This window comes from Ixodes scapularis, unplaced genomic scaffold (assembly GCF_016920785.2).
Source record: "Ixodes scapularis isolate PalLabHiFi unplaced genomic scaffold, ASM1692078v2 PGA_scaffold0__279_contigs__length_252992795, whole genome shotgun sequence".
Classification (NCBI taxonomy): Eukaryota; Metazoa; Arthropoda; class Arachnida; order Ixodida; family Ixodidae; genus Ixodes; species Ixodes scapularis.
Window position 1 is genome coordinate 106,030,693 of NW_024609835.1, and position 71,133 is coordinate 106,101,825.

The following is a 71,133-nucleotide window of genomic DNA, read 5'->3' on the forward strand; positions in this document are numbered from 1 at the left end:
TTGCATGCTGGTGTCATGTTACGTACATATTTATGTTAATCTCCTCGTTTAGAAAGGACACTGAAGATAAGTATTTTTGCTTTTGTATTTATTTGAAGGATGAAGAGGACCAGAAGAAAATCCGGATTCCATAGAGCCATGTTGTATTTCTTCTTTTTTTTTCCTGTGCCATTATTGGTGTTTGTTCGTGCTGTCACACAATGTGCATTCTTTTTACTACCACAATTAAATGTGAGTGCCTGTGATAGACCTTCTCTGTATATGTCAATTGAATAAATATCTATAAAACATTCAGTCATGTTTTTCTAGTTTATTTTCGAAGTGATTAAGCTATGTGTGGCATATACGAGAAAAGCAAATCTGGGCATAGGTCTATCAATAAATAAGCCAGAAGGAACTTGTGAGTGAATTTTAGCTGTGTTTGGTTAGTAGTGACATAGACTTTCATCAGTGACGAATACAGAGGGGGGGGTCCGGATGTCCCGACCAATGTAAAAATTGGGGGTGGGGAACTGGAGGGGGCGTTTTCAAACTTGCAATAAACCAGGGGTGGCCAGGCTGACCTGGCCTAAGAGCCGCAAACAAAACCACGAAACTTCTAAGAACCGCGGGGGGGGGAGGGAACTTAATTTTTTTCAGAGTCTGACTGTACGTATGGGAGCACAAGGCTGTACGGCTGTACGTATGGGAGCACAAGGCTGTCAAACTGCAAGCTGCAGTATGCTTTATTCTGAAATCCTTTCTTTGTTTTTTTTCCTGGGAAGACGCGGAAAGGGGCCGGAAAGGGGCGAAGGAGGGGGGGGGGGGGGGGGTCCCCTCACGAGGATCCGCGATCCGCACTTGGACCAGCAAAGAGCCGCATGCGGCTCGCGAGCCCCTGCAATAAACTGTCCCCCCCCCCCCCCCCCCCCTGTAAATACCTGCATCTGCCCCTGACTTTCATTCACCCTTCTACCTACGAAATAGGATGTGACTACAACTAGAGTGTGGCTCAACAATAGAGGTGCTGTCAAGACTGAGATATAGATCTCGGTTACCTCACCAAGTACAACACATTCAAAGATGCTAACCATAAGGCATGAATGTAGATTTTTAAAAGAAATGAATTGAAAGTGGTAAGTGTACCATCTGTGCTTACAATAAGTTTGTAATAGTGACCTTCATATCCTTTGTAGCACTGAGCCAGGCACTTTTCCTGTTGGTGAAATCACTTTTGCCGCACAAGAGAACCGCATGTCTGACTAAAAGTAAAGTATGTTCTTTTACTTTCTGGGTCTTAACCATTGTCGGCGAAGCTGGCCTCTGCTACTCACTGAATGGTAACTATAGGTAATCATTCAGGGCCTTGTCCCATTTATAGGACGACGAAGCGCATGAACGCAAGGAGGCGAATGACGTTGGCTACAGTGAAGGGATCCTATTTCCTCAATGAGGATTCCCGAAAATCGCTTGTAACTTTTTAATTGGATGATGACAAGCTCTGAAGGTCTGACACTTGGTCCGCCTGGTAGTATTACATTTGGGCGAAGACTGAGTGTTCAGCGATATGCATGTTCATTTTTGTGGTGAATAGACTGGAGTCTGAGAAACACGGGACAGGTGTTTAGATTTCTTAGACTTTGTACCGTCTATTTCACACTGTTTTTAATGATGATCACCAACTAGCCCGAAAATCCACTATTTTACTGCTTATTACAGCTCTGGGGTATAGTTACAGTTTGTGAACTTAATGAAATTCCGTGTTATTAAAAAAAAAAACAGACGTGCTGGGTGAAAGCCATGCATCATGCATTTACCATAAGTTTTTTTTATGTACAATGAAAGGAAACTATTACACTGGTTGGTTTTAATTACCAGCATGAAGTGCCAATTTAAACAAAACTAATTACTGTACTTGAAGTGTTTATTTTATAAATAGAGTTTTGTATTGGTATTTTGCGCATATTTATCTTTTATATGTTGGAATTATACCAACTAAAGCTATTAAAATATAAAAAAAGGAGCAGGCATAAATTTTCGCAGAATTTATTTGGGACCATTTTGTCCGGTTTCGCATTTTGACATACGCGATCTGGCTCTTTTCATAATTGAATGACTGAAGAGAAATAAAACTACTGGTTGTTTGTAAGAAATCTGAACCAGACTTTTCGCACCGCAAAAATAAACTAGACATCGCAGAGAGCTCAAACTCCGCCAGAACATAGCCCCAGCCGTTCGAGCAAGATGCCAAGTTTCAGCTCCGACCGTTATCTTATTCAAACGTTATAAGTGATTTTTTGAAGTTTTCAATGAGAAAATGGGGCCCATTTTCGCACGTTTTCAGTTTCTGGCATCATAGAGCTCCGTGTAATCGAGAGCTCCGTCGGCCGCCATTTTCTCATTGAAATTTCCAGAAAATCGCTTAACTTTTGAATAAGATAACGGTTGGAGCTGAAACGACTGAAACTATGGCATCTTGCTCGAGGCTACGTTTTGACGGAGTTGGAGCTCCCCGCAATGTCTTTACAGTGATGTTCCATGCAGGGAATTTTCCCTTTTTCAGGAAATTTCCGGTCTCAATTTTGGTGAAAAGGGAAATGGGAATTTTTAACACATTTGCAGGGAATTTTAAGGATTAACGAGGGAATCCGGGAAAAGCTTTAGGGAGCTAAACACACTAAGAAGTCGAGTGGTCCAAAGGTTTTAAGAAGAGAAAGAAAGTTGTGGTGCAGGAAAAAGGTGTCTGAACGACTCATTTTGAAGTAGGTTTAGGAAACTTCTACTTAACTTGAAGTATGTTCTCCGCGTATGTACTTGTACATTATTTGAAGCAATTTTTTCCAGTACTTTCCGAGCAAAAGTACAACTTCCGACTACAATACATACTCCAAATTTGAAAAAAAGAAAAGTGTATTGTTATGTAAAAACACACTATTGTTTTTCAAGGTGTCATTTGGTAATTCCTTTTGAGTGAAGTAATGGCGGCTATAAGACCGATGCAAATAAGTGCCTTATAGGTTGACGGTGTTAAATAGTTTGTCAGCGAGTGTGAGATGACTACTCCGTGGCCACTTTATTTTGGAAAATAACTGATGCATCTCGATTACCCCCATGAAAGATTATGTTAAAAAGTACTTGTAATTTACTTTGGAAGTACATGATATGAAAGGCCCGTTCACACTCTTGCGACTGAGAGGGGCCAGATCGGTATTTAGGCCTCTTGCTACTTCTTAGGACCAGCTCCGCAGCAGCGCATCCGGTCCTAAGAAGTCTCAAAATGCTTAAAAACTGGTCTGGTTTCTCTCGGTCTTACTCAGTCACAAAGGTGTGAACGGCGGGTCCATATCACAAGAGCGAATGACATTTTAGCGAACGGCGACATTTGAGCGAATGTTCGTTTTAGCGAATAACGGGGGCGCGCGTTAACCCATCCGTCGCGCTGCGCTTTACGCCGCTTCGCGGCGACAGTCTGCGGCAACTCATTACAAAAATATGAACTCGCTTGGCCCACCCGAAAACGCCGCTTCGCGGCGTCCGACTATTCGCTAAAGTGTCGTTCGATGAAACGTGGGCGTTCGCTAAAACGTCATTCGATCAAGTGAGTGCCTCCCACGTAAAGACAGGGGACTCTTGCCCCCCTCCTTTTAACTTTCCCTAGGCGAAGCGTCCGGCAATAAATAATTTGTTTGTTGAAAGATGTGTTGTCCCGTCCCCTGTCTTTACGTATACAACTCTTTCTAAACTGGAATTGCTTCTGGAAACCTGAAACCCCAGGTCCAACCCAGATAGCGAAGTTATACTGGGCTTCTCAGCAGGGCAGTAACATTTTCTTATTTTTAAACATGAGATTTCACGCAGCTTTCGTGGTAAAATGTGCGCATAGTGGCCTGCATAACCACAGAAATCAGCTGATGTGAAAATAAAGGTATCAAATGCAGGGAAATAACGCGGGGATATTTCAAGATTTTGCAGAGAAAAAGTACCTAAAAAAGGGAATCTTTGTACCCAAGAAAGGAAATTCTTGGACATGGTATGGCATCACACATCACTGTGTGTTTATATTAGCGGTGCGCAAAGCCGGGTTCGGATTTCTCACAAAGAATCGGCACCTCAGGTGTCTTTGAAAGCTCAAGGCTCAAGTTCAAACCTCAACACTCCTTTTGGTGTACTCCGCCAGCGTCCCGGCTCAGAAGGCAGGCAGGTGGTGGGCGATGGGCGTTTGGTTTCGGTTTAAAAATGTCGGTGCTCCACGGGACACCTGACAACCGGCGAGCCGACGTAGTCTTTGGCTCGGTGCCAGTACTTTCAAAGCGTTCGTTTGAGCATATGGTCTGAGTCACTGGAAGCGAAGCGCGTCATAGCTCTTGACAGGCCGTGACCGTGAAAACCGTACGGAAACGGGAGAAACCTGGGCGAGTACTACGGGCTATTGAGCGGGTGGAAACAAGACAAAGCCGCATCCCTGCACTGCCGCGTTTTATAGAGCAGCCGGTACTGTGAAGACAGCGCCAACATCCTCCTCCCATCGTTTACCACTTATTGAAGAACCCGTATTCACGCACTGCCGCGTTTTCAGCCTCGCTGTCCACGTCTGGTCTGCATGACGGGCGCGGCGAAGGGGAGCTGGGAGATCAATCTGGCAGGTGTAATCTCGAAGTATGTGCAACCCCCATGCGGTGGAATCTGCGAGAAAAAACTGGTAAAACAAAGGCTCGCAGTGTTCCAGCTTTCTGTTCCACCTGTCGTACGGGCAGCTCGATCGAGCAAGCATCCCCGAAAGAAATGCGTTACAACAAACCAAAAATACGATACAATCAACCGTAACCTCGACTCTTTTTTTTTCTTTTTAATCGGAAGGTCTACTGTTGGATCGACGGCACCCAAAACTCGAAAGTGACTCTTTTCTAGGCACTGTAGTGACTCTCAACGCTAAAAGCGAAAAAAAAAAAAAAAAAAAAAAAAAAAAAACATATGGCGATTAGCGGTGGTGTTCGCGGATTTCTGGAAAGTTAAAAAAAAAAAAAAAGGGGGGGCTGGGGGGGGATACGACCATAGACGCCGACATTTGCTCCACCTCAACGATGATAGAAAAGCAGACAGACTGAAGAGGACAAAAGCTAAACATTTTTAAACGCGGTTTCCTACCGCCCCATCAGCGGCGAGTCGTTATTTCCTACACAAGTGTCGCGATAACTTGACCAACCGGACCGCAGGCGCTAATGTTGCGCCAGTCCAGCCAGTCAAGTCAAACTTCAAAAGAGAGAGAAAAAAAAAAAAAAAAAAAACGACGCAAGAAAAGGAAAAAGAGGCGGCAATCATTTCCGCCGCTTCTGGAAGGTTCTCTTCGTTTCGTGAACGAACATCAGCGCCCCCAAAGATCCCGCCAGTGGCGAAAGATATGGTGAACACCCCTCGGCTGCGCAAATATTAGCCGGCTCTGAATCTACTGCAGAGCCGCTCTGATCTGCTGATCTGCTGGGCTTGTTCAGAGATATACGGCTCTGGGCTTGTTAACGTCGGTTCGACACCTACCGGCAACTCGGCACAGCAAAGAAAAAGCCCACGTGACCGGACAGGAAAATAGCTTGGAGTGGACTCACTTTAATATTGCTGACTGCGATCTTTTCTGCGGAGCTTGGGACACGGCGAATTCTGATTGGCTAGAAACGGGGCTCTAGAATATTCTCCGTGACGTCACGGCTACATAAAAGTCGGCGAAGAACGACCATTTTGGATCGAGAACGGCTCGTGCTGTAACCGAAGAAAAATTAGTGAGTGTTCCCGGCTGTATATATAATTTATTTTAAAGAGAAACTCTCTGGGTTACGGTGAGTTACTGATCTCGCTTCTGTCTTGCTAAACTGTTCCGAAGATTGTGCCAGTCTATTCGTAAATTCGCACGGTGAAGCGTCTCATTGAAGGACATTTGCTCTTCTTTTTTTTTAGGCATGGCGAAGGTACCAGCTATCGGAATTGACCTGGGCACGACTTACTCCTGCGTCGGAGTGTTCCAGCACGGAAAGGTCGAGATCATCGCCAACGACCAGGGGAACCGAACCACACCTAGCTATGTGGCCTTCACGGACACGGAGCGACTCATCGGGGATGCCGCGAAAAATCAGGTTGCGATGAACCCGAACAACACAGTCTTCGGTAAGTCTAAAATCAGATGTGACCTTCCAAATCGCCACCTTTACTCATTCATTGGTATCGGGGATGTGTGAATCTTGCACGGAGCAGCGTGGAGGAAGTGCCGGCGGGAGTGGAAAGTAGGCTTAGCGTGCCGGGAGGGCGGGCGGTTGCCCCATTGTGCACACCTCGTGGCAAGCTCGTGTGTTTTCCGATGCGCACGATGCCGTTCATGGAGTGCTACATTAAAAGGGGAGAATATTAGCAAGGTGGTTTTTGGTTTTGTTACCGCTTTGCCAGTCGACTTCCCGACACCACTTACGAATGAATGAATGGGGTGGGAGGAGTTAGGGCTAGGTTGGACCGCATGTTTTCTGTGCTTACCGTTTGCGGTCTCTTACCTCCGCAGATGCTAAACGGCTGATCGGTCGTCGTTTCGATGACCCCGCCGTCCAGTCCGACATGAAGCACTGGCCGTTCGACGTGGTTAGCGATGGCGGAAAGCCCAAGATCCAGGTTGAATATAAGGGCGAGACGAAAACCTTCTTCCCCGAAGAGATCTCGTCGATGGTGCTCACCAAGATGAAGGAAATTGCAGAAGCCTATCTTGGCAAGACCGTCACCAACGCCGTGGTAACTGTTCCGGCCTACTTCAACGACTCGCAGCGCCAGGCAACCAAGGACGCCGGCACAATCGCTGGTCTCAACGTGCTCCGTATCATCAATGAGCCGACAGCGGCAGCCATTGCCTACGGCCTGGACAAGAGGGGGACCGGCGAACGGAACGTGCTCATCTTCGACTTGGGCGGCGGTACCTTCGATGTGTCTATTCTGACCATCGAGGACGGAATCTTCGAGGTGAAGTCGACGGCCGGTGACACACACTTGGGTGGTGAGGACTTCGACAACCGCATGGTGAACCACTTCGTGCAAGAGTTCAAGCGCAAGCACAAGAAGGACCTGACCGTGAACAAGAGGGCACTGAGGCGATTGAGGACTGCCTGCGAGAGGGCCAAGCGTACCCTGTCTTCCAGCACACAGGCTAGGTAGGTTTTTACTTGTCTAACTTGCTCTCAAGCATTGGTTACAAAGATTGCAGGCTTATGGACTCTTGGGGGTTTTAAAGCACTTCGGTGTACCTTCCTCAATAATAGACGAGCTTTGAAAGTTACCTTTTCTCCCTTCATTGTTTTTATTTAATTCGTAGCGAATTGCACTTGTTGCTTTGGCGGGAGTATTGAATGAATATTTTATTTGCAGCATCGAGATTGACTCTCTCTTCGAGGGTGTCGACTTCTACTCGACCATCACCAGGGCTCGTTTTGAAGAGCTGAATGCCGACCTGTTCCGTAGTACTCTGGAGCCTGTGGAGAAGGCCTTGCGCGATGCCAAGTTGGACAAGTCTCAGGTGCACGACATTGTGCTGGTGGGTGGCTCCACCCGTATCCCCAAGATCCAGAAGCTGCTTCAGGACTTCTTCAATGGCAAGGAGCTGAACAAGTCCATCAACCCGGACGAGGCTGTAGCCTACGGAGCTGCTGTACAAGCTGCCATCCTGATCGGCGATAAGTCCGAGCAAGTCCAGGACCTCCTGCTGTTAGACGTTACCCCCCTGTCGCTGGGTATCGAGACTGCCGGCGGAGTGATGACAGTCCTCATCAAGCGCAACACAACCATTCCCACCCGCCAGACGCAGACCTTTACCACCTACTCGGACAACCAGCCTGGAGTGCTCATCCAGGTGTTTGAGGGTGAGCGGGCGATGACCAAAGACAACAACCTGCTCGGGAAGTTCGAGCTCACAGGCATTCCACCGGCGCCCAGGGGTGTCCCTCAAATCGAGGTGACGTTCGACATCGATGCAAACGGCATCCTGAACGTGTCTGCAGTGGACAAGAGCACCGGCAAGGAGAACAAGATCACCATCACGAACGACAAAGGTCGCCTGTCCAAGGAAGAGATAGAAAGGATGGTGAAGGATGCAGAGAAGTACAAGGACGAAGACGACAAGCAGAAGACGAGGATCACTGCCAAGAATGCGCTGGAGAGCTACTCGTTCAACATCAAATCTACTGTCGAGGATGAGAAGCTCAAGGACAAGCTGTCGGAGGATGACCGCAAGAAGATCCTTGAGAAGGTGGAGGAGACCATCAAGTGGTTGGACACAAACCAGGTAGGTGTTTTATTTTATTGAGGACTGGCATAGGGCACTCAAGGTGTTCCACTTTAGAGGGGTTGTGTACTGTTGACTTTCGTTTATTCTAAACCCTTTCTCATTTGTGCAGCTTGCCGACAAAGAGGAGTATGAGCACCGGCAGAAGGAGCTTGAGCAGGTGTGCAACCCCATCATCACCAAGCTGTACCAGGATGGTGGCATGCCAGCTGGTGGTTTCCCTGGAGCTGGAGCTCCTGGTGGAGCGGGTGCTGCACCTGGTGCTGGTGCTGGCAGCGGACCAACCATTGAAGAAGTCGACTGAGCGTTTCAGCTTTGTGTTCGTTTTGGTCTTTTGCTTACCAAGTTATGTTCAATAAAAGACCCCTTGGAGCTGCTACCAGCTTTGTAGCTGTTTCCATGATGTAAATATCTATTCAGAGCGAAATAAAATGGTGACCTTTGAAGTAAATCCCCAAGTTTCCTTGTGTACGTTAGAGACTGCTGCTGGCCGTGAATAAAGTTCCAAAGGCACGCAGTTACTTTGGGGGACAAACTGGTTAAAGTAGATTGTTTGAGACGAGGTTAGTTTCTGACACCAGTCTCTGGTTTAAATTTTTTATAACTTGCACCATCTCGCCTGCACTTTTTTAATTAAAGGGCGCAGCGCTGACGGTGAGATGTGCCGGTAAGCCGAAGGCCGTTCGCTGCGAAACTGACGGCGCTGGCAGCGCGAGGTAAATCGGAGGGGTGCCGGTCTCTCTCGCGGAGGTGATCGCGCAAATTGACGTTAGTGCAAACTAAATTGCGCATTGCTCGCACGCCGCACAAGTAGGCGGGTAGCTGTTTGTGGTTAACATATTTGGGAACTTTAAGGACATCTACTCTTGTCGCCATATTGGCCCAACATTGATTTGCGCCATGCAGGCACAGGAGTGCGTGCGTCACGTGGATGAACAAACACGTCGACGAACACCGACTGAAGCTAAAGGTGTGCTCACGCACTTTTCCTCTCGTCAGAAATGCCACAAAAAGTTGTCCACACAAATTGCGCGCAAAACCGCATAGGAGAGTTCAAGTGCGTTATGCGAAGCCGTGCTTCGGAAACCTCGAGAAAAAACCACTGATCTCAGTGGAGAAAAGAAACCAAGAACGCAAGAACCATAGGCAACAACACTTTGCTGAGCCTGTGCCTCATTACGTTTCCAAAAGCACCATCGCCACCGCAATGAAATGTGTGACGTCATTCGCAAATGGCTTCCTTTTCTGCGCTTCTTCCCAGGGGGAAGGGTCGCAACACGTGTGGTTGGTTGAACTAACAATTCTTAAAGATGGCACAGTACAATTTCAAGAAAATTGAGGTGGTTCCCACCTCTAAGGTGAGTGATTTGCCTCTGGCCCTTCTCAAGGCTAGGTCGTCTCGCCGAAAGACTGTTTGGCAACGTTATGCCAGCTGGCTGGACGAGTGTTGTTGCTGTATCAAATGTCATCCTGCGGAATAACCAATAAATCGGGCGTGCTTTGCTCATTTATTTTCTTTAATTAATAACACGGGCAATTTTATTTTCAACGGCCTCATTTGCGGTCTATTCGTTCTAGTAATTAATCTTGGTTCTCTTCTGCTACAGGACTTCGTAGATACCATCCTCTCGAAAACACAGAGGAAAACCCCCACTGTCGTTCATCGACACTACAAAATAACTAGGATCCGGCAGTTCTACATGCGAAAAGTGAAGTTCACCCAGCAGAACTTTCATGATCGCCTGAGCAAGCTCCTGTCCGATTTTCCGAAGCTTGAGGTGAGCCTGCCAGTTCATCTGTGATAACTTAACTATTGCCCCCCCCCCCACCCCCCACCCCACCCCGGCCAAAAAAAAAAAGAACATTACAGAAAAGAAAAGAAAGAGTTTTGTGTTTTCTCGGACTCAATATGTTAGGTTTTCTTGTACTGTTCCCCATGCTCCTTTCCTAAATAATCTAGTAACTTAAAAAAAAAAAAAAATATATATATATATATATATATATATATATTATACAGATTGTTATTTTAGTACCTTGAACGACATCAGTACAAACAATGCCTGGATTGCCTCACAGGGAACTAGGTGACATTCATCACTTCTTTTTTTCCCCAGGACATTCATCCATTTTATGCCGACCTCATGAATGTCCTATATGATAAAGATCACTACAAGCTGTCCCTGGGGCAGCTCAATATGGCCCTTCATCTGATTGATAAGTGAGTAGAGACTACCCCATTCCTTTGGGTCTTGTATATGTAATATTTGATTGCAGTTTCCAGCCTGAACTCATTTTGTACCTTGTCTTCGTCGCAAGAAGCGGGAGAGTTTGGTCTTTAATGTGCAATATTGGTCTCGGAGGGTTCCTTGACCATGATTAAGAACTGAGCTACCATCTGAGTGACAACAACCTACATACATACAATTTTATTCGATGAAAAGTGTGTGACAGGGTTGTGAGACTAAACTATCCTCTACAACGTGGCAAGGCAAGTAGTGCCCAAACTGTAATCTTGCATTTTTGTAACTTTATGAAAAGTCTGTGTTCAGATGCTTTAACTGAGCTACAGTCGGCAGCAAAAGTTTGCAGGTCACTGGAGCACCAGCCAAAATTACTGGCTGCGCCTTCTCATGGTGCGTGGCCGCTCTCAAGACTCGCGCTTCGAGAATGTGCTTCCTTTTGTGTTCGCAGTTGTGTCTTTTTCATTCGCTTCCTTCCGACGTGTACGAGATAACCATGGCTGGTGCAAGGTGTCACTTTGTGAGGCGTTGTGCAGCACATCTGCCTCGGCCAAAGCGATGGGTGACGGTGCTCAGATGCTTCAGATAACATTTCGTGGCACCTTGCGTTTTGTTATCTCGTGTGCGTCAGACGGAAGGAACGAAAGAGAGGGAAAAAAGACATGTCTGTGAACACTGTAGGAAGCGAATGAGCAAAACGTGGGTCTTGAAAGCAGCAACGTGCCATCAGGAGGCGCAGCCAGTCATTTCGGCTGGTGCTCCTGTGTCCCACAAACGTTGCCGCCGACTTTACCTTTGGCTGTGTTTATGGCCGTTACCAGGAGCTAAGAATAGTGCTGCGTTCCATATTGTCTCTGCCATGTTTGAAAATGCCCGTTTCATCATCTGTACCTAGCTGTGTCGCTCCAACCGCTCCCTCGCGTCGTTTTGTGTGCCCTTACAGACTTGAATTCCTTAGCTTTCTTGCTTTGATGCACTCGCTCGCTCCCATTTCCCTTCCACAATCCGAGCGGATAGAATACCCTGCATCGGTTGCTTTGTTGGTTGGCTCCACGGCTCTACCTTGTAATATAAAGGCAGGCTACCTTCAGTGCCGTGTCCGGCCTTATGTGCCGAACCCTCAGCGCTGCTTTAAGTGCCAAAGGTTTGGCCATGGGTTGTGGAACTGTCAGGGTAGCGAGACGTATGCCAAATTTTCTAGTAAGGAACACGTCGCTGATGTGTGTGAGAATGAAGCTCAATGCACTAACTGTAATGGAAAACATCCTCCATACTCCCGATTTTGCCTGTTGTGGAAGCAAGAAAAAAAATTCTCACCTTGAAGTTTAATGAAAACATGTTCTACATTGATGCAGAAAAGTGTTCTGCCTTTGTCTCGAAAGGCTCTTATGCCCAGGCCGTGCATAGGGGACCGGTATGGCCAATGGTTTTGACTGGAAAACAGACGTCTACGGACAATGTGCGCCTCCCTTCGAGGTCTCCTGCGTCATCGGGAGCGATGCCAGTGACACCGCTTTCGAATCGCAAGGTGGATGCTGCCTCCTCAGCATCCATCTCAGAGCAAGGGCTGAGCCCCCCTGCTCCAGCTGGCACTTCGGCCCCTAAGAGCCAAGGCCTACCCCCTCACACCTCTGCTCCCCAGAGGAAGCGCGGAGAGTTGCCGAAGCAGTCGACCCCCAAGGGTCAGCTGCCGGCGGCAACAGACGAGCTCATGGACGAAACTGGGCTCAGGTCCGATGAGGATGCTCCCCTCTCAGGATCGGAGCCCTCTCTTTCTGTCGCCAGTGACCCCACTCGTAAACAGATAGATCCTCCTAAAAGGCAGAGCACCCCGCTTGTAAAAATAGATTTTAAACTTTAACGCTTGTATATATATTTTTTCTTCTCTAAATGGCAAAGAACTATAGTACCATGCAGTGGAATTGCCGTGGTCTTTTCCCTAATATTGATGACATCAATTTTTTTCTTGATGAGCTTCGACCTGTCGCTATATGCCTACAGGGGCTCTAATCTGGACACTTGGCGATAAGCTCGGCGAGAAATCTGGCGGGCGTGATTGGCCAACGTTGCACTTGACCTTGGCGCCGGCCAATCAGAGCGGCGGGATTTCTCGCCGACTTTCTCGCCAAGTGTCCAGATTAGGGCCCCAGGAGACTCATCTCAAGGACGCACAAACAAATGTAAGCCGTCATCAGGTTTTTAGAGAGGACTGTGCATCCCATAGCAACTCCTCTGGTGAAGTAGCTGTGGTTGTGCAGAGTGGTATTGCCTGTGCTTCTGTTCCTCTCACAACCTCTCTAGAAGTAGTGGCAGTTTGTATTCTTCTTGACCGCCTTATTACAGTTGTTTCACGTTACCTGCCACCAAATATTCCACTGCATTTACATGACCTGCATGGACTTGCAGTGCAACTTCCGCAACCTTTTTTAATCTTGGGGGGAGGGGGAGGGGGAGGGGAGGGAGGGAGGGAGGGAGGGAGGGAGGGGAGGGGGGTTTAATGCCCACCATTCCATGTGAGGTAGTGCTTGCCAAGACTCCCATGGTGGTGTCATTGAAAGATTTTTATTGTCATCCGGCCTTTGCCTTTTAAATAAACAAGATCTATATTTTTTAGTACAACTCATAATACTTTAACTTCCATCGATTTGTCTCTTTCATCCCCAACTTCCCTGTTAGTACTGTAGCACCTCCTTCACTTTCAGAACGTATCCCCAGGTGGAAATTCGATAAGCTGACTGGGCTCTTTTTGCATTGGAAGCAGTGCTTGACCCAACTGAACTTTTAGCTATGACCCCTGAAAACGCCACCTTGTGCGTTACTGACCGTATCATGAATGCTGCATCTGCTTCCATTTCACAAACATTTGAGAAACTTCCGAAGTGCCGCATGTCTTGGTGGACCAAAGACTGTACTGTTACGCTTAGATGTCAGAACAGGGCCTGGGGCACTTTTTGCCGCTACCCAACAATCTGGAACAAGATAGAGTTAAAAAAATGTAAAGCAAAGGCTTGTTGGACAAGGAAGCAAGCTAAGAAAAGCTCATGGATGAACTATGTTTCCAAGGTGAACAGTCTTGTTACTTCTCAAGAGGTGTGGGACCGAATGAGGAAACTTCGGGGTGACTACCTCTCTTTTAGGACGCCTCTTTTTACCTCGCCTCCCCAACCTTGAAGGGCCAGGCAAATGTTCTTGTGGAACATTTTTGTGAAGGGGATTTTAAACCAGTTATTAAAAAATCAATTTATGAAATTTAGCAGTTAAAATGGAATCAAGAAACAGACAATAAACTACATAATATCAAACCTTGCTTAGGATTATGGGAGAGTTCCCACCAGAGGAACCGGCTCCACGAGGTCTTGATGTGCCGCTTGTGTATTGGACACTCATTTAACACATCTATATTTACTTTGTAATGACGATACCCCGTGCTGTGAGCATTGTGGCAAAACATAGACTGTCCTACATATTCTGTGGCACTGTAGGTAGGTACACGGATCAAAAATGATGAGCATGTTTTGTACTATTTTTGGATCCCATCTTCCATTTCATCCCGCATTTTACAGCGAAGCTGTTAAGGGCTAAGTTCCCCAGGATCGTGTCCGGTATCAAACGCCTGTCGACACAAACCCACCTGGACAACTACCGCCGTCTATAAGCGAGGGCGGCAAGCACACAACCAGTCTGGTTGCCACCATCGCTCGTAGATGGCGCCAACCTTTCCAGCTGTCATAGAAGAATGGATAGTTGGCCGCGTTGGTGGGAATTCATTGTAGGAAACAGCGCGAAATGACGAACGAAATGACGACGAAAAAGAAGCATGCATAACGAGCGCAGCGCTCGTCAGGTGTGTTACTTCGTCCTCGTCTGTTTTGTGCGCTGTTTCCTACGCTCTTATCAGTTTCGGTTTGGACTTAGGGTGGGTCGGCCGCGCGCGCTTTCGGGAAAGAAGACTGGCTGCGGAAGGAGCGGCGACGTACGCAGCAGCGCGAATGGGTCTGCAACCGCCGCAAAGCCGGTGTTGCCTTGACTTTCACTGCGTTGAGCGCTTTAGATTTCCTTGCCAAAGGAGAGCACATCGCTCGTCTGGAAAGCCTCCGCCGAGAACAGAACCAGCGATGTAAAGGGCGCCGGTGGGCCAACGCCACGGACGACGATCGTGCCACAGAGGCCAAGCGCAAGCGCAAGTCCCAGCGACGACTGCACTCCACGCCGGCTGAACAGTTACCGGGCGCGGCGAGGTTCCGGAGGCAGTTTGTGGATTACCTGTTCGGCGTCACGTGCGCCGTGTGCGACCGACTCTGGTTCGCCGGAGACGTATCCAGAATCGGTGGCATGTCGGACGAGAAGAAGCGGGAAACTGGCGCGTGCGCTTTGCGGCAGTGTTTCGCGTACAGCTCCGCTGGTCTTCCTTCTTCACGAGTGTGGAAAGGCTGAACGTTTTTTGCTAAGAGATGAACCTCTTGTACCTTTCAGTAAAGTTTTGGACTTTCTTAAAATAACAGGCTATCTACACCTGTTATACCCCTCCTTTTTCACCATGTTTTTTTATTTTTCAGATAATTCCTTATTGCTTAGAACTTTTATACATGCCTGAAATTCATGTCCATAGCTTTTACACCGTTTATGTTCATACTTTTATTTCATAACAGCTACTATGGCTCTGTCTTCTCCTTAACCCTTTTCATGCAATAGTTTATGCACCTGGCACATTTTGGCCTAGTTGCTCTCGTGCCATAAAATTCCAATCAATCAATCAATCAATTGCTTTGTCAGAATTGTCTTCTGTTTAAGGAAGGGAGCTGGCAGAGAGCAAGCAAGTGGGGAGAGAGAGCCTAGAATAGGGGAGTGGTCAACTCATTCAATTGTTCTGTCGGGATCTCGTGGTGTGTAGACAATATTAAGTGCCTGATGTCTGTCATCACTGCTGGTAGGTTACATCAAAGTTCCATCAAGGTTGTCTTCGGGACTCATGCAAATTATGAACATTAAAAAATATAACTTTCTTTTAATGACTATCTTTGAAAATTTGTATATGCATACCCGGAAAAAAATTTTTTTAATGAAGACTCATCTAGCTTGTTTAGCTTAAAAAAAAAAAAAAAGTGTTTTCCAGAACTCATTTATGAATTATAATACAATTAAATTTCTTTCAGATAGAAAGATCAAAACAATATTGCAGTCTGCACTGTGTAGTCTGTGATGCTCCAGCTAGCTGCTTGTTTGGAGGAAGGCTTCTAGTCATGAGAGACCGACAACTTAAGCCGCTTATCCTATTCCTTGCTTTCTTCTGGCAGATCACGGTCCCAATTCCTTCTGCTCGTCCCATGCATAGTCTTCACTTACCTAAGTGTGACCACCTTTTTATCCCTGTTTCCTGACTAACGCACCATGACCCTTGCCAGCCACACAATGCAAGATGCTACCAGTCTTCTTCATGCCGAGTGCTTTGTTTTCTGCAATGCCTGACCTCCTTTGAAAGTGATGGCTTTATTGGGAACCCCACATGGACCTTGGTTTGCTCGTGTTGGTGTTAGTCGTGCCGCAACAAGGTCATGGGAGAGAGTGCCGGGAGCAGGCAGGGCTGTTGGTTTGACGTTATAGCGTGTGCAACAAATGACGTGTGGAGGGGAGAGGGGGAAGTGTTAGCGCACTGCTTATTCCCCTCTCTCTCCGCACGGTGCTAGGGTAGGAGGAACTGCGCAATGGTGTTATTGCACCTTCATTGCACTTGACTAAATGTTTTAACCAGGGAATTCTTTTTTCTTTTTAGTTTGTTTTTTGGGTTGTGACATTATTTTCACGAAACAATCGCTTTACAGTGTTGCAAGGGACTATGTGCGCCTGCTGAAGTATGGCGACTCCCTGTACCGGTGCAAGCAGCTGAAGCGAGCTGCGCTCGGACGGTACGGACAATTTGTCTTCCTAGTACAGGCTGGCCCTTGCAAAAGTTGGGAGCCTGACGTGTGTGTGTGTCTTGTGGCCCAGGATGGCGACCATCATGAAGCGGCAGAGCCAGAGCTTGCAGTACCTGGAGCAGGTGCGTCAGCATCTGTCTCGGCTGCCGTCCATCGACCCCAACACGCGGACCCTGCTCATCTGCGGGTTCCCAAACGTTGGCAAGTCAAGCTTCATCAACAAGGTATGGGGCCGTTGTCTTAATGGATTGATACATGGGTTCTATGTTTACTGAACCTTTTGAGACCTCTTGAACCCTGCCCTAATCCTTTCCTTCCTCGTGGGGTCGAGGTCAGCTTTGCTGACTCTTCATCCAAAGACCCAGATTATTAAGGTTCCATGGCTCCTGAACTATGTTGTGAAAATAGTGCTTTTCAAGCATCTAAAACATTTTATTATTTTTTTAGGGGTGCCCAGGGATGGAACTGCTACGCCAATTGCGCCATTGTGCGCCTAATGACTTTTCATGCGCCAGACTGATACAAAAGTATAAATAAGAACAAAATTGCGCCAAGGTGTGCCAAAACTAGGGGTGTTGCGAACCGGTCGAGGTTCGAGTTCGACCAGGTTCGACTTTTTCAAGCTTCTTGTGTAAAGTTTGACAAAGGTTCGACTCAGGTTCGACTGCTATGCGCATGCGCGACAGGCCGACCAGTTAGCTTCGGATTGGATGGCGATGGCTAAGGGATGAATTAAGGGCATCACTGATTGGCTATTTCAGTTAATACAATACAAAAATTAAAATATTAACCCTTTGCGGTAAAATGCCGCAAAGGGTTATCATCTGCGGGTTCCCAAACGTTGGCAAGTCAAGCTTTATCAACAAGGTATGAGGCCGTTGTCTTAATGGATTGATACATGGGTTCTATGTTTACTGAACCTTTTGAGACCTCTTGAACCCTGCCCTAATCCTTTCCTTCCTCGTGGGGTCGAGGTCAGCTTTGCTGACTCTTCATCCAAAGACCCAGATTATTAAGGTTCCATGGCTCCTGAACTATGTTGTGAAAATAGTGCTTTTCAAGCATCTAAAACATTTTTTTTTTTTTTAGGGGTGCCCAGGGATGGAACTGCTACGCCAATTGCGCCATTGTGCGCCTAATGACGTTTCATGCGCCAGACTGATACAAAAGTATAAATAAGAACAAAATTGCGCCAAGGTGTGCCAAAACTAGGGGTGTCGCGAACCGGTCGAGGTTCGAGTTCGACCAGGTTCGACTTTTTCGAGCTTCTTGTGTAAAGTTTGACAAAGGTTCGACTCAGGTTCGACTGCTATGCGCATGCGCGACAGGCCGACCAGTTAGCTTCGGATTGGATGGCGATGGCTAAGGGATGAATTAAGGGCATCACTGATTGGCTATTTCAGTTAATACAATACAAAAATTAAGGTATTAACCCTTTGCGGTAAAATACTCTGACCAACTTAATGGTCATTCCGGTCAGGAACTATTTTGGTTGCATGGGCTCTGAAAAGTAAAATTATTTCGGCGTACAAAGGTAACGTCCTCACACTGAACGTAAGGACAGGAAAGTCCAGGAGATTGTTTGTGTACAAACTCCGGAACAATGTTTGTGGCGGGGTGGCTCCACGGTTGCTGTCTTGCACAGTCATTTCATGTTCATCACTACTTTCACTCAAGTCACAGAGGTCGCCTCTCTATCATCTGATGGAGGGATACAGTCGTCCTCTTCACTGTGTGGTTTTCCTTGGGGCCATTGCCTTTGGGAGTACCACGTTTGCGGCGAGACGCTCTACCGCGAAGGGGGTTCGTACTCGCGTGGCACGCTGCTCGTTGAGCGCAAACAGACACCGGTCACGTTGGCCACAGTGATAAACTTTGTTTATTTACAATACAAAACAAATAACAAGAAGACAACGGCTATCAGCTGATGAACGCCGTCGGTGTGGAGATCGCCCACGGCCGAACGGTCATTCACAAAGAACAAAGGACGGGGTAAACGCTCACTGGTGCACCGGACGGTTCCCCGTTGTCGCCGCCGCCGAAATCCCAGGAAGAAGAGACTGAGATCCTGCTGTCCGCTGGTTTTAAGGGGGGACATGGCCTGGGAGGGTCAACTTTTGAACCATTCCCTTAAATTGATTCAAACTTTCAGGGTGAATTTAACCCCATTAGGATTGATGACATCTAAAATTTCAGTCTTGTAGGCCAATTCTACAACACACAGTGCTTAAAAAGCTCCAGAAAAAAGTTACTTCAGGAGGAAATGTATTTAAAAAATATAATTGCAATCCACAAAACGTTTGTTTTAATGTGAAGTAGAATAGCCATAGTGCAAGTTAAGGTAAAATTGAATTGTAGACAATGCAATTCTAAAGGAAAGCAATAACACCCCAAAAGTGCAAAAGATTTTAACAAATTTCTGTGTTTTAAAATATTCAGTTTTTGTCACGAAGAAGTTAGCTTTTTCAGAATATCAGTACCTTAACTTGTTGCTCAGGAAACTTCAGTCCAGGACACCACTGAATGAAATCTTTACACTTTCGAAATGTCAAGTAATACATTTCCTCATACCACATTTCCTGCCAAAAAGCGGAACTGAGAAAAATACATTTGAAGTTTCAACTTTAGGTTTCTTTCTTTTGCATGAGCCCGAGGTAGGCGAAATTCACCTGGGGCATTGTTAGTTCGTTGTTCCCCTGGCAATAGCTACCAGTTTGTGTCATTTGTAGGCAAGCCAACTTTTGTAGTAGGCATTCCTTGACAGATAAACTGGCAAGAACAAAGAGGCAAATGGGATACTAAGGAAGAGCAGCAAAGCAGGAATATGATCTGAAGTGGAAGATACTGAGGAAGGGTGTTACTGAAGATGACACAAAATCACATCACTGGGCAGGACCAATCGTAAACCCTGTTTCGGGTCTCAACCAGTAAGATTGCTCATACCAAATATTCAGGATTTCTTCTGTTTTGATGTAGAGGGTTCTCCTGGCCATCGATACTTTTAAACTTTGAAAGTCTCTACGGGCTAAATCTAGAGTAAATGGTGCTTCCAATGAGGGTGAGATGTTCTGGCTATGTTAAACGAGTATGAAGCAGCACTAAATAAAAAACACAAAACTTGCTCCCTGCTGACTCAAAGGGCTGCCGACATGTCGAAAATAATTTATTGTGAGATAAATCCTTCATGTATAAAAATGAAATTTTCTGAAACCATTCGTTGCAAGTTAAAAACATAAAAATATACTTTTTGAGAAAAAAAAGTTTTTTTTCTGAAGATTTGGAATTTCAAGGCCATGTCCACCCTTAAGGGGGGACACTACCCAAGAAGTAAATTTTTGAACCCCTTGTCTGATTTAAATTGCATTTACAGGGCTTGTTTCTGTTGATGTTGAGAACATTTCTGCCAAATTATGTTAACCTGGGTGAAGTACAAAAAAACTGCAAACATTCAAAGATGAAAGTGGGCGTGCCTGCATAGGAAAACTATTGTTTTGAAATTACTTATAAATTTGTCGTTTTCATGAGTTATATTGCATTAGGACTGTTCTGAGCAGACAACTATGGAGCTATATTTCTGTTATACCATCTTTCATGACAAAAAAGCCACATAAACACAAATACAGTTTTTTAGATTTCCATCCTTTGTCCAAAATTTTTGTTTTTGAGCATGAAGAATGACAAAACTAAAAAATACAAGCTCATAGTTATCTTCCCCTTAAAATTTCACCCCAGAAAAACTCATGAAAATGAATCCAAGTTATGTAATAACAAAATTCCTGAAGTGAAATTTATGCCAGAAAGTGGAATGGAGAAAAATGCGTTCAAAGTGTTCCAACCTCTACCTTTTCTTTAGCGTTGGTGGACCGAAAATAATTTATAAAAAATTAACTATGCAGTACAATCTAATGAAACTTTGTGGGAATACCCTCTGATGTTGGTGGATGTAAATATGACATTTTTCAAAATGAATGTTTTTTTAGCAGAAATTGTTTTTTCTGGGTAGTGTCCCCCCTTAAGATAACCGCGGGGGCGAAGGCGCCAATCAAGGAGCGACACGTCAATCTCCTTTCTGCGGGGGTTCGTAACGAAAATCACCCTTAGGGGGAAAGGAGGAAGCCACTCACAGTGGTAAGCAGCGGCACCTCTCGCTACGTCAGCGCGGCCACCACAGCGCGCCAAAACGCTGACGCGACAGAATGTTGAGGGATGACAATCCCCACAACTGAAATCGTCACTTTCAATTACATCACGGAGAGAGTTACGTAAAACTAGCGTGGCTGGAACTTGGCTATAACCATCGTGACAGCAAAGTTGAAATTTGCGTCGTCCTCTGTTGCGCAAAAAAACATAGGGCATAGAACATGTCTTTTTTTTTTTTATATATATGACTAGTCCTGCCCTCCATAAGAAGAAACTCAAACCCTTTCAAGAGTGATGTGACTGAAGTGTTTTCCAAAAGATAGTGTCACCAATCCGGCAAAAAGAGTGAAGGAGCACGTTTGAAAGGATGTGAGAACGCGTATCGGGCAACGCCCTACTCCCATCCGGAAGCGCGTTCCTCCGATGTCGGGCCTGGCCCGACACATGACTGCAAAGGGTAACTTCAGTGTTTAGAATTAGTTTCTTTTAATTGCAACTGTTCATAAAATTAAAATAACCCTTTGCATAAAAAAAATTCTCCAAACCTAGACATGCTTGTATCAAGGTCTGGCCCCCCTTCCCACAAGAGACATGCTTGTATCAAGATCTGGCCACACTGTCCACAAAGTCGAATCGGTCGAACCTGGTTAAAAGCTCAATGGTTCAAACTTTGGGGGTTCGACCCAGTCGAACCCCTAAAGTTCAACTTAAAATTTCGGTTCGACAAAAGTTTGCGACACCACTACCCAAAACTGAAATCATAAAAAGGTTTCGTCGAAATTAGGTGTCTCACAGTTTTTGTTGGCAACATTGACATCGGACATTTCGGCCCAAAGGGAACGTTGGTGGATCTGAATCCGAAGCTCTGTATCCGAGGGTCGCTGCAATGACTTCGTTTCAGCTTAAAATAGTTGTTACAGCATTCTCCTTACGATGGTTCTGCTACCAGACCTCTTTGAAGCCATTCGCTGTCGCCCTGCTTCATCTAAGTCCACACACAGATGGTGCTACAAGCGAGAGCTCCGGAATTTCAGTGTCCCTGCCAAGAACGCACGCTCGTGCTCTGCAAGCACTGTTCAAGGCCACATGCTGGCACTTGTAGCATCGGCTGCGTCTGGTGCCGTTACTCTGTGCTTTTCTGGAGTGCAGAAGCCACTTCATATGATTAGCGGAGCAAACAGCATCGCCATATTGCGGTGAACTCAAATCTATTTAAGTTGGTGCACCTCCCTCTTGGCTGCACTTGCGCGGCTATGGACATTTCCACTGTTTACTAAAGTCACAGTCCAGCCAGCACTCTCTTGCAATTGCAGCCAGCCAGAAACAGTGCGTGCGTAACACACAAACACAGCAATGAACGCACTTTAATACGTTGCTATGGAAAGGTGTATTGCAAGCCCGCAGCCCATGTTGGTCTGCCCCGATGCCTCTCGCAGAAAACTTGGGAACATAACAAAGGCAAGCGAGCAGTGACGGTACAAGGTGTGGGTCGAAGGCTATTTCTGCTTGTATGTTTACATTTACCTCTTTGCAAGTCGGTTCCATCATGTGTCACACTGTCGTGCAGTTTTGCTTTATATGATTTTTCTAATTTTCATGTAATTTTGCGATAAATGTTTCAAATAAAATGTTAATTGAAACTACTGTTAGGTTCACATTGAGTTATCTACATGCCACGTTTCCTTCAGTTTTGAAGACCAGGTGACATTTAGCCTCTATTTTAATTCTTAAAACTGGCATGCTGCTCCTAACTTGCTCCAAAACCTTGTTTTTGCTGCTCCCAGCCTGTTCCAAACTGTAGTTTTTTCTGCTCCCAAGATTGCTCCAAAGCTGGTTTACCGAGTTCCATCCCTGGGTGCCTCTTTATTCATACATTCATACGCATAATAAATCACACTATATACGAGTTTGCAATATTTGTGGAATTGTGCTAGCGTGGTGACTTCAACTCGGGCTGTCACCTATGGAGCACTACCTCAGTGATGCTTTCATCACATATATTTGAGCCACTTTCGGTGGTTGCTGTGACAGAGCAGATCCTTTACTCCCACTAAATGCATTCTTGCATATTTCGTGAAACTGCCGGAGCTAGCCCATAAATGCAGCATCCGTTTGTGGGATAGTTTTGCTGCGTAGAAGGCTACGAAAAAACATTGAACAAGTTCCCTCAATGCCCGCAGGGTGTCTGCAGAAAATGGTTTACTTCTCGCCAGAAATCGAACCCAAAAGCTCTCTCTTCATAGTCCGATGCTCTACCCCTGTTCCAGCGAAGCGACTTGGATGAGTGTCGGTTATAGTTGCTGCACACTCGGGTTGACGCCGACAATTTGTCGCCCTTATGTCGAGAGTGTCATGATGTCACACGTTCATATAATCGCTGTAGGTTATGTGATCATGCAAGCTACGGTGACAGGATCGCCTGACCACTTAGCTGCCATATCTTATATCGGAGTAATATGATCTCGTCCACGGTGTAACAAAGAAGGTTACGTGAAGACACTGCCGCGAGGGCGGTCAGAGAACGTTTGCTCCTACTCTCGCCTCCATACTCTCCAGTATGCTTTGTTACCAAGGCTGTGCCGCTGCATTCTTTTCTGGGGTTGTGCATGTCCCGAGTTACGGCAAGGATACTGTAAGGCCATTTATTTTCGCGGCCCCTCTTTTTCTCGAATTGGTCACAAAGGACATAATCGCTGCCATTGCATTTTGCGAATTCCAGACGCCTGCATTGAAACTCATAAGGACCGAAATTTTCACGTGCCCTTATATTTCGCGAATATTCCCAATTAGTGAAATTCCGCAAAAATGAAGGGCTCGCAAACATTAAGAGTTTTACAGTATAAGCCCTCTTTATTTCACTCAACTGGAAATTTTCACTAGTCCTTGGAGTGGTGTCTTATCAGTGCTGTTGTGGGCTATGTTGGGCATATTTTTGTTGACGCTATAGAAGTCATTAGGTGCTGTGTCCTTTCACGTGACCAAAGGATTTATTCCCTCTCTAGCAATTTTTAAATGCTTTTGTAACCATCTCAGGTGCTGAGATTACTAATAACTGCACATGATTAATGTCAGGTTTTAGTTTGTATCTTGATAAAATGCTGAATGTGATAGGTGCAGACGAGCATATACACCGACGTGCGAGATTCACGTAGCTGAGTTGCAGCAGCTCTGTAATCTTGCCAAATCGATCAGTTGCGGGCAAAATGGCGGGCACTTTGCATGTGCGACGCAGAATTTCGGCATGCCGCAAAGCTGCTGGCTGTTGGTGTGCTAAAAGGCACTACAAAACTAGTGGAATAAGCTTTCACACGATCACAGTGGACGCTGACAGACGCAAAAAATGGGTAATCTGCGTGGATCACAAAAAATGGTCGCCTCGCTCGGACGATCACTTGTGTGGTAAACCTTCGTTGAAGAAGTGGGCAGCTTCCACTGCAATCTTTGTTCCAAGCACCGAGGCACTCTTATGCGTAGGGAAACCGTCATGTGATTCAGGCCACCCGGACTTTGCTCGTACAGTGTCTGCACACAAGCTGCAGCCCAAGAGTTCCTCGATTACTTGATACACCAGGCATCGTGGGGTGTGGCAGCTGCCTGCTGCGACGGCATCACCTTGGCTCGGATGATGCACAATGTGGCACCTTGAGGCGTCAAGAGCTTGCAGTCTCGTACCAAGCCTGTGGCTTCTTAAAGTGCAGCTAAATTTCCGACACTATTCACTCCCATACCTACCAGCTCCTGAATTGTTTGGGAGCCTACCAAATTTCAATCACATGTCCCGATTGCACGAACAAGACCTCGAATTCCCCAAAACTGGCCACCGTATTTTTTTTTTTACGTCCTATTGTTATAATTATTATGCGCGTGTCAGTGCGAGTTACTCGAGAGTAAGTTTAGGTTATTTCGGCGGGCTACCACGTGGCAACTCAGTTAGAGCAGCAGCATAAAACGGGGGTAGGTTTTGAAACACCAAGTTACGAAACCTCTACTCTGTAGTAAGTTCGATCGCATTTTGGAATGCGGCTTATATGATTGTGGGTGCGCTAGGCTTCATTTGGCTTCATCAGGTCGTCGAGTGAAGTAGGGAATGCCGAACTTCTCTGTGTTTTCCCCAGTTTAGTTGGAACGATCAATGGCGTTTTCAAAATCCAAGATGTAGTAGACAAAAGGCTAAGACGCAAACGAGCTGGTGATGGTTTAACATTTCACTAAATACCCCGAGACTGGGACGAAAAGGGAGGGACAAACGCAGAATCTCAGCTTTGTGTTTGTCCGTCCCTTCTCGTCCCATTCTTGAGATTTTTAGTGAAATGTTTAACCAAGAAGTAGTACTTGCAAATATTTCTGAGATCATACATGACTGAGTTTCCATGCTTTGTCACTTTGTGGAAAGGTTACCAGTATAGATTCTGTACCACGTGCGCCTGCGATGCGAGCATTTTGCACAGTGGCAGGGCTGACACCAAAATACACATCGCTTCACTAAAGTGTCAGAACTAGGTTTCTGCCACTGAAGGGCAGGGCAGTGTAATCCACGCAGTTATTTCTCCAAAATAACTGCGAGGACAGTGTAATCCATGCAGAGCCTCTTCAAAAATTTCTCGTCAAACTAAAAAAAAAATTTTTTTTTATGACCTTCTTTTTTTTTTTTTTGCGCGGTGGTCTCCCGAATTTTTATGTTGCTAGGTTGGCAGGTATGGACTCCTGATGTTTACACATGCATAGCGCTCAACCAGTTGAAGCACTTGTTGGCCTCGAGGGACTTGTACGCTTGCGCCTTGTCAGCCATAAATTAGCTCGGCAAAAAGACCGGGTGGACGACAACTTGCGCCATCAAAGTTGGCAGCAGCGACTTCGCGTCGGAGCACCAGCGGTCCTTGCCCTCAGCGTAGGGATCCTCAAAGGCAACGCCGTCAACGCACAGGTTCTCTCTGTATCGCTGCTGCTCAGGCTCTCGCAGCGAGTGCCAATAGTAAGACATCACAAAGAGCGGAATACGACACAGAAAAAAAAAAAACCCCGAAAAACTAGAAACGCCGCAGCAACTTCGGTTAGTGAATGTACACCCCGCATTGCAATTGGGGAGACTTGGCGAGAGCGGTTGCTCTTGCCCACAACCTTCCTGCTCATGCGGAGCTCTTCTGCCGCGTTTGTAAATAGAGCACGCCGTTCATCGGTGCATAGTACCTATATATCGTATCACTCAACACTACTTTTTTCTCATTGCACACTGTCCCCCTTCTAGAAATCGGTAAACACATTTTTTGTGCTTTTGCTTATGAAAGTTTTTAAGTGTCTAACATTAAAAGCGTCCCAGGTGCTTCAAATCGGCGGCATGAGTGTATATTTTTGACACACAGGTTCTTTCTTACCACAGTTCTGCACTTCCAGTGGGTCGGAAACTGTTAAAACACTAACGTAATCTCATTGTTCATTGTTTGTTTGTGGTGATGCCTGACATGGCCATAATCTCATGATCATGTAACTGCGTCCTCCTTTGGCCCCACGCCTTCCTTCCTGCGGCTTCTTTCATTGATGTGACAGGTCGCCAGAGGCACCGCTGCTTGTGTGGTGTCAAGTACAGCCGCCGCGCTAGACTCAATTTGCAAGCAGCATCTTTTTGCAGAATTTTGCGAAAAACGAGTGGTCGCTTGTTTGGCACTTTCTTTGGTGGCTTGGACGACGCCCAGGACAAATACTTTGGACAGTTAAAGGGGTGCTGAACCGAAATTTGGAGCTCACAAAACAAGGCTGAAGCGATATCCGTAACACTGCAAAACTCAAAAACATCACTTATACAGCAATATCTCTAACGGATGGCAGTATTTTGAGAAAAGAAGTGCGCGATTGAACACGGCCGACGAGGCTGATGAGACGTGTGATGTCGCGATTCTCCTTCTCTCTCCTCTTCGCTTTGTACCCACAAGCAGGTGACCCGAAGCAAGGAGGAGAGAAGCGAGGACGTTCCCCCTCATTCTCAACTGTTTGAATAGAATCGTGACGTCACATTCCTCGCTTGATCGTACCCTTCTTTTTCAAGAATACAGCCATCCGTTTGGGATATCGATGTACGAGTGATGTTTTGGAGTTCGAAGCATCCTATTCAACGCTTCTGCAACCTTATATTGCAAAATTCAAACTTCAGTTCGCATCCCTTAAAAAAAAACTTGATGGCACCGCTTCTGCCTAGAGTACTGACCTTTTCGGTACGTTCAGCAGCACTTTTCCTTTGTGCTCCACGTAAAAAGTCTTGGAGATCAGGTGTGGGTTGAAATGTTTTTTGCACACAGAATCAGGGGGGGGGGGGGGGGGCGGCGGGCTGAAGTTTGCGGTCAGAGCGGGGAATTGCACGATCCCATCATGCGATACGATTGGGGTCCGCTGGTGCTTTAAATAGGGAGGCTTGCTCCTTACATGAATGGTACCCAGAGCTACAATTCGGTACAAAACATTCCTTATCCAACTGATGGAGATCGAGAGGTCCTGGCGTGCAAGCGTGCGAGTGGCAAGAAAGTTGAAACTGGCGGTTTACTGCAAAACTTTTTTTCATTTTCCGCCAGTTTTTGATTGTCGAGAAAGCGGTCACATGCGCAAAATCTGTCCAAAAGTACCTTGGGAAGGTGCCTTGCGCAATACCGCGTTTTTGGCAGCGCCGTAGTGCAAGGCATACACTTTTCAATAAGCATTTGTGGAATGTCAATCTTGCACCCAAATCCTACAAGCTTGTTCAACCTCTCAACATTGTATGACAGCAAGGGGGTGTGTGATTGCATTCTTTTCATAATGTGATTGAAGTTTTAAACCATCGTACAACGTTTCCTTAAGTACACGACAAAGACATTGTTTGCTCCCTGTGGCCGCCCGGGGAGAAGAGCTCATGAGAGAGAGAGTAGAGGCAAACACAATGTGATCATGCACTCGCTGGAAAGTGTAGAACTGTCTTTACGTAACCTCCTTTTTTATGCCGTGATCTCGTCACGTGACAGTCACGTGGGCACGTCATTTGAATTCACTTGACATCACGGTTACATGAGCATGTCATGTGACTTTATGGGGCATTGGGATTTCACGGGAAAATATTTTCACTTTCTTTTGATTCTTTGAGTAAAGTTGAGAGATACAGAATATATTCTGCCTGCCTTAGTCTTTCAAACAAGTCTAAAAGTCCAAAAAAGTCAATGTGAGGAAAACATGTCTAAAAGTATAAAAGTGCCAGAAACGTCAAAGAGTTTAAGGTGCGGAGAAGGCTGATGCTCTTGTGAACAGGCGGCACAGACTTGAGTCGCCTACAATCTCCACTTTCTCTGATCAGTGGTAAACATCGAAGCAGGTCGTTTCATCCGAGTATATTGCCTAAAGTACCACCCTCTTTCAGGAGTTGCAAATGGTCATCATTGTTGTCTCCCCCCCCCCCCCCCCCTCCCCCCCCCTCCCCGCGATATATTTCAGGAAAGTTTTCAAGGGATCAGGCTTTTGAGGTCAAATTGTGCCAACACCTGAGTTACTCTTTACAAGCTCGAAAGAATCAATGATTCCAAATGCCAATTCTACATGGAAAGAGAAGATATTAGACACATGCTTCTTTTTTGCTCACATAGATGCAAACAAGCAGAAGGGCCTCTACCATTGGTATGCAGTTAGTGGTCTTCCCTACTCGACCATCTAAGATCTTTCTCCAACTCCACCACGCAGAACTGCGGACAGAGGCTCCAAAATCGTCCTAAAATTTCTGTGGAAGACGGGCCTGACGGGCCGTCTGTGTAGGGGCCTCTTGAGCTAGAAGCCAAATCAATTGTACCCGTCTGAAGGCTATCGCCCAGAACTTTCCACCATACCAATAATTTGAACCCCCTGCTAAATTTCCGCCCTATCCCTTTTGACCATCATCAGTTTCCCCATCTCCTAGCTGAGTAGCAACTTGCCTCGTAAAGGAGGCCCACACTGCTTGCTCCCACCTATCTCCCTTTCCTCTTGTTAATACCAAACGAACAAACATGAGGCACACGACACATTATGCATCTCAACTTTATGCGAAGCGTTGAGGTAAGCTGTTGGGACATGTTTGCGCATACACCAGATTCCCGCTCTTCAGACGAGGTCCCCTCTCGTCCTTCCGTCCCTCACAAGGTACAACGTCCGTTCCAGATCACGCGTGCGGATGTGGAGGTGCAGCCGTACGCCTTCACGACCAAGTCGCTGTACGTGGGGCACACGGACTACAAGTACATCCGGTGGCAGGTGATCGACACCCCAGGGATCCTGGATCACCCGCTGGAGGAACGCAACACCATCGAGATGCAGGCCATCACGGCTCTGGCCCACATCCGGGCATGCGTCCTCTACCTCATGGACCTCTCGGAGCAGTGCGGACACACCGTGGAGGAGCAGGTGGGGCCTTCGTGTGGATTTATGCCTTCGCATAACTCTATTTCATCGGACGTTTGCAGTATGGCTAAAGGAAGGTAGTCCCTTAGTATTATCTTGGGGCAAAAACTACTCAGACTGAAGGCATTTATTTTTTCAATAATACACCAGACTGGTTAGTGGAGGAAATTTCATGCAGTGTGGCTCTCCTTTATTTCTTGTTTTGTCAATATAAACGACCCTCCTGAATGCTTTTTTTTTTTTATTCACCAAAAAATATTTTAGCAGGGAATTTTATTTTTGACATTTAACCCAACTAATTGTAGATGCTGAAAATTTTTTAAATATGTGTCAACCACTTAGTCACTTTTTTCTCAAAAAGCATGGTGCATGCCATAAAAAGAATTGCAGCAAATGAACGGCTGTGTCAAACTAATTAATTAATCTGTTGCTTAGCGATTTCAGTGTCAGATGTGATTAGTCCTTGGCAAGTATCATCAAACCAGTGGAAGGCAGAGACTGGGACAGTTTGGAAAATGAATGAAGGGCTAACATTGTTAAGCTATCAGTTGCTTCTGTCCTTAGACTTCTGGCAAATTCCACTCATTGTTTTAGGATTTTCAACCTAAATTCCCAGTGGAGCGGGATAATTTGTGCGTGACTGCAGTGAGGTGACCGGCAGTACATGATCTCAGTTTCAGAAGCGAATTGTGTATGTGCTTGTAAAACTATGCTTTTTTATGAACTCTCCCTCGTATCAGTTGTTGTGTTTCCAGCAGGAAGCAGGTGTTTCCGAGGTCCATTTTTTTATTTCAGAGTTTGATATGGCCACTAGGTTGTTTGTTATAGAAGTACACTGTACATGCATTTTCATTTGAAAGATTTGGGCATTTGATATATACGGTAATTTGCTGTATCTGAGTTCATTATGAATGGGCGCTACTGTATGGAGCAGAGCCCTTTATACTGGGAGAGTTTGGCATTCTTTTGAGCATGCTGACAGTCTAGCAACTATAGCTGGAAGTCTGGCAGCTAGGAGATGGCATGTTACCAAAGGTCATCCTAGCGATAACCCGCACTGCCTGGTAAAAGTTACAAAAATGTAGAGAGGAAGGCTTGGAAGGGCGAGGGGAGGAATCATACTTTTTGTTTTTTTTTGTTTTTTAGGCTAGAGGGCGCAAGCTACCACCTGTTATAAAGGGTTTAGTTGTTAGCTTGGAGGTAGGAAACTTCTGGAGGCAACATGACGCCACGAGAAGTGAAGTCGGGGGAAACTTCCAGTGGGGGGGGGGGGGGGGGGGGACTAATGATGACCAAAACCAAAAGACGCTATTGGACGGGAACTACAGCTGATTTAGCGCCAACAGCTTTTTTGGTCAGCCTTGGGGGTGTTTCCACTAACTGCGGCTTCTACTTCAGGCTTTACTTAGGATTTTTTTGTTTGGCTGGCATTAGCCGGTATGTCGCCTCATCTTCCTGCCTTAATGGTTTTGAGCATCCATCCACCAATCTGCCATATTGGGGCATTGTAATGAAAGTGTTTCTTGTTGATGAGCACGTAAAGTCTCTACTCAGGAGCGCGAGAGTTTGGCGCTCCGTTCACTAAATGGACAGGAGAGCTGCTGGGGACTGACGCTCGAGCGTGCTCTTTGTGTACCGAGTATTTATCGGAGCGCGAGCGACTTCTTTGCGCTTTGCGACGTCACGTCCAGAAACAAGGTGGCTGTGCTGACAGAAACATTGTTGAGATGAAGGGCGGGGTGGACCTTTGCCCCTTTTCAGTAAAGGATGAGAACTGAGTTTATTGACAGAAGAAAACAATGAAAAAAAAACAAAAAAAAAAAAAAAAACTACTTGAATGGTGCATAATCTAGAAGGAAAACAAAATTTGATTTAAAAGCCAAGACAGCAATTAGCATTCCGGAAATGGTTTGTCTGTGAGTCTCGCCCTAAACGAATTCATCTGTCAAACAATAGCTTGCCTATACACCAACTCAACTCTCCTACGTCACGCCGCGGTGGTGGCGCGCCGGACGCACTTCCGGTCTCGGGCGGTGGGCAGAAGTCGCCGTGCCAGGCATGCATTCCTGTGTTCCTTTGGAAGAAACGAGACAAAAAACCTGCCTTCTCGTCAAAATACTGCGATGGGGGCTTTACCAAGAGAGTCTGAGAAGGTTTGAAGATCAGTTTTCATGTGTTTTTGCACCCTCCGTTCGTCCGAGAACGTGGATAGCAGCCGTGAAAAGGGAAAACCTGACGCTGTCGAACTACAATTGCGTGTGCGGGCCACAATTTGTAGTCGCCAGATGTATTTGCTTTGTTCCAACATGACCGAGAGAAAACCCCCAAGTTGTCCGGACCACCCACGGATTCAGTACATCTTCAAATTCACACGGCCGCCTGATCGTTCGAACTTTCGTCTGCTCTTTCAAAGTTGTCTGCTTTTTGTCGTCTGCTCGTTCAAACAAAAGCGGCCCGTAGACCAAAGTTTGACCCGGTGATTGCAATAAGAAGTAATTGCAGGCCTCAAAAGACTTAAGTAGGCTCGGTGTAAACAGTAGATACATGTTAATTATTGGTACCGGTGGCCATCCCCTACTTGTTACGCTTTGTCTGTTCCCGCTTCCGATTTTCAGTATCGATGTCGATCATCGCCGCTACCTTTTACACTTTTGCAGCACGAGCGACGTCGCGACCGAAAATAGCTACAAGAATCTCATCATGGTTTTGGCGTCCATTTTGCAGCGTTCATGCGAATGAATCGCCGCACTTACGGAAAGTTTAGCGGCGTAACGAACCTCGATCATTTCGCTCAGGCGATTGAAGTGGTAAGACATTGCGATGAGGACGTAGAATCGACAACTCCAACGCGAAAAAGAGTATGCAGACTCACACAGACGCCGACAACGTGACATTCGAATGGTTTGTTGACGCGGGACGCGATGCTTCTTGCCCGTACTCCATTGCGCGTGCGTTCGAACTGTCATCTGCTCTTTCAAACTTGGCTGCTTTTTGTCGTTAGTTCGTTCAAACGACAGCGGCTCGTAAACCAAACGTTGACCCGGTAATTGCGATAAGAACTAAGTGCAGGCCTCAAAACATTTTTGAAGGTTGGTTGGGGTAAGTCGGCTAAGTGTAAACAGATACAAGAAGTTGTTGATCATTGTTGCCAGTGGCCATCACCGACTTGTATTGCCCGATTCTACTTGAGGTTTTCAGTATCGATGTCCACCATCTCAGCTACGGTCCACGCTTTTGCAGTCCTAGCGACGTCGCGACTGAAAATAGCGAGCAGAATCTCGACGTGGGAGTCAGGCTTTAGCGCCCATTCTGCGGCGTCCACGTGAAATGAATCGCCGCACGTCACATTATCCACGCAAAGTTTTGCCTCGATAGTTTTGCTGAAGCCGCTCAAGTAGTCAGACAATGTTAGGAGGACGTAGAATCAACAATTCCAACGCGAAAAAGAGCACGGGGACTCCCACCGACGCCGACAACAAGGCAATTCAATGGTCTGTTTATGGGCGACGGCGGACTTCTTGCCCACCATCCACGGCGCATGCGCGGCGCCGGTGACGTCCGCTAGGGGCGTTCCGGTTTGTTTGTAAACATGAGTTGGTGTATAACGCTGTGCCATAAAAGTTGTCGAGATGAGAAAACATTCGGAGTCGGACCGCTTCCTTTCTGCAATGCTTAACCGAGCGAATAACGATCCTTCGATTGGAAATCCAAAACTATTGGAAATCCGAAACATCAGTTAGCATTGCAGAAAACATTTGTTCATGCATCTTGTCTGAAAACAGATTGACATGCTGTCTATTGAACGGCGGTGTACTGGTGTCGGCTTAGCATATCGACGCGTTCCGTCCCGCGCCGCAAGGTGTAACCACGGTACATCTGACAAATTTGACAGTTTACTGTGTCGACAAGTGAGTTTAGGGATGTAAATAGGTCAAGGTAGCTTTCCGCACTGTGCTCGAAGCAAGTCTTCAGACATTTCCGGAATATTAAAACATACTAGAAACTTCCTATTGTCACCATCTTTTTTACTTTACACTCTGCTGCTCCACAGACTTCGAAATAATTTTGGCTTCTGCCACCCATATCCACGAGACGCCGCGTTCATTGTAACTTTGCGGTCGGAAGTGATTCGTGCGGCTCTTCGATAGTTTCAGTGTGTCATGCTTTCGTTTGCAATGCTTTGTTTAGTTGCTGCACTTGGAGTATGAAACTTGGAACGTCAGAGTAGGAGTAAAGGAGCGCAGACTTAATGCACCCAAGGATAGCATGTGTGGGACTGTGCACGCAATCAACGGCTCAAAGTTACTTATCTGTTACAATCTGCTATATAATCTTTGATAGACCTATTGCTTTATTCCCCAAGCATCAAGGAGAATGCAGGGATTGGTGTTCCACGTGCCGCACGTGCTGGCGTCAGCAGTAGTAACTTTTCCAAAGCAAATACCTAAAACAAATGGCATCTTGCACGCGCGTTCGTCAACGCTTTATTTTGGTTATTTACTTCGAATTCTTTATACAGGGAAGGCGTGCTCATGTGGCACGTGGAACACCAATCCCTGCATTCTCCTTGATGCTTGGGTAATAAAGCAAATGGTCTATTCATTACTCTTGTCAAAATTTAATTTTCGATACTTTGAATATTATGTTTCAAAAATGACTGCCATCAAAATTCAATGCTGTGACTGGCGTTATCCAGGAGAGTCGCTACGAACCCCTTGAGCTCGAGTGCCGGATTTCTTTTTGTTTGTGAAAGCACCATTTTTTTTAAAGCCAAATAAAAAAAAAAAGTTTATTTGTAAGTTTTGTTTTTGGCGACAGTAATAATAATAATAATAGTAGTAGTTCATTTAGCATGGAAGTATGGTGGTAGCTGAGGATGACCAGGGTTTGAATATAGTGACTAATTGCAGGCATAACAAAATGTCTGAGTACAGGGAATTGTGACTAGCATACTCAGAGTGGAATGGTCAAAAGCAGAAACCTCTATATTGTGGCATTACAAAGTCTGCTTGTTCGAGCGGGCGACAGGCTCCTTACGTCGGTCAAACTCTCTTTGTATAAAGGGCTCTGATACTGACTGGAGAGCAAGAAAGCCACCTGCGGGTGAATCCACTGTTTTCAAGGCAGTTGCTTTTACGAGATTCTGATCACTTTACAATTAATTGGTGGTAGACAGAGCAGCTTACTGACCTCCCAGGAGAAGGTGCGTAATCCTACAGGGTGTCTAGCGACCGGGAAAGCTTGGAAAACCGGGAATTGTCAGGGAAATTGTAATTACTAGGAAAAATCGGGGAATTTTCAGGAATATTGTCAAAAAGCGAGCCCAGTCAGGAAAAATGAGCCAAAAACGCCATTGAGTGTCCTGAGCAAAGGCTTGAGGACTTGGAGGCAGAAAAATAGGCAATAAATTCTGCTGAGAGCGGAGCATAGGCTCTGCTCAACCGGTGTAGAGTGTACTACCCGATCCAAAGGAAACAGCCGACAAATCCAGTCCAAGCCTTGGTTTGGATGGATTGAGGGCGCAACATTAGGCTAGATCCAGCTAGAGCTACTAGATTTACTAACAAATAGGAAAGCTGGAGACCCCAATCCAATCCGAGCCTTAAGCCAAAAATATCCGAAAGTGTTCACCTGGCGGCCATGCTGCCATCGGTTATGAACGTGTGTGGTTCAGCGTCGTGTTTTCATTGTGTTTCCGGTAGTGGGCCTCTTCACTGACGATGTCGGCGGCAAGAAAGCGCTCGCTTAGTCCGGGCTGGACGAACCCGAATATTTCGGAATATGCAAGTTGGATTAAGCCCGTGCCAAATGATCCTCACAGTGCTCAATGCTCACTGCCTTGTGTTGTAATGGTCTACCGCCTCTACAGTGTTCGGGGAATTTCACCTGAAATTGTCAGGGAAAACCTGGAAAAGTCAGGGAATTTCAAAATGATAATTTGCTAGACACCCTGTCTTAGGTAAATTACGCTACTGTGACTTTGTTAAGGTTTTTCTCGCATCACATTATTGAGAAAAACATTGTAGAGGATGGCAGTGATGGAAGTGCTGCGCAACTTGTAGAAATAACGAAAGTCTGCTACATCTTGCGTTAAAACGCCAATTTAGCTAGGAATTGTGCCATACCTGTGCTGAGCTAAGCCTAAACAAATAAAAAAAGAAAAATATTTTAATATTGTTTGATCGTAATTTTTTAGACTAGAAGGAAAAAAAATAGTACAGATATTTACAGCATTTCTGCCCACCGTATAGTTTGTTTAATCTTAGGTCAGAGCACCGTCGAAGGCTCGAACACACTATCATAAACACACATACTAAAACCGTATGTCTAGGGGCATTCGCTGCGCTTGATTGGTTTAGACAATGAAAGAACACATACAGATAGGCGGCGAATGCCACATTGTTGCACTTTTGACGCCGTTTCATTGGTTCCGTTGGCTCGTAGCGTCACCTGCGCTTTGACTTAAAGTAAAGCTGAAGCAATTTTAAATATGAGGAAAAAATGCCCGAGCCTTGTTAATTAAGCCTTAGCCATCACGAATATTGTATTCGTTAGCGCATTTTATGCGCGAATTAACCAGAAAAACGCCTTCAAACTAGCAGTGAAGCCACTCCACTCCGAAGACGAGGGAAAGGGGAGAGAGGAGGAAGCCCGTGAGCTGACGTCGCAAAAGGTTTGGCCGGGGAACTCCGCCGCAGCTGGCCGCGCTTCCCTTATAGGCTGCTCTACTGACTTTTCAAGCTGTCGTCTTTCTGCCGCTGCATAGTGCTTGCTTTTATCCATTGACCGTTTGTGGTATTGACTCGGTCGCCCAATGTATTGTTTGTTCATGGGTTTGCAAACTTCTCGTGGTACAAAAGCAACCGACACGTGCTGTTGCATCACGCCGTGCTCGTGTAGCCATCGGCTTGCACGAACAGCGCTAGTCGCAATTGTTCTTCATGCTTACCGCCCTTTTTACTCCAACACCGAGGTTTCAAAAGGATGGGTTCCTGCTATGCAAAGAGACAAGTTTGAGCAAGAAGTGCACTGTTTTTTTGTTCGGAACATGTTCCGGACGGCTCACCTGACTGAATCCGACGCTCTGCCGTCCATCTTTGGAAAGAAGGCAGTTCAACGCATTAAAGGGAGGGACACTGACAAAGTATTTATGCTCGCCGAAGTTTTTAGTTGTATGTGACATATGAGAGCCCAACTACCCAGAACAGAATTTGCGGCTTGAAATTCGGTTTCTTTCCACCCGAAAACCGCTGATAGAGAACTGGCCAGTCTGAGTCGCGCTCACTCTCTTCTTTGTGGTCACGGGCCATTTTCTAAGGTTTAGGCACCACCACCAAATTTAATCAAAGTCGTGGGTCGTTGAAAGCACACACCCAATATTAAAAGTAGAAAAAAAAAAAAAAAATGTGAAGCCGATTTTTTGTGGCTTTCAGAAAGCTGCAAATATGTTGATTAAAAAAAAGTTCCACTGAGAACCAACCGGAAGCATTCTGTGCGTTCACTGCATAATTCTCAACATGGCGTCGTTTCTCGTATCGTGGGACTCGCAGCGCGGGCTTGACAGCGATGGCAGCGGTCAATGGGCATGGGACCTCTACTTCAGAACTGCTGATCGCGGTACCGCCGAATTCTGTTATCCGTTGAATGAGAAATTTTGGACTGACCAAAAGAATCAGTATTCATCGTGTACGACACGCCCGACCACCAAGTTGATTTCGCCCCCTTCTCGTGGCTGAAGACATTGCTCGCACAAACGTTAAGCACGAAGTGCATACTTCAACCCGTGCAAAATGGTTCTTGCAGTGCTCAATGCTCAATGCCTTATTGTAATGGCCTTATATATTTACCCGCCTCTACATTGGTCAGGGAAATTCACCTGAAATTGTCAGGGAGAGCCTGTAAAAGTCAGGGAATTTCAAAATAATAATTTGCTAGACACCCTGAAAAGGGAGAGGAAGAGAAAGGCCTTATTTTAATGGAGGTGTTGCACTATGCTATATTTTCCATCCATTTTTAAATACCACTTTTAAATGGAACCTACCTTGAGTTGAGCCTTATTTCTTTAAAAAGAAAGACAGTGTGTTCCTTTTGCATCTCATTTATTCTTACTACGAAAAAATAAAACATAATGTGTTTCAGCATCAAAGAGGAACCCTCTGTCATTATCAGATATGAACTCATTTAGCGATGCAATCAAATTTTAATTTTCAAGTGACGTGCTAGCAGTTGTTGGCATCTGCTCCAAAAGCGTCATTGGCTGCTCCAAGCCAGTAGTGCCTGTTACAAAAACCTGCGACCAAAGGTCAAATGCTGCTTCAATCACTGGGATGGCTTCCTTATTTTCATGAGAAACATTCTTTGTCTATGTGTTCGGCATTTCGTGAAGCCTGGATAAAAGCGTGGCTGCAAGGCTTGACATTGATGGGTTTTTGAGTGAGGGGGAAAAGGCCATCGTAGTAAAAAAGCGTTTGCGCTAGGCGGGAATCGAACCCAGACCGATTAGATTATTAAGCGAGTGGCTTTCCATTATGTCGCGACACATTGCCATGAGTTGAGGTGCCATTTGGCGGGAAAACCCCTGTGGAGATTCCGCTCTGCGTCTGGCAGATAGCAACTTGACCCCCTGTCACATATTTTTGAAACCCGGGTTTGTGCTGGTATCTCCATTCCAGTAATTGCCATCGCGTGTACATGCCATGCCATGCCTGGATCCAGTTGCTAAACTAACCGATAAAGAGCGCCGAAAGCATAGATGCCACACGTTTCACGTGCAACACAACTGCTCCGCAATTCACTATGCATTTTTTGAGTACGACAGTAATTTTTTTGTCCTTTGGTACATTGACAGATGAAGCTGCTGTTCAACATAAAGCCCCTGTTTGTCAACAAGGTTGGTGTTATTTTCATTCAGTTACTTTTTTTTTATTTGTGTGCAGAATTTTCGTAATAGTGACTTTTGCCTCTTTTAGCCTTTCCTGGTGATTGTCAACAAGGTAGACATTGTGAGGCCAGATGACCTTTCACCGGAAAGAAAGGCGAGTAGTCTTCTTCCACTCAGTTTGTTGCTTTTTTTTTTTCTTTATCTTGCTAGTGGGAATGTTTTTTAAGCAAACCATTCTAAGGAAAAAGCACTTTTGACCTCAGGACAACTGATCCAGAGTTTAAGAAATCGCATTGCTCCTTCTGTGAAGTCATGTTTCGTGGTAGGGCTGCCGTTCTTCAGAAAATTTAGCATAATTTTTTGTCAGTGGCAAAAGTATAGGTTTCATTACAAGAAAGAACGTTGTTGCTCTGTGTTTGTAAAAGATCAGGACTTGGGAGCAGCTGCATATGACTCGTGTGGTTCTTCATTCCATTGAAAAAAAGGAACAGACAAAGAGCCCAGGAAAGGACAACAGTGACACACACTGCCTGTGTAATGGTGTTGGTCATCAATTAAAAGACTATGTCAACAGATACATGTAAATTAAAAGCTTTATTGATCAGGCCGGGAACTTTTATAGACCAGCCTGTAACTTGATCCGCCCATAGAAGGAAATCGTCGGTGGATAGAAACAGATAGTGCCCTCTGATCTCCAGATTTATCTTACGTTGTCAGAAAGGGAGAATTGAAAAGGATGACAACCATGAGGACAGTTGGAATTACTGTCTTGTTAAGCATTGTTATATTAAAGTAGGCTTTTCGTCAAGTTTAAGGGTTTTGTTCTTGAAGCACATTCGGCTGTTTGCACAGCGGTTAGAGTCACCATGGCAGCATGCTGAAAGTGACGATTAGTCTGTGGGATGAGAGGGAATAGAAAAGCAAGTTTTAAATTGCTCATAAAATTTCTTGGCATTGAATCTTCTTGCCACCTTGTTATATGGCTTGTATACCCATGCTTATAAAACAGTATCTAAAATGTAAACATAAAATTGAAAATGGAGACTACTAACCTTGCAGCTCTGTTGATGTTCCATCAACAGAGCTGCAGGGTTAGTAGTCTCCATTTTGCTCAGTTGGAGCGAAGAATTGTGCTATGAGAAGGTTTTACATGGCCTCATCACCTTCTGGCAGCTTCATCTGGCCTTTACTTCACACACTTAGCTGCACTAAGAGTTGAAGCGGGAACTGTTCAAATATGCAAACTCACCGTGATTCTTGCTGCATTGGCTTGCTGCAGGAGCTGTTTGCCAAGCTGTCGGAGGAGTCGATCCCGGTGCTGCAGATGAGCACAGTGACGGAAGAGGGGGTGGCAGAGGTGCGCAACGAGGCCTGCGACCTGCTCCTGGCCCACCGCATGGAGGCCAAGCTGAAAGGCAAGAAGGTGGAAGGCATCCTCAACCGCCTGCACGTGGCCATGCCCAAGCCCAGGGACAGCAAGGTGGGTCACCCATGTGCTCCTCGGTGCTCAGCAGCAGTCTGAACCGTTGCAGGAACCGCAAATTGACGATGTTGGCTACAGTCACGTCTTCTTAATAAGGACACCTCTGTTCTCCGAAATGGTCCCTTTCCCTCAATACCGTGGCGTAGGCAGTGGTAACATGGAATGTGATGCAGCATCGAGCTAGACTAAAGCCCCTCGATATGTTTTCGTTTGTCTTTGCAAGTAGCGCCAAATGCGCGAGCGTACGTGGTCCAGGTCTCGAGCGACCCTTGGAAGCAAATGGCGGCGCAGCACTGAAATGAGCGGCCCTTGGAAGCGAATGGCGGCGGAGCACCCGCTCGTGGCACGTGTCTTGTGCATTTCCACAACAATGGTTGGCGGTACTTGTGAAAACACCTTTATCAAGCGGCTTTAAGCTAGACACAACAGCAAAGCCACCATTTCTAATGGCATGGCAACTTCAGGAACGAGATATATAAGCAACATATAAGTACTATGAGTAAAGTGCGTCACTGGTACGTCGCTCTATGTTTGATCACGTAATGTGACCTGCGGGAGTCACTTGGATTCACTTCAGCAAGACGTTTGGCTAGCACTTGTGTTCAATCAGTGAGGAGACCAGCACAGCATTAGCAGTCGGCTGGTACTCGTGTTTTATTCTACCGTCAGCGGAGTCAAAACTGAAAATGGTTAGGTGCTAGCCATATAGCACATTCTGTGTTAAAAACTACCTGCAATGAAAGTCCTTCATAATAATGAGGGAAAAATGTGAGTATTTACCCAGTTCTTCCCCAAAAAGCTTGTTTATATAGTAGGGTATTCATTTTAAAGGGTTTATATTAATGGGGCATGACTGTACCTGCTTTTTGGGGCACATTCTTTGACATGGATGTTTAAAGCACCCAGCCCACACTGTCGGTATGCAAAGTTTGATGTATTCACCAGATAGAAGCAGTGTTTGTGCGAGCCCTCAGATAATCGATAGTAAACTTCAGGTGCACTATTTTTGTCTTCAGGCCCAAATGCCTCAATATTTGAAGGTTACAAAATGAGAGAACTCGTATAAAATGTGCGCACCTGCCCGAAGAGCTCGACTTGTTACGTCGGCTCTGATCCAAGATGAGAAGCATAACTTGACTTTGCGCAAAGTGTCAAATGGGATAAGCATGCATACCTTTAGTGTCGTTCTATGCTGATATGCTTTGCAAACTTCTTTCTCTTACCAGGAGAGGCCACCCTGCATCCCAGAGAAGGCACTCCAGAAGAAGATGGATGTGGACGGTGCCAAGAAGTTGGTGAGCCACAAGCGTCAGCGAGGGCTTCGTTTCACAGACCGTTTACCCTTTTCCGACACCTTTTCTAGGAGCGAGACATCGAAGCCGAGCTTGGAGATGACTACATCCTTGACTTGAAGAGTGAGTGGCAGAGAACTCTCGACGTAGTTCCGTCGGCTTCTACAAACCGTTGTGCGAGAAAAGAAGCGAGGCGGAAGCTATGAGGCTCGCTCGGCATGAGGCTCATACTCGTGCTGCGTGAGCCTCGTTCGAAGCTTCGGTTGTACTTTTAGCACAGTGCCTGGAAGGCTTCTCCGACCGAGATCTTCAGCGTCCTTCTCCGCCCATGCATTGAATGTGGTTTTGAAGTGGCAACAGATGACGACGCAAAAGCCGGAGCTTTGTGCTGTAGGATATCGCGAGCCTTTGGCATGACACTCTGGCATGGAAACATGAAGGCTCGTCTCACTCGCGACTTAGGACCGTGTGCCTCGAAACCTCTCATGATCTCCTACAACAAGTAAACACATTGGTGGCACCTATCAAATAGCATTGGAACACTCGGAGGCCCCGTATATATCCTATTTCTTTCAGGCATCATTCTTTCTTTCTTGGCTGGAAAGATTTGTCAGCGTCATAAACCGTTTCTCGTAAGCAGTATGTCCATTTGACCTCGCAAATGCCGCAGTACCTTTGCTCTAATGAAATAGTGCAGCTCCAGGGTCACCACACGGACAGCAACAGCGTGCTGGTGTTTTGTCGTGTCTTAAGAGGTATTAAGAGGTTTCGAAGCACAGTGCTAAGGAGTCACAAGCCCGTGCGAGAGAATGCAAGCATCGTCGTCGTCCCAACTCCCGTCTGCCGAAACTTCCACGGACCGTCGTGCTGGAGAGCGATTTGCGGTAGAACGGGCGCCCGCCGCATCCGCCACCGCCGCTGCGACACTGCCAGGGTCGCGGCCGACGACAGCACGACGCTTCCGCAACATAGTCGAGTGGAAATCGAAGGACCGCTTTTTTTTGCACAGTGTAAACGTACCGGTCGGAGACGGGTGGCGGTGCCCACGCAATGCGTCTCCGACCGTGCTTACTTTTGATGCGGCAAACTTTCATTAATTCTTCTTCGATGGAACCTTGAAATTTGGTCCAGGTATCCGAAGGTCTAGTTCATAGAGGGTGGAATAAGCCCTCGTATTTGTTTGATCATTCGAGGTTTTAAGGGAAGCAGGAGTGCCTTTATCTCAGTAGCTCTGAAGCAGAATCCGTTATTAAAACTATGGGTGCGGAAAGGCGAATCCAATCTGTTGAGGCTTGGGGAAGAGAAGAGGCATTAAATGAGGAGGTGTTACGATAGGGGATGCCTACCTTTGTGAGTTGTTCATGATGACATGTAAGATGGTTCTATAAATAATTTTTCTCGAAATGCAACATTGATGTTACAATTTTGAATTCTCTGCTGGTTTTATTTGTTTCTGCATCAAAAGATTATATTTAGCAGGTACTAAATCAGATAAAAACACCAGGTGGTGACACTTCAAACTTTCACTCATGCTGTTTCTATACAATAGCCCTTCCTCACCCAAGAAAGCTTTTAGGCATACCCTGTCTCATGAGTTTCTTCTATCTTGGCGTGCTGCATTCATGTTCGGAGAAGTGCCATCTTTGCAATGTTTCATCGTGCCGTAAGCAGTTCTGTTCCAAGTGGTGCCATTGAAAATTGGCGCATAGTATTCTTCTGTCAACACTTCTTGCCGAATCATGCCCGTATCAGTGCATTATTGTGTCAATCAGGGTCAGTCGGGTATGTCGACTGCCTGCCCCATTAATGGACAACCGTGTGCCGTGTGTGGTATTGCTCTCTGACACTGAAGAGAAGGAGGGAAAGGGATTGATTCGGTGGCCAATCCACAAGGCATCTAGGATAAAGGAGGTATTGGTGGCTTATCCAGCGTGCTCGGTACGATTTGTTGTGTGGTCTTTGTTTGGCACGACCCACAAAAATGTGCCTGTTTATGGACATCCCTCTTACCTTCAGAGAACTATGATCTTCCTGATGAGGAGAAGTATGACGTCATCCCCGAAATCTGGGAAGGACACAACATTGCGGACTACATAGATCCCGACATCCTCAAGGTGAGCTTCTGTACCACAGACCTTTAACAATATTTCAATAATGGAACTATAAAAAAAAAAAAAAGGAGGATCGTTTTAAGAATTAGTTGGAGTGTTGTGCCAAGGGTTGACAGGTAGAAGCCATCTGCTGCGTATTTTAGCGGTCCCTCCCACCCGCTGGCATTTACTTCTGAAGTTCCGAACGAATGCTTCTCCTGAAAAATCGGCCATGCTGTTTTGTTGGCTAAATATCGCCAGGGCGAAAAACAATGGGACATAGCCCACGCTGGCCAGTGCCTGAAGCGGGATTAAGCTCACTTTATTTTACCGCAGTTACAGTGCAGCGGTTGATGTGTAAACATGCGCAAAGCAATAAACTAAAAGCGAGTTCCCGTAGCCCCCGACAGAGTGAGAACAGCAGGGCATGTCTTTCGAACGCCCGGCCTCTAGCACATACTTTGTGCCTTCCGCCGTGCCTCGGCTGCATGCGCGCCCTTGAGGTCCACGAGGCGCCGAAGCATTGTCAAAGGTAGGAAGCTTGCATCGGAGGTGAGACAACTGAAGCTCCTCCCTGCCGTTCTCACCCTGTTGGTGACTAGGGTGTGCCTTATTCATGTTTTTGTTTGTCGGTCCTTCGTGTCAAGATTGGGAAATCCGACATTCAGAATATAGCATGAAAAAAAGCAGCAGCTTGCGTGGAGATGAACAGATCCACTTGATTGCATGCACCATTGTATTGGCAGCATCTTGTGCCACCCAACCAAAGGCTGTTTATACTGAGAGAGTTTGGCTTTCTCAAGGAGGTTTTGACAGTCTGTCAACCGCAGCAGCGTACTTGACAACCAGGGGGCAACTAGTTCCGGCCGCCATTTTGGGGTCTGACTTGTAAGAATTTTACGTGATTTCTCTGGAATAAAGAGGAGAAGTAGCACCATTTTGCGTTATCTCGAAATCCGCTGGTTCTAGCGGGCAACAAGCTCCGCCCATTGGCGAAACTCTTTCAGTATAAACGGCTCTGACCTAACCGATTGCGGCAGCCAGAGCAATGCAGCTGGACTACTTAGGCAAGCAACTGCTGATACAAGTAACCGCTGCCATTGGGGCCGCCTGCGAAGAGGTCGCAATTGTTCTTGGACACAAAACATTTTTTCTACCCAACTTGATTGTGCAAACACAGCTTGACTTTGCGTGAAAAATTTCTAAAGTATAAGCAGCAAATATTAATATAAGCAAATGCTTGTTCACTACACTCACCATCGGATGACAGTAATGAAGCAACAAAGAAGCTGTCATCTCTGGTATTTCCAAAATGCCGTCATTTTGTTGGGTTACTGTAATTGCCTGCAGTTGAAAAATGCACAGTTTTCATTGCATTTTATTGTGGCATGGTCACAATACAATAAAACTCGTAGCTGGGCTTAGTAATTCTTCACAAGTTAGGATGGCGGCTACGCTAGATTTGAGAGAAACGTTGGATTTATGTAGTTTAATGCCTTGAACTTAGAATGGTATTAAATGGCCAAAAATATCTTGCAGATATTTTTTGGCAACCGTCTCTTTGCTTGTGTGTATTTTTTTGTATTTTTTTTCATGAGGCTTTGTGATTTATGATTCCCTGCTCTATCATGGATAAATTTTACTGACTCATATTTCCTAGAGGAGGGTGAAGTTTTGTTAGTGGTCTTGCATTTTTTTGGGATGGAATTATTTTTTGCCATAATTTTCTTCTTTTTTTTTTAACCTCAGAAACTGGATGAATTAGAGGCTGAAGAAGAGCTTCGGGAAAAGGCCGGCTTCTATGACATGCCTGAAAGCGACGAAGATGAAGAAATGAAGGAAATCAGGAGCTTGGCGAGACAGTAAGTGTGGGGCACCAACTTTAAATTCTTTGCTTGTTCCTAATTAAAAGGAAAAGCTGTTGAAATTTTAAGTTTGCATCCTTTGATACTGAGTGATGCACTTGACTATTTAATGGGGCATTCTACCAGTTCTTTTAGTGTGCTGTTTAAGGTAGTGTGAGCACAGTTATTTTTGGGAATATTTGCCACGAGGTTTTTGATTTTGTCCCTTTTCTTAAAGAGGCAGTGCAACGATATTCAGTTGGAATGTTTTTCACTTTACATGAGCTTACTGGCACTGGCAGGCCCGAAGCATGTTCGAACGCAACCCCACTGACCAAGAAACCTTTTTGTTGCGGTGCATTTTGAAGAATAAGAGCGAGCATTTTCTTTCAACCTCTTTTTCGTGAAACTTGATGACCTAGCACGGTGGTTGTAGTTTTGCCATAGTCCCCCGAGTGACGGTATTTGAATGCGGCTCATAAATTGGACCTGAGCACTGTGTGAGCGCTCGATTTGGACTTGTGATAATCAATATAACTTGACAAGCAATCAGGTAGCGGCTCATGCCCAATCGCTGCAATGACGACAGTAGCGGAACCATGACAATGTCTGGACTCGGTGCATGTCCTGTGCTTTGCCAGCCCCATTCTGTTGGTACAGCCAACATGGGCGGCATATAATTGCCTCCAGATCGCGTGGCCGCTTGTTCTGACTGCGAGTTGAGAGGGTGAACACTGCTTGTTTTTAATAAATTTTTTTTCTGCAATTTCCTTTGCGAAGGGTGAAAAACTAACGCATGTTTCATAGGTCATAAACGTCAAGGATTCTTTCTCAGAGGTATTTGTGCAAGGTACAAGAATCGTAGCACTGCCTATTTAAAAATAAACTAATCGGCTGTCTTTTTTCTTTTTCATATATATATGAGGGGTAAAGCTGAATTGTATTTATGAAAAGGTCTGAAAGAAAAAGCGCTTTCATAGCAGGGTGCACCCATGTCATTGAAAAAAGAGTAACACATCCAGTAGCCTTTAAAGATTTTCTAGAAGTAGGGTCTAGTGTCCCAACGGTAGGTAGCATAGCCGCATTCCCAGCAATGCAAAAAGACAGAGCTATTGGCCCAGACTACTAGTGGAATAGCATCACCCACAAGTGACACTTGCATTCATGTGTAGAATTTCATCCTAAATCTTACAATTTTCCGAGAGCTCAAATCTAGTGCCATGAGGCAGCTAACACATTTTTTGTGATGAAGGAAGTATTAAATACCCTCACAATATTAGTATCTTGATGTTGAACTTTTGGGGGTTGTCTAGTCCAGAGGTGCACAAACGTTTCAGGCCTGCGACCCCTAAAATACTTAAATGCCCGCTGGTGATTCCCCCTCCCTCCCTCTCCCTCTGAATGTATTTCACAGTAACTCTTTCTTTCCGAGTCCCCCACGAACTCCAGACGTCATCTCGCGTCACCCCAGCTGCACTCATGCGAGAGCGAGCAGAGGAACCTTCACTTCTCATTCCTTTCATTATATTGTATAAACTGGAATATAGGTCGACCCCCAATTTACAAGTTGAAAAGCGAAAAAAAGTTTTTATGGCCAGAAAATGCCACCTTACCTTGGTAACGAAATTGGCCGAGTATACGGAAGGACAAGAAAACACGGCACATTTATTGGATTGCTTCGCACGCAATAAAACAGGAAGTGCAGGAGCGTTATTACTTAGATTCCTTAGAACCTTCATCCGACGACGAGTTCACTAACGCAATTCAAAGAGACGATGCCGTCCCTTTGAATTGCTCCCTTGAGAGCCCGGAGACACAAGCGACATCGACGGCTTTTGTTCGGATGCACTTCAACATCACAGGTTGCGATCTGGCACGCAGATCCCGAATAAAATTTGCCACCTTTGTTTCCAATTCAGCGTACACCGCAGTCCTTCCACGAAATGAAGTTTTCTTCGCCCTGCTGCACGCCACCAGTTTTTGTCTCTGCCCTCGCCAGTAGCGTCTGCTCTTCTCCAATTCTCCAATACTGCAAGATTCCCGTGGATCTCTGCAGAGGCAGTTGCCTTCTTCTTGAAGGCTACCGTGAACTGTCTTCTACTTCCGCTCATTATCACTCCAGGAGCGGCAACGGTAGATGTAACAAACCAAGGAGCACAAGTGAAAGTGAATCGTGACCATTGTGACAAGTGGACGAGTGCTAGGCGATTGCAAAGAAAATCAAGATGGCGGTTTCAGCCACGCAGTGTTGCGAGATTATTTTTGTTTTTCCGCTGATGACAGTTATATAAGACGAGGGTCAACTTTTTCTGGTCCTTTTTCAAAAATAAATTTGATCTATATTCCAGTTTATACGGTAGGTAATCTGTTCCCCCAGAGGGTTGTGACCTTTATGCTGTGCGTTTCTGGTCTAGTTGACACAAGTTAGGATTAACTTTCCTGAATAAAGATGTTGTGTCATTTAAAATTAAAAGAAAATAATGCAGCTTGAATCTATTACATCGGGCTATCAAGCTGAAGTGTTTATTTTGAACAACGCATTCATTTTATGAATGATCTGATTGCCAACCCCCGGGTTCTGCAATCACCAAACAAGGCAACTGTGTTTAAATAAAAAAAAAATCGGCGGCATTATCAGCCTGTGTCCCTCGGTCTCCCAAAGCTTGGTGTGTTTATAGTAAGTAACTGATGAAGATTTCATATTAGGTGTTATGTCTTGACTGTTTTAATTTGGGTGAAGAGTGTTTTTGTCATAGGTATCAATGTGTTCATGAAACAATTTCTTAATTAATTTTGCTTATTTTTGGCATTAGGATTCGTACAAAGAAAGCCATTCTGGCCATCAACTCAAAGATCGACAACACCACCAAGCCCAAGGTGTCCAGGCCAAAGATGAAAAAGGTATGGGCTGATTTCTCTTGTCTTCCTTTATGCACTAAATTTCAAGCTTTGCTTTTATGGTACCATTTGGGTTAGTTTTAAGTTTTCGCACACTTTTATTTGCATGTGATTATGTTAGAACAGTGGTTCTCAAATGGGGTCCCCGAACGCCTTCCCAGGGTCCCTGAAGCCCTCAACCGACCAAGAAATATTTTTTTAGATTAACGCTGACCATCTTACATGTGCACCGAGTGAGCAGGGTTGATTAGTCAATATTTCAGAGCTTCAAAGATGACTTGCATGCATTTAGTTTTCTTTATTTACTCTTTGTCATCGTAATCGTCTATCATGCCCCCTCCTCCCCGGTGGGTGGGGTCTCCCATCACTTCCGCTGATTTAGAAGGGGTTCCTGAAATATCAGTGGTTGAGAACCACTGTGTTAAAACATGGACATCTGACAAAACAGAGGAAACTTTAGTGTAACATTCCAAGCATGCCAATTTTCACCGTGTACTAGCATCACATGTATGTCTAGCATCACATGTATGTCTTTTAGATGCCACGAGACTCCAGTCATTGTGAAATATGGGAAGTACCATGTTCTACATTTAGCTTTACTATATTTAATGTTGACTTAAACCCTCTGAAAGTCCCTACCTGACTTTCGATGCTTGTGTACACTGTGTTTTCACTTAGCGTTTACCCTGGTACCCTTCTGTCATCAGACATGGAACCATTTTTACCTTCTGTGTGCTTGGTCTGACTCTTTTTCGCAATCCAGAGGGAGCGAAGTGTGAGCAGACTCCGTTCCGAGATGTCCGAGCTTGGCGTGGAACTTCCAGGAGGAAGGGTATGTCCGTTTTCTACGTTGGCGTTCTCTGTCTTCAACCACTACATTATCGTATTTTGCAAGTGCTGTATTTTTTATCTGTAAGCCACACCGTCGTATAAGTCACACCTTCCTATAAACGGCAGTTTTCACGAAAACGTTGGTATATAAGTCACACTCTTTTGTACGGTTGGTACGGCGAAACTGCATCGATAAGCCTGCATATGTGTACTGTGATCGTGTTATTGGAGGGGGAGTCAGTTTCAATATTTTTGCCAACTAACCGAACGGAAATAAGACCCCCATTGAAAATTCGCTTTGATGCCCCAACAGAAATCCACCATATTGCCGAGCTCAGCATATGAGTTGAAGTCGATATGCGGTACCCGTAGGTTATGTCTGATGGATCTAGACTCTTCTTCAGTCTGCCAGAAGAGCAGGCCATTGGCAGGCACTCTGTTGTATGTCCTTTGTTGTAAACATTGATACGGACTGGCAATGCACCAACGAAAATTTGGAGAATAAAAATGCAACTCGTACATTGAAAAATATGGTATATAATCTTCTCCTAACATTCTACATTGCTACTTTGAGTTGATATTTGATGTTGCAACGAGTTGTGTGAGCTCTCTGGGAAACCCTTGGGTGAATGGGCTCCTCAATGAGCTGGGACTTGGCTGGGAAGGTGTGTCAGCGGTGCCCTTGAACATTGTGTCGACGTTGTCCTTTTCCCACCAGAGCCACTTCAAGAGGGCGGCCTCAGAGGTGAGGACCCCTCGCCCCCTCAAGAGGAAGAGGGAAGACAGCGAAGGACGGGTGCGCAGCAGCTCCAAGACGCCCCGGGACCAGTCTGGTGTCCGAGATGCCAAGGCAAGTGCCCGTTCCTAGGATCTTCTAAAGTTGTTGCCGTTTTGCCTACCTGCTGCACATAGCCAAACCTTTTGAGTGCTGAGTGCAAATTTTGCTCTCAGTAACTCTGTAGCAGGCTCAGTTAGGAATATTTATTTGTAAACGACACTATTTTATGGGCAAAAAGTTATTTGATGTCTGCATGAATCCAGCCTATGACATATTTCTCGAATGTACTTTTTGAGACAGGGTGCTATGCAGTGGCACCTCGACCTGACACCCCGAGGTCACTCTTTTGAACGACCTTGCTCGGCCTTTGTTTATTTGGGACTATGTCTTTCCTGTTTTCACAGTCGTTGAATCCCGTGTTTAGTAGTAATGTCTACTTCAGTGTTTGCCATGAAGCATGAGGCTGAGCGACGTAGGCCTGCCATTCTATAACAACGAAGCAGCATACTGAAACAGAAGTCGCCTAAATGATATAAATTGCTTACCATCAAAGAGCAACACCACAGCATAAAACATTGTTTTCTTTGCTTGCTTATACATGCCGCTACAAGTAAACAAGAAAGGATAGCCGAGTTGGGAGGGGCATGGAGCAAGCCGAAGCTGAAACCAGATGGAAATGGGCTCGAGTATACTTGCGCGTGGCACTCAAAGGGTCAGTGAGGTAAACCTTGGAGGTCAGAAAAGTCGGGAAGACGCTGACCTTGCAAGCTATGATCAGTTTGTCGACAGAAGTTTCAGTTGTTTCATACTGAGTTAACCCTGAAGATGGTAAGATTCCAGCTAAAATATAATTTGGTAACTAATTCTCCTGTGGAAATATCTGGCATTTAATGTTACTCTCTCGGGATGCTATTGAAATTCTTCAGATCACTCGGTGCTCTGTAGTTGTATCATAGTACTAAACCCACAATTAATCGTTCAAAAACATTTTTAAACAGGTATTTCATTGAAATTTGACCGCCTAAGTCACCTGCTGGCTGTTTATACCTGGCTTTTTAGATCAAACTGTTTTTAGAGCACTGCTCTTAGGCGCCTGCTTCTGGCTTGAGTGGTGTCGGCATCGTCGTTGGCGTCGCCGTAACACGTCAGCGTCGGCGTAACTGTGCTGTGCCTTATGGGAAACGTCCCATAATGCACTGCGGTGACGTGCGCATTGCATTATGGAACTTACTCATAATGCACCACACGGGAAGAAGGAGGAGGAGGAGGCAAGGAGCATGGGAGGAGTAGATGAGGAGGGAGGAGGAGAGGGTACGGATGAGGAGGAGGGGTTTACCCTCCCCTCCTTCTCCTCGAGAGCTGCGCTCTAATTCGGCATTATAGGGAGTTATAAACATGTCTTTTTTTTTTTTTTCTGTTTTTTTCTTCCAATAATTGTTCAGTTTAGTCAGCACTCGTCCTGTGTACTTCTTTAATCAGTCCGCGCTTCTTGTTAGCGCTTCTTTATATTTTTTACACTCAGGAACCAACTTGTCTGCATCACCATTTCAGTACTGCAGCTTTGTACTGTCTGTTTGCCGAGGGAATAGAATTACAAAAAGTGGTTACGGAGGCTTGATGGCTTGAGATTGCGGCTCTTGGTCTCGCGGCGGATCGAGGTTGATAAAGCCATCATGTGTGTGTGTGTGTGTGTGTGTGCAGATGAGGAAGAAGGTGAGGACCATTGGCAAGAAGGCCCAGAAGGGCATGAACCGCATGGCCAGGAAGGGAGAGGCAGACCGCAAGATCCCCAGCCTCAGGCCCAAGCACTTGCTGGCTGGACGCCGGGGAGTGGGCAAGGCCGACCGCAGGTGAATGCGGCAGCATTTAGAACCCTCGGTGGAACGCGCAATAAAACGCAGCTTCCAAACCCCCTCCCTGTCGTTGTGCTTTGAGACTGGTCTCCGCATGGATGTAGCTCTTCAAGGAAGGTGCCTGGAGGCTGGATTGCTTGCGGCCTGTGCGGAAGGACATTTTATTACAGCGATAGCCCTTAGTGGGACACTTCGCGGGTTTCGCGCCATCGACTGTGCTCCATATCAGCGCGGGCCATTTTCGGCATTCTGCTAAAAGATTCCATATTGACGTCACACTGTCCATCACATCACCTGCTACCTGGCACCAGCTGACACCATGACATGACATTATCATTTCAAGTCACATTGCACAGTGATGCAATGTGACTTAATGACGTAGGGTGACGTCATGAGTTATGCGATGTCGGGACATCACGTGACACTTTGTCGCCATGTGACTTTCAGTCGTCACGTGACACCATGAGGACAAGTAGAAACATAAACATGAGACTGCTGATAATGGAAACAATAAGAACAAAGCATTTTTGCTAATTATGCCAGAAAGGTTTTTGGGCGATTAAACCAATAAAGCTAGGTGGGTGTTAAAGGTCAACTCCGCTCAGTTCCGAAGATTTCAGGATAATGAGTGATTTCACATAAAAAAGCCCTAGTAAAAGACACTACATTATTTTCTTTGCAGAAAATGGGATATATATTTTTAAATTAATTTTAAGCACGAGCAGAAATCTAAACGAAAACTACGGCTCCGTCCAGCACCATTGGCCTCAGGCTGCCAAGAACATGACTATCACGTGGTACGAGTTGTCACGTGATCCTCTATGCAACGACGGGGGAAATTGGGGCGGAAATGTGCCAAGCGCAGGTGTCGTCTGCACCGCAATCTTTACCACGTTTTGGTGTCTACGACATTCGACGACGTCTGCAAAATTATGGCATAAGTCTGTATGGTGTGTGGACGAAACTCTGAGAGACCATAATCATGAACGGTAAGAAGACGACGGCGGTTGTGTTGTGACACAGGACACGGCGGTAACAGCAGGACCACGGCGGGGCGGCTGGATAGCTCCCAAGAAATGCACTGCACAGGTGCGTTACGCCAATCGCTTGGACACCTCTGCGCGCTGAGAGGAAACGTTGCTGATGTCACCCGTCATGCTTGCCCGGAGAAGTAAAAACAAGCAAAAGGGGGCAATGGTGATGACGTTTAGCTCAATGTTGGCTACTTTCACGCCATAGCCTTGACTGCGCTGTTGGTTGCTCCTCAATTCGCCCGCTTGAGACTGCCGATTTCGGCAACTTGGCAAGGTGCAAAGTTTGCCAGACCGTTTAAAGGGCAACTCCGGCCAAAACTCAAAACGAAATAAATTACTGGTATCGCTGTAGTGACAAAATATGACCCCAGCCAAAATATTACGTCCGTGGGACGCTGCATTCTCAACTAACACCGATAATAAAAATGCGACCCGCCCCAAGCCGCTGCTCTTTAGCGGGCAGCCAGCGGGTTGCCGATCGCTAAAGCAACGTTGGGCCGTGACGTCAGTATAGACCTTTTCCGTTTACTCTCGCCCCCGACCGCCAAGTAGGCATATCCGGTATGGGCGGCGAAAAAATATCAAAACGTTTCAACCTGCAAATGGTAAAAAAATAGAGGGGAGGCAAAACGAGAATGTGTGACTGTTATGTTTATGTCGTAAATGCCTTCTATTGGCGTGGCGACGGCAAAACAATGTTTTCGCCCATACTGGAAGTGAAGACAATTCAAGATGGTGGTGCCCTTGCTCTTTTTTTTCCTCCGGTCCGGGCATTGCACGGAGTGCGCTTCTTTGAGCCGCTACCGCTACTCCGGCTTGTGATTGGCATGTTTAGCTGTTGCTTTTATCTGTAGCCCGTGTAGCTTCGGTATAGCTTTTTGTTTATTTGCTTGTGAGGACTCCAAGACTCGAGTACGGCACCGTACGAGTTCACGGGTTTTCCAGTCGCTAGCTTTTGGGTATACGCACTAAATCTTGCTACATATGCTGGATAACTACCACGTATACAAAATTAAAACAAAATCAGCTTGCCTCCTATATCTTTAAACGGCTAGTACAACAGAGGTAGGTGCCGTTCGGCCTGTGTACTCGTTGAACGAGAACGATCCTGACGTCACGTTCACATAGCGGCTGATTTCCAGTGTTGCCGGGGCCTCGAGCGGCTAGTTTGGTTTTTTTGGCCGCGCCTCAAACAAAACTTTGACGCGTCGATATCTTTAAAACTACGCACAATAACGAGAAAAAAATTACACCTTACAATTCAGGCACGCTGACTGCACTAAAAACAGTCATTATCCCAAAATCGAAAGTATGGACCGGAGTTGCCCTTTAATTAAAAAACGTTCAGACAGAACTGCGTCATAACCGTGCGGATCTAACTCAAGCCCCGACCAGGGCGCCCCTAGCGGCAAACGGGTCCGTTGCATCGGGCAGCTGTCAGTCGCTGCGTTGGTTGTGCGTTGTAGTGGGTCAGCGCTGTAATTTCTGAGATGGCTATTCCGCACCAAGAAAGCCGCAACAATTGCTGCGTGGTCGGCAAGATCGCGCACGGCACGAAGTACTACATCGTCCCTTCGAAGCTGTACGAGGCGAAGTACTGCGCGACCTGGGTACGACTTGTGTGTCCATACAGGTTAGTGGTGTTTCTTACCTTCCAGTTCGCGCTTTGTTTAAGCTGCTGACGAATAATACAATTAACTTTCTTTCTCTTCTAGCGACGATGGAACAGCATCGACACCGACGGAAAACTCTAAAGTATGCAGCAAATACTTCACCGGAATCGAGAAGCGGAATGCGGTCGCCCTCCTAAGCCTACCGTTGGATGTTTCCATCAGCCTACAGGAAGCACAGGAAGATATTAAAAAGAATTGCAAAACGCCGCAAAAAAAAAAAAAAAAAAAAAAAAAAAAAAAAAAAAAAATCGCCCAGTTATTGTCAAGCTGATTCAGAAATAAACGTACATAACTACCGCAGTCCACTCAACGCCAACAAAAAATTTTTGCGGGCGCGCTTAATTTTGTTTGCAGAGTACGGCGCTCCGTGACATCCACTTGTCCGTCGAAACGGACCTCCTTCCCGTCGCACACGCGGCCAGATTCATGAAACAGTTTTCTCTTCGTCATATTGGCACCACGAAAGAAGCTTTCTGGATTCGTAACCGCCTTAAACCCCGTCGTAATCACCCCGGGAACACTCTGCTGTGCTGCTAATCGCCACTGCTCCCCCCGATGATTCTGCACCGGCTACCGAAGAAGCTTTCCGGATTCTTAGTCGCCCACTGTCCTCTGTGCTGTTCGTTGCTATTACTTCGCGATGATTCTGAGCCGGCGGCACCGGCTTCCGAAGGAACTTTCCAAACTCGTAGCTGCCTTAAATTCGGTCGTAATCACGACGGGGACACTGTCCGCCGTGCTGTCCGGTGTTCCTGCGGCGGCTACCGCCAGGTCGCGGCGAACAATAGGCGACCGCCGCGACACGGCCGGCTTGCTCGCTTCCTATATGAGCTCCCCCGGCCGAACGCCGACCGGATCGGCGAAAATCCCGCACGCGGCGCGTCGAGCGTTGCCGCGTTTTGGGAACCGGGCTATTGGAACCAAACCATTTCGTTATCAAAGGGGTGGACGCAGGACGCATAGCTTTTATCGGGATTCCAGCCTTTCAAAGTGAGAATAAAAAAAAAAAAAAAAAAAAAAAAAAAAACGGTTAGAAGTGTCGTTTTCGGGTGTTGGCCCAAACTGTTCGGAGATTATGTTATAACTGCTGATAAACTGGAGCTTGCTTTAGGCGTGGATAAAGCAGCAGTATTCGATCGATGCTTACAAATGTAAAAACCCTATGTTTGATATGATATGAGGCATGACAACAATGATCCCTCGGCAAGCGAGAAGTGGCCGAACAGGAAGCCATAGAGTTATTATAATGTACGCTAGAGGTTCAACTGGCGCTAGTGTCTATGCGACTTCCGTGACGCAAATTGAAGCAGACAGCAACCAGTCTTCTTTTGCGGTGCTCCTGTGCATTCCTATGGGAAAACGCGCGTGCATTTTGTCTCTTCGCCGGATAATAACACGGAACACTTTGGTTATTTGGGTCGTACCGAATAGCATGTACCTTGATTAACACTGTAAAAGTATAATTTCTTTAGTTTGCGCATTTTTCTTCATCAGTGAACGATATTTAACTTCGCTACATTTCAGTTCCAAACGTGTGTTCCGCAGCAGGTGTGTAAGAACAAGCTGCGATTCAAATCAAAATTACAATCGAAACGAATATAGAATGTGTTCAAGACTCGCCAGCATTCCGGTGACGCTTGTTTATTGATAATATGCCAGTCCTGTCACTGTATGAAAATGATCCCGTCGTGCATGAGCGGATAAAAAAACTTTAAAACGTAGTGAATAAATTCCGTGGGCTATGAAAGGTGTCTCTTCGTGTCGTTCTCTCTACCGGGCAGCTTTTATTGCGCACTTCTTCTCAATGATATCAAGGGCGCGGGTGATATTTTGAACGTAGAACAAGCAGCTTCGCTCAGGGCAGAAAAAATAAAGCGGTATTTACTTATTTAAAATCGGAATAGATTGCGTCGTCTTCAATTTATTTTGATCGTACATGCACTGCGAGTTACTGATCCAGTGTTATAGTTCTTGCCGCCGCTCTTGATTTTCCAGATGTCCTTCGTTTGTTTGGCATGTATATCCCCCATGCTGGAAATCGCTGACGCCGCGTTCGCGCTAACAGTGTCCGACGGTGCACATAAATACACGTACGAAGCCGTTTTAGCACCGTTTTTAAGGCGACGAATTCGAAATAAAAACGCCGTAACTGACCAATTATTTTGTCGGCCTGACTGAGAAATGTTCCAAGCTACCTAGTACGTACGAATTATTTGGGATATTGGCTCTTATAATCGAGCGCAGGGAGAAAATGCACTCACTTTTTCCCATAGAAATGCATTACCGGAAGTCAATTTTCGACTGGTTGCTGTCTGCTTCAATTTGCGTCAGCACACTAGCGCCACTTGAACCTCTAGCGTACATTATAATAACTCTATGCAGGAAGCCACCTGCAAGGTCATCGTGTAGAGAATTACCCTTGGCGAAGCAACAGGCTACTGAACGCAGAACAATGGAATCTCCTCGATAAAGCGCGTTCGTGAAAAGTGCCTGAATCTTCATTCTGCTTCGACAGAAAAATTTTCTTTTTGTTATCTATAGCATATCCCTATAAATTAAATAAATCATTTCAAAATTGCTTGCCATTGTCTAGTATGTTTAAGAAAGATTGTAAGAAAGGGGGGCTCTAGTGCGTAGGATTACTGTTCGGGTAGGAACTATTTAAAATGACAAACCGGTTTTGCAAATAAAAAAAGTACCATATAACACGTCAGAGATATTAGGCAGTGAAGAATTTCGATAAGCCGTTTGCGTTTACCTACAACCGGAAGCGGGATTGTAATCGGCCGTGCTTCAGATTCACATTTCAAAACACGAATTGGTATCAAACTTCCTACACTCTCAAGAAAATAGGGTGTCAGGGGGTGTATAGTTATACCCTTTGTCTCATATAATACACCCCCAAACTTCAATTCGACGTACAGCGCCCTACAGTCAAACAGACGGCCCGAAATTTTACGAGGGGATTTATAGCCGTGCGGTACAACTTATTAAAATAGCTAATGTACGTTTTACTGACAGCAAGAAAAATAATCGGGGTTTTCTTGGCCCTACTGTAAAAACTTTGTGTTTTCTTTATGTGGTGTTTGATACGTACTTTTGCTATTTAAAATGTTGTACCACACGGCTACCAAGCCCCTCGAAAAATTTGGAGCCGTCTGTTCGACTGTAGGGTGCTGTACGTCAAATTGAAGTTTTGGGGTGTATTTTACGGGACAAAGGGTGTAACGGATACACCTTTTGACACCCTTTTTTCTTGAGAGTGTACGTCCACCCCTTTGATAACGGAATGGTTTGGTCCCAATAGCCCGGCTCCCAGAACCCGGCAACGCTCGACGCGCCGCATGCGGGATTTTCGCTGCTCCGGTCGGCGTTCGGCCGGGGGAGCTCATATGGCCGGCGACTGTACGGTCTTCCTAGATGGTACTGAAGAGGACTGCACTGTTTTTTCAAAAACAAAAATGAAGTGGAGTTGCTCTTTAAGCCAGCGAAACCACGGGCGTGAATTTAGGGGGAGTTGCAACGCTTGAAACTCGAATGCTCGATTTTGGAAGTGCTCTTCAGTGACCACAAGGCGGTGTTTGTGTCCAATAGCACTGTATAAAACGTTCAGACAGCCACACAAAAGACAGAGAGTGGTTCATGCATACACCGAATTTTGTTAAGTAAACTTCAACTGTACGGAATACGACGAGTAGCTTTGCCTTTAATAAAACCAGTGTGTCGAACCGAAAAAAATACGGGTTCGGTTACGGTTCAGGTTCAGGTAAATTTATTTTGTTCCGGTTCAGTTCCGGTTCGATTAATTCGATCCGCGAACCGGTTCGCGAACCGGTTCGGAAATTATAAATGACAAATTGCAACATCAAAATAAATTACAAATAAAACATCTGAAATCAGCACATACGAAACGGGATACATCGTAGTGTAAGGCTCAGGGATTTCTACCAGGAATGGTTTCTTTATGTGCACTCAAAGGTTACCTCACCGACGTTTACGCATTCGGACTTCATCTAATTGGGTCCGACACAGTAGCTGTAAAATCCGCGACCTCCTTACAAACCCACTTACAAGTAGAACTCGCTAACTATCCTGCCACCTCGGCGTGTAAGCAATTGAAGGAACAGTGGGGAGAAAATACAGCTTCCTTTATTTGAACTAGCCTTCGGTAACTCAAATTAGACCCTTAAAGAAGTTTTCATTAAACAAGATACGGAATATGAAAAACACTTCACCGAACGCAACGCCAGAAGGACGTAATAGGATAAATATTAAATAGAAGAGTTCGCTGCCTCACAAATACGTTAGCTTCTTAGTGCCTATACGAAACCGGATGCATTATTATCAAACTCCACAGCCTTTTCTTTTCTCATTCCGATGGAAGCAAGCTTGAAGAACTCGCGCGTTCTAGAAACGTGTTATGAAATGAGCACACAGTAGCATTTAGGATTTACGAGATTGTAAAAAAATAAAATCCCGTGACGCGATTTTTTTTTTTTGCACAGTTTTCCAATTCTTTTTCTTCCGTGCAAGCCGCGGCCAGCGCAATACTGGTTCCTATGTCAAGATTCATGGATGCAGCGTTTGTCAAGATTCATGGATGCAGCGTTTATATTGCTAAGACTGAGTGGAGAAGAAAAATATGTAAGCGAAGTGTGTGTCATTGACGGCACTTAAAAAACAAATGGCATTGATAGCACATTCATTGTCAACAGCGCGTGGCCGAACCGTTTTGACATGAGCCAGTAACCGTTATTTTTTTTTCCGGTTCAGTTCCGGTTTGGGTTCATCGCGATAACAATATAACGGTTCGGGTTCGGGTTCAGTTCCGGAAAAAATACCGGTTCGGTTCCGGTTTTCGGTTCGGTTCGGTTCTGGTTCGACACCCTGAATAAAACATTATCTAACAAATCGCCTTCAATTCGTCAAAGTTAACAACTCTGTCTCAACCACGTTGGAAGTAAAATATGGTGTCCCCCAAGGTTCTGTCCTAGGCCCCTTGTTGTTCCTCCTTTATATAAATGACATTACTGCTATTCCTAGATCTCTAGAACTGATTATATACGCAGATGATACCAACGCATTTTTCGCCTCTGCCTCCAAAGCATCCCTAGAGTCAATGGCAAATAGCTATCTCGCTGAATTAGCAGTGCGGCTCCATAAAAATAAACTGCAACTAAATTCTAAGAAAACCAAGTATATAATTTTTGCTCCAATAAACAAACATGATAATACTCCAATATCTCTGTATTTCGAAAACACGATTATAGAGCAAGTCCGAGAACAAAAACCTTTAGGCGTTTGGTTTAACCAGGAGCTTAGCTGGAATGCACACGTAAATAAGTTGACTGCTGAGCTTTCTCAGGCAGTTGGGTGTTTGTATAAAATAAGAAACGTGATCCCTACATGGTTAAAAAAACAAATTTATTACTCTCTTTTTTACTCAAAGTTATGCTACTGTATTTTAGTATGGGGGGTACCACCACGCTCACAAACTACAATAAGATTCTTAAATTACAGAAGAAAATTTTGCGGTTATTTGAGAGTTACACGGGAAATATGCAAGACCTTCCAACTGAGCCACTTTTTAAAAAACACTGTATACTCAAGGCTAACCAAATTTATGATTTCAAGTTAATGCAACATATCAAAACTGAGAAACTTTATGATAAAACTACAAGTGATGTAGTGCACAGATACACTTTTCGGCACTCTTTAAGACGATTCCCACAGATTCGAACAAATTACGGAAAGCAAACTAAAGATTATCAGGTGACCATATTATTAAATTTAATTGGAACCTTCGTGGATTTTAATAACTCCTTTTCTAAATTTCAAAAAAAGCTGAGGAAACTCTTGGTGGGCAGTGACACTGTTTTATAGCCATTTTTATACATGTACAATTTGATGGTTTTTATTTCTGAACTTGTGAAAAAGTTTCTTTCATAATCTATATTACTAGTTGCGATCCTCATGATGATGTATTATAAAGCTATGACATTATTTGAATTGCTGATTGTTCTACAGCTGCATGAGTGTATACTATACTGTGTACCGTATGTACGAACTGCAAAGGGGACAGAGACCTTCGTCAGGCATTTTCTGCCTTTAGTTTCTGTTCCCCTTTCGGTTGATCCGAAAGAAATAAAGAATTCAATTCAATCCAATTCAACACGCAGTTTCGTCGTTTTCTGGATTTCAAACTCGGTTGCGGGAGTCTTGAAGTGTTCTTCGCAGTCCTAGTTTGTGTCCACTAAAATTGTTTAACAGGACCACAAAATGCTCTCTACTTAAAGGGGGACACTACCTGGGAATGTCAACCTTTGAACCGCCATTTCAATCGGCGTGATATCTGCAGGTGTTTGTAGCCATATAGAAGGAGGAGATGCAAAGTTGCAGCCCTGTGAACACCCCAGTACAAAGTAAAGCATAGCTTTGCATGAAATCTGCTCAATGAATTTATCGTTGAGAAGTGGTGTTAACCACATATTTTTCTGGTGGAATGGATACTGGAGTACCTGTTGCCGGTAACTATAAAAAGAAATTTCAGAAGATCTGACTCTTTTATGTAATAAAAGATTTATGAAAACAATTTGTTTTCTTTTCATATAAAGTTTTGCGAATTACAAATTTTTATAATAAAGGAACATGAAAATGCAAAATCTAAGTTCATACTAACCGGCTCCATAAAATTTTGGTATATAAGCCGCAAAAATTGAGCCTCGATAGTTTCATACTAAACGATAGATTTATTGGGTGAAATTTAGGCCAAAAAAAGGAACGGAGGAAAACTCGTTCAAAGTGTTCGAACCTCTACCTTTTCCTTAGCATCGGTCGACCGAAAATAATTCATAAAAAAATAACTATGCAGTGTAAACAATGGAAACTTTCTGGGAATACTCTCTAGAGGTTGGCAGATGTGAATACGGCATTTTTTAAAATCAAATTTGTTTTGCAGAATATAAATATATATATATATATATATATATATATATATATATATATATATATATATATATATATATATATATATATATATATATATATATATATGTATATATATATATATATTTTTTTTTTTTTTTGTGTAGTGTTTTTCTTTAATATCGGTTCCCCTATAGAATATTGGTCCGGTGGGTTACTCGGTATAATACGAACCGCCAATGTGGTTCGTATTACAAACCGCATTCGCGGTTCGTAATACGAGATGCGTAAGTGTTTACCAATTTTCGGAAACCTCAAGTTATACTCCGTTTTATACAATGGGCCGTAGTAGATGCTGTAAGTAAGGTTTCGTGTTTTCGGTAAATGCCGATAAACCCAAAAATTAACTCCCTGAGCAGTTACACCGAAATCGGTGAAAACCCTCGCATAAGAAAAACCCAAGCTTCACGGGGAGATGTGTCTACTGCTTTATTTTGTGTTCACCAGGAATAGAGCCCCAATTAAATTGTTCACGAGGTTTCTTGCTTCACAACCACACATCTCGTTTATTTTTCTTATTGGTATGGGGGTGTTCTTAAAAAATTCGGGTAAGGCGTGTGTTTCCTGGTGGTTGGGGTATTCCATGCCTGTGGCCTAGTCTTCTGGGTGGTACTGTACAAATGCAGCTGACAAAATTTTATTGACACATCTTGTTATAGTACACGCCACTCTCTCAAACAACCTTTTCCGATTTTACGCGCGTTCCTGCAGCATCCCGCCACGCCATCCACATCACAACCCAAAGGTACAAAACCCAGAGCACTCCGTAGTTCATATAATGGCAGTGTCAAGAAGGCCAAGTGAGATCGACCTTGACACTGCCAACGGTCTGGGTTATTGTGCCGTTGGTTTGGGATGCGCACAGTATTGAGGAGTTTCAGCGAATATAGGGGGCGCTCCGATCGATCCAACATGGCGGACGAGAGGGGGATAGATTTGCGGCGCCCGTAGACCGGTAGCGTATAAATAAAACAAAGCATGTCGTTCTCTGTTTGTTGCCGTGTGCGAGACGATCATCGTTTCAACCAAGACCTACCGTGATGCTACAGATGAAGTGTTCAAGCCAATCGAAGGCAAGAAATCTTGCCACAGTCAAGACATGTGCGCAAGTGTTCGACGTAAGCTCTCACGCTGGTGCAGCTGTCATCAAGTTGAACCGAATGTACGCGGGTCCAAAGAAAGGTACATATCAACAATGTTCGCGCGTTGAAACCATTACGCGTACTCTATCTAAAACTAAACTTATCGGTCTGCGGCGACAAACATTTTCGTTGACGTTGCTTAGATGATGTAACCATTCAGGCCTCGCATTAAAAGGTGTTGCGAACTCTTCGGTTGTTCTAGTTAACTGTGCTAAAAAGCGGTTGGATGGGAAGTATGACAACTACAGCATACAAGGGACGATTGAGGTCTTTATCCCGCGTCCTATGTATCGAAACATCGGTTACCTTGGTGTTATATTGCGATCAGCTGGTCGCCGATCGTCCTGTTTTTACGCATAATGTAAACAAGCCCCGGAAGCGCCAATCTCATCTCGATGTGCTTGTGCACCCCCACAAGCCTCGTTTTGGCTCTTGTGGAAAGCTTTATTGTAATAGCAATAGTCTCATCTGTTATTCGAGTTGTATGTGCCACGGTGATATCTGCTGTGCGTGTGATCTGCTGACAAACAAGTCTGTATTAAATGCGAGAAGGAAAACGAAGGTAAAGCTTTTTTAACTGTTTTCTTTTTACAGAACAGGGCAAAGCTTCTAAAACAAGAGCAACCTAAACTGATATCTGAGTATGCTCAAGAATGAATGGCAAAAGGTGCTTATGCTAAGAGGTAGATGTACGCAGTTGATTTTCTGTTTGCCTCTGCATTGTAAATTGGAAGATATATGTATCCACAGAAGACACGTGTCCTTTTGAAAATGTCTTCTATTAGGGCAAAAGTAGGTTTTCATAGACAACCTAAGAGTTCGCAACACCATTTATTGCGAGGCCTGAACGGTTACGTCATCTAAGCAACGTCAACGAAAATGTTTGTAGCCGCAGACCAATAAATTTAGGTTTAGATAAGTATGCGTCTTAGTTTCAGCCTCAAACACGCAACATTGTTGATATGTACCTTTCTTGATGACAACTGCACCAACGTGAGAGAGCCCACGTCATCGAACACTTGCACGCATATCTTGACTATGGTATGGCAAGATTTCTTGCTTGAAGTGAAGATCATCTCGCTACGACTAGCCACGACCACCCACCACAACGATGCAGGTATCGAAAGGGCGCAACGCAGTCAGTCGCCGTCACCCGACGCTGCTCGTTTGGCATTCACGGCCTTCCGCCCAGGTGCTTCGTTTGTACTTGGCACCGAGGGTTATTTTCTGTGCTTGTGTGTGTGCTCAGTGGCTGGATATGGGCCTCAAGAGCAGTTCTTCAGGCTCAATAGTGTTTGCCGAAGAACTTCTGAAGAAAATACCACCCAGGAAAAAAAACATGAAGACGCAACGCACCAGCTTGGCAGACTATGCACTGGGCGCGGAAATCGGGGCCTGCGGATTATACACCAAATGCAAACTATCTAAACAAAACAAACATTTTTAGGCTCAAATTGGCTTCTGTGGACTATACGCCTGGACACTGGTGCCTGTTATTATGCATTGTATATTCACTGCTGTTTCTTGTGGCTTGAGACTGCCTTCCTGTAATGATGCAGAGGGGTCCATTGAACCTTGAAATAAAGTTATTTAAGCACATCTAGATGCAATGTCCCTTGAAGCCAGATGATCAGGGAAAAGGTGTGCCATTACCTAATTTGCCAACAGCACACCAATGGTCAAGATCAAAACTCACCGAGTCAATGGGCAGTTTTCCACCACAATATTTATTGCCGTGTAATCACCAATTTGGTCCATTAAACATCTTGAGGCTGTAGCCCATAGCACGTCCATTCTGGATCTGCAAAGCTTATGCTGTAGACATGCATCATCACATGAGCATGGTTCTTATCAATCTTAAACGTAAAACGCTAGTTATGCAACGAAATTCCCATATCAGATTTTTAGCAAATTGAATGGTCCCACCTGTCACACTGTTAGCTTTGGAAGTAAACCAACTCACAATACCACCAGTGGCATACATCGTGCCAAGCATTAGTGCCGCATGTGGCACAAAAATGTCCTAACTAGGGAAGCAAACTTAATCAATCGTGTTGATTAAAGCACCTAAGTACGGGAGAAATTATCAATCAAAGATGGTCACTCGAAAGGGAAGTTTTCTCGCTGAACGAATATGATTTTTTATTGGGCGTTCCGCAATGTAAGGCCGAAGACATTCACTCCGTGATCGGTACAGAAGCATTTGCTTAGCAGTCGGTCGTGCGTGCGAAAAACAACAAAAACAAAGGTGGATTAGAAACGCGATAGATTCGCCTTTGCACGGAGTACTTACATTCAAAATCGTGTCAACATAAAGCGACTATGGCCCACCTTGCGAGCAGCAATCTTAAAATTTATCCGTGTAGTCGTCGCACCTGTGCACCAACCGAAAGCGTTGCTGCAAGCCCCTCCGCCGTCAACTTTGAGTAGCTGTTGAGTCTGATGAACTGCTCTATGAGGTCCATATCTGAGCACATACACAAGCACAGGAAATAATACTCGGTTCCAAGTACATACGAAGAACCTGGGGCGGAACGCCCTGAATGCCAAACGACCTGCGTCGGGCGGGCGACGGCGACTAAATGCGTAGTACACAGGTTGCGCTCCTCCGACGCCTGCATCGCTGCGGCGGCTGGTCGTAGCTTGTCGTAGCAGATCGTGTCACCTCTGTTGCTCGTACCGGAACACTAGAGCCGCGTAATATTCTTGCTGCCGAAGTTTATAAGCCTACGTTCGCGGCCAACGCATTTACACCAAGCCGACGCCCAGCGAACCTATCCCCCTCATTCTCCTTCGGCGACCGGCCGCTAGGGCGGTGACACCGTCGCTGAAACTCCTCAATACAGCTGCGGTCGGAACAAAAAGAATACACTGGTGTTTACTCACTTGAGATGTTGCACTCTTCTTCCCTTCGTGTTTTGCACAGCTAGAGATAGAACAGCGTAATTGCTGCTTGCGTTCATTGGTAATTCAAATGGTGTACACAATACCCAAGCTCGAACTGTAGAAGCTTGCATCTCGTGGCTATCGCTTATAGATAACGTTACAGAACGAAATATACCCTGCCATCTTCTTAGTGTAAAAATATTGTGCGCAAGCCCCCTTTTTTTAATTTTTATTAAATTTTTAGTTTTTATGTTTTGAGGTCATTTGAACTGTGTCTAGCGACCGGGAATTGTCAGGGAAATTTTAATTACCGGGAAAAATCAGGGAATTGTCAAGCAATTGTTGAAAAGCGAGCTTTGTCAGGGAAAATGAGCAGGAAACGCCATCGAGTTCCCTGAGTCTGAGCAAAGGCTCGACGACTTGGGGGCAGAAAAATAGGCAACAAATTCTGCTTAGAGCGGAACGCGGGCTCTGCTCACCCGATGTAGAGTATGCTACCCGATGCAAAGGGAAGAGTCGACAAATCCAGTCCAAGCCTTGAAATTGGATTGAGGGCGCGACACTAGGTTAGATTCAGTTAGAGCTACTAGATTTAGTAACAAATGGGAATTGGCAGACCGTAATTTAATCCAAACTTTAAGCCGAAAGTGTGCATCTGGTGGCCTTGCGGCCATTCGGTTATTGACGTGTACGGTTGAGCGTCGTGTTTTCATTGTGTTTCCGGTAGTTGCCTCTTCGCTGACAATGTCGGCGGCAAGAAAGTGCTCGTTTCTCGTAAACGAAGGCGAATATTTCGGAATATTCAAGTTAGATAAAGCCCGTGCAAAATGATCCTTACAGTCCTCAGTGCTCACTGCCGTCTGTTCTAATGGTCTTGTATATTTAACCTTCTCTACCGTGGTCAGGGAAGTTCACCTGAAGTTGTCAGGAAATACCTGGAAAAGTCGGTGAATTTCAAAATAATAATTTGCTAGCCACCCTGCTGCACTGAGTAGGCACAACGTCGCGACGACGCGGACGGTACTTCATGTGCATTTGCAGTACAAGCTTTTGAAACCAGCTGCACCTGTGGGTAGTTGGAGGGAGTTGAAAGAAGGTAATGCGGAGACCAAGTCGTCTGCTCCTTGCGCGGGAGTTCCGGTGACGTCAGAAAGACGCCGAGCTGTGATTGGCTCTGACTGAAGGATAGTGGGTAGACCTCAGAACAAGCAGCCTTGAGGTTTGCCCACCATCCTTTATTGATAACCAATCAGAGCTCGGCGTTCTGACATCACAACAACCCCTGCAAAAGAAGCAGACGGACTTGCGCTCCGCATTGGCGCCAGCTGTTGGCTGATACGAATACTGTATAGTGTTCTCGCATCATGGAATCTGTGGATAGGCGTAAAATCTGATTGGAGATTAGGAGGCGAAAATTAGCGAAATTTTCTTAATGGAAATTTTTAATCGAGTTCCTTGAAGTTTAAGAGAGAAAAAGAAAGTCTTGATTAAAAGAAAGCTCATTACAATGTTCCTGAAGTACGGTCTGCCCTGATCGAGGTTTGTTTTTCAGATAAATTCCAAGGTGTTGTCGATCTCAACTTGAGGGTTTGTTGGGGCATGTGTATACGTCACTGCAGTTCGTAACATGGCTAAAAATAGCACCAATGTACGCCAGCATCAAAATCATTTTTTTTTTTTTAGGATTGAATTTACAAATGTCGGTAGAAGTGCTGTGCCATTTGCGCGAATTGCGCCATGAACGAAAGCCTGCTACATATTGGTCCAGAGTGCTATTTTTGCTAAGAATTGTGCCTCACCTGCGCTAAAATAAACAAAAGCAAAAAAAAAAAAAAAAAAAAAAAAACTAATAATGATTGGTTTAGAGAAGTAGGAGGAAAGGAACATTTTACAAATATGTATTTCACAGTGTTTCTACTCGCCGTGTAATTTTATTTATCTTAGGTCCGAGTACAGTCGAACGCTCGAGCACACACAACTACAAACCCATACTAAAAGCGCAATTCATGGGGCATTTACTGCGCTTGATTCGTTTAGTCGATGCACGCACAGGAAGATGGACGAATGCCATGATGTCGCGCTTTAAATTAAGGTGAAACGAACTACTGAGATGTCAACCACGCTGGTTGGTTGATGCGCTGGCGGATTGATCGCCGACATCGTCTAAATTTCCAGACGACGTCGGCAATCTGAGGAGCTAAATGTTGCGAGAAAACATTGCCAAATTGTAGAATGGCGGCTAGTGTGATAAGACAGAACCAGGGTCTTGCACTCCTGTGGCTCTACACAAAGTTGGGGCCGAAGTTCACGGAGCGCGCCGATTGGACTATCATGACGATGACTTCGCGTTTTTGTCGCCTGTGACCAATCGGCGCGCTCTGCGAACTTTTGGCTCCAACTTTGTGTTTGACGAGTTTAGGGGCCCTGGTGAGATCACCTCATTATCATATGTGCCGCGTGCCCCCGTTCCGCCTCTCACCATCGAGCGCGAGTCGAGCTTTACCGCTTTGCACCGGAGTGCTAGGTGCAGCGGCTGACATGACTGAGTACGATAGGCTCAGTAATTATGCTCAGTACTATTCCAGGTCTACTTTTTTTTTTTAGTAAAAGGTTAATCTTTAATAATACAAATATGCGCCAAACGAAAAAAAAAAAGTGTGCATGGGTTGTTTTGGTGCAGCTATCGATCGAAAGATTAGCGAACTTTGACTTCATTCTGGTTCCAACGTCGCTAAGGAGAGTGCCACTTGCACAAGTCTAGGTTTTCATAACATTTGGGGGTGGTTGTTTTGACAATTCTTTGTATTAAAGTCTCGAGTTTCGTAGGTTCATAAAACTTTGGGGACGCATTTTTGTTGATAGACGAGCTGGTTTTTGTGGGAATTTCACAGAACTTATATATAGAGGCTAAACAACCAACCGGCTGTGAGAGTGCGAGGAAAGAAGCTTTATCCCAACTGAAGTGTTGCGCTATGGTTCATTTTTCATGAATTATTTAGTACTCGTTGTAAATGGAACCTTTCCTGACTAGAGCCTTATTTCTAAAAGGAACGCTCGTGTTCCTTTGGCGCCCTATCCTTATTACAAAAGCTAATAATATGCTCCAATATCAAAGAGGAACCCTCAGTCATTATCGAAGATTAAATCATTAAGCGATGCAATCACTTTTTCATTTTTAAGCGGTGTGCTAACAGACGTTGGTATCTGCTCCAAAAGGATCAGTGACTGCTCTTAACTAATGTTTTACCTGCTACAGAATCTGCTACAAAAGGTCAAATGCTTCTTCCATCACTGCAATGAGCAAAGAAATGCTTTGCAGATTAGCTGGGACGTCCTCTCCAGTTCTCGAACCATGGCCTTTTATTCATATCGGTCTTTCTTTTAGATACACCTGGCACTCTTCTTATTGTCCCGGGTGCGTATAAGCCAAACTCGCAAGGTAGAGAGTGGTGAGAACATTGTGAGTCTAAAGCGCCGTTCACACATATGCAACCGAGTAAGATCGAGAGTGACCAGACCGGTCTTTTAGCCTCTTGCGACGTCTTAGGACCAGATGCGCTGCTGCGGAGCTGGTTCTAAGACGTCGTAAGAGGCTTAAAAACCGGTCTTGTCTCTCTCGGTCGTACTCGGTTGCATGAGTGTGAACGGGCCTTTACTAAAGATATACGAGACTCGTTCCAAGTTGTTCGATCTGCATGCAGGGCTGCAATTACCCCTTATAACCTGCTCTTCAGAGAAGCATCGCAACTTTTCTTTTGTTGATTATAGGTAGGTTATAGATTAAGTTCAAGCTAGCACGCGACTGCCATCACCTAGGGACTTGCCATATCTTAATGATCTTCAAGCACGAAATGCTGTCCGATAAGATAGGCTAAGTAACGACGAACCATCCGTTGTCTCTAGACGGAACCCGCCGAAGATTGTGTGCTATCGCGGTGGTTGTGGACGTTTTATAACATGGGCCGAGGACTGCTCTTGTGCAAAACAAGTGCAAAGGGCATGGTTTCCTTTTTCAGCGCGTCCAATGTGGGATTATAGACCCCGCAGCCAGTGCAACTGCTGATAGTGCAAATTATTTTTACGTGCTTTCAATATAAGTCACGCGAAATTAATAAGTGATGCACATCTACCTTAACTTTAGAAATATTGATAAGACTATCATTTCAAAGAGAAGCTGTTAGAGAGAACTAAGTTTACCTTAAATATTAATGAGTACGTAATTGTGGGCAGTCATACTGATGTAACCACCCAAAATATTGTACTAAACAAGTTTATAAAAAAAAAATGTTATTATGAGTACAAGCGCAATATTATACCCTCTAAATATTTGGCAAATATGTACTATTTCGTCTTGTCTTTTGTACCCAAAGCTGAGCAGAATGGTAAAAGCTATATATATATATATATATATATATATATATATATATATATATATATATATATATATATATATATATATATATATATATATAAAAACCTGGTCGGAGCTTTTTTATTATTTGTTTAGTTACACAGACATTTTCCCAAGATCAAATAAACACTTCGGTGTTTATTTGAACAGAGTTATCGAAGTTACGGCCTAGACCAGTAAAACCCCTGGCGCGGCTGGAGTAAGTTGGAATCTCGGCCTCCATCAACCTGTCGACTTTTTCTTTCAGAGGTCCCGAAACACTCGGCTCAAGCGTTGCTCGATAACATTGTCGCAACTGCAGTTATCATCGGCTGGAGCCGCATCACAACTCAGCTGCTATCTCGGCGGCCTTGCTCTGGCTTCGTCTCCGCCTCTCCGCGCATCCTTGGTGTCATTCCGTGCCATAGTCCTTGCGAATGCGCAGACGGGTCATCGCCAACATTGTCGGCACGACCAACGCCATCCTCTCATCTTATTTCGAGGTGCCACCTCCCACTTTTCGCGAATGCGAAACTGCGTCGTGTGAAACCAGACAATATAGCACAGTGACGTTCTTTTCAATTATCTGGCCCAGAAAACCGATCTGAATGAAACGTATAGCTTTACTCCTTCAATGTCTGTCTGTGCTGTTTCTGCTTTTCAACGCTAAAGTCAAGTCAACGCATGCAGTCACCATGGCGACGACTGCGTTCCACTTTGTGACTTCGATTCGTACGCAGGAGTCAGCTGTTTCATTTCATAATTTAGTTAGAGGGTGTGCTTACAAAGGTGCTGAGTTTATTAGAAAAAATTCCTCCCTATTTAGCGGCCATTCGCGGCACCTGCAACTGACTACCTTATTGTTCTTTGCGCTAGTGTCTGTCATCACGATGTTCGTGGTTCAATATTTTAGAAGTTATCATCGAGCGCCGGTGTCGTCTCGGATTTGAAACTGTATGTCTGATAAACCGGATTAGCAGCCATCTTACTGGAGTGCTTCAACATGCTGCTGGCGCGAATGCACCGTCATGTTGCATTCAAATTTTCAGAGTTCCGTGGCATCCCTCTGGTCGTGGATCAGGGCTGCTCGATGTCACTCAGAGAAGATATGCATCCATCCTAAAAGCAAAGAACACCAAATTTATTTATCATCCCCCCCGCCCGCCCCCAAATTTCCCCAGGCAAAGTACATAAACCTACCCTGGTGGGTCAACACCTGTTTCTGCGGATGTCCCCATGCAGTATGTTCTATCGTCCCATAGACGTTCTGTGTTCATGAACAGGACATCTGCGCTGCTTGGGATAGTAGCCCAGAAATCCCCAACCCCACTGAAATTTCGAGCCCCCCAGATTGAGACTTCTGAGTGAACACAATAGGAAGAGCCTTTGGCTCTGCGGAGAAGCCGTTACTCGTGTTTGCGTGGATCGAGATGCGCGAGATTGCGCCCTGGACGATTCTATCTGCTCTGGCCGCGGCCCAGTTGAGGACACTGCCGATAAGCCTGAGTCGTTGCGCGGGAGCTCCTCGGCTTCGTCTTATCAGGTCCCGGGTCCCGGACGGAAAGAGCCCGGGGGCGACGCGACCGGGATCTCCCTGGCCTCGCTTGCCGCCGACCCCCGCGCCGTGGAGTGTGTTGACGTGCGCGTCTCACTCCGGAGTGGGGAGACCCCGGACAAGTGTGCGTTCTGTTTGTCTCCGCCCAGAGGGCACGCTCGCCTCGCGAGGACTACGACTCGGCGAGCACGTGCCGGTTGTTGTAAACGCGGGTGCGACCAGGCGGCAGAGGTCGCCAGAGTGGACACTCGGGCGCACGCCAAGTGCGCTGCCAAGAGCGAGCGGGTAGCTTTGCCTCGGCCGGTTTGTTTTCAACCGGAAGGTATGCCCGAACGGAGATACAATATAGCGAGAGAGAATTCCAAGTACTGACAAGGCTATTGGCGACGATCTGTTTCAGTGGTTCCTATCTGTGACGTCACGACCAGAATGATCAATTGCCAGCGACAATTTTGATGGTGCGTGCTATGCACACGCACCGGATTACAGCCGCCATTGCTGACCTCCTCTTGTGTTACCGAGATGCCGAGCCACTGAAGCGGGCGTTGACGAGCCTCC

The 71,133-nt window shown here is 45.4% G+C and overlaps 3 protein-coding genes across 5 annotated transcripts in view; all 3 read left to right on the plus strand.

Moving 5' to 3' along the window:
* The window catches only part of LOC8027106 (PHD finger protein 14), a 40,201-nt gene extending 39,907 nt beyond the window's left edge, over positions 1 to 294 (plus strand). For both annotated transcript variants that reach the window (XM_029991014.3, XM_029991010.3), the window contains one exon: positions 99 to 294. Coding sequence is in view for 1 of the 2 variants with exons in the window: in XM_029991010.3 (XP_029846870.2) it covers positions 99 to 134 (36 nt within the window). In the remaining variant the exon portion in view is untranslated. The remainder of the gene's footprint in view (positions 1 to 98) is intronic.
* A 5,368-nt stretch (positions 295 to 5,662) lies between these two features.
* LOC8027107 (heat shock 70 kDa protein cognate 4) lies at positions 5,663 to 8,732 on the plus strand. Of its 2 annotated transcripts, none has more exons than XM_029991027.4 (5): positions 5,663 to 5,750; positions 5,926 to 6,132; positions 6,518 to 7,154; positions 7,369 to 8,281; positions 8,394 to 8,732. In XM_029991027.4, the coding sequence occupies exons 2-5, from the start codon at positions 5,928 to 5,930 to the stop codon at positions 8,583 to 8,585; spliced, it is 1,947 nt and encodes a 648-aa protein (XP_029846887.1). In that variant the 5' UTR covers positions 5,663 to 5,750; positions 5,926 to 5,927; the 3' UTR covers positions 8,586 to 8,732. The 2 variants fall into 2 exon arrangements, with proteins under 2 accessions (XP_029846887.1, XP_002407132.1); XM_002407088.5 differs by having other exon boundaries at positions 5,682 to 5,807.
* Positions 8,733 to 9,498: 766 nt separating this feature from the next.
* LOC8027108 (GTP-binding protein 4) lies at positions 9,499 to 50,971 on the plus strand. Its single transcript, XM_029991033.4, has 17 exons — positions 9,499 to 9,639; positions 9,889 to 10,059; positions 10,396 to 10,499; positions 16,341 to 16,424; positions 16,507 to 16,660; positions 28,722 to 28,964; positions 37,810 to 37,851; positions 37,931 to 37,996; positions 39,122 to 39,322; positions 40,552 to 40,620; positions 40,689 to 40,740; positions 42,634 to 42,731; positions 44,457 to 44,569; positions 47,365 to 47,452; positions 48,213 to 48,281; positions 48,999 to 49,130; positions 50,760 to 50,971. The coding sequence occupies exons 1-17, from the start codon at positions 9,592 to 9,594 to the stop codon at positions 50,910 to 50,912; spliced, it is 1,887 nt and encodes a 628-aa protein (XP_029846893.2). The 5' UTR covers positions 9,499 to 9,591; the 3' UTR covers positions 50,913 to 50,971.
* Positions 50,972 to 71,133: the final 20,162 nt, after the last annotated feature.

Coding starts and splice junctions, on each gene's coding strand:
- LOC8027107 (XM_029991027.4), top strand. CDS start 5,928: ATGGCGAAGGTACCAGCTATCGGAATTGACCTGGGCACGACTTACTCC. Junction 7,155..7,368: donor TCTTCCAGCACACAGGCTAG/GTAGGTTTTTAC, acceptor TTTTATTTGCAG/CATCGAGATTGACTCTCTCT. Junction 8,282..8,393: donor AGTGGTTGGACACAAACCAG/GTAGGTGTTTTA, acceptor TCATTTGTGCAG/CTTGCCGACAAAGAGGAGTA.
- LOC8027108 (XM_029991033.4), top strand. CDS start 9,592: ATGGCACAGTACAATTTCAAGAAAATTGAGGTGGTTCCCACCTCTAAG. Junction 10,500..16,340: donor GCCCTTCATCTGATTGATAA/GTGAGTAGAGAC, acceptor ATCGCTTTACAG/TGTTGCAAGGGACTATGTGC. Junction 16,661..28,721: donor AGTCAAGCTTCATCAACAAG/GTATGGGGCCGT, acceptor CGTCCGTTCCAG/ATCACGCGTGCGGATGTGGA.